Source organism: Humulus lupulus, chromosome X, assembly GCF_963169125.1.
Source record: "Humulus lupulus chromosome X, drHumLupu1.1, whole genome shotgun sequence".
NCBI classification, from domain to species: domain Eukaryota; kingdom Viridiplantae; phylum Streptophyta; class Magnoliopsida; order Rosales; family Cannabaceae; genus Humulus; species Humulus lupulus.
The window spans coordinates 132,301,391-132,373,479 of NC_084802.1; the positions used below are offsets into that span (position 1 = coordinate 132,301,391).

Sequence of the window (72,089 nt, forward strand, 5' to 3'; positions counted from 1 at the left end):
TTTGTTGACACAATTAAAACGTTTGGTTTTGAATAAAACGTTGACGAACCTTGTGTCTATAAACAAATCAAAGATGGTGTAGTAGTACTCCTCGTTCTTTATGTTGATGATATATTACTGATTGGAAATGACGTAACATCATTATCAAAGGTAAAGAACTGGTTAGCTGAACAATTCCAAATGAAAGATTTGGGAGAAGCCAAGTATGTGCTGGGCATTAAGATTCTTAGAGATAGACAGAAAAAAAACTTTGGCATTGTCTCAAGCAACTTATATTGATAAGGTGCTAGAACGCTTTAATATGCAAATCTCCAAAAAGGGTGATATGCCAACCCGTTTTGGAGTATTCCTTTCCAAGGAGCAGTGTCCTAAAACACCTCAGGAAGAGGGAGACATAAGACAATACCCCTATGCCTAAGTGGTAGGCAGTCTAATGTACGCCATATTGTGTACAAGACCTGACATTTGTTATGCAATAGGGATAGTCAGTCGTTATCAATCCAATCTTGGATTGAGTCATTGGACTGCAGTCAAGTATCTTATAAATACTAGAGATTATATGCTTGTATATTCAGGTTGAGACATGAACCCCACTGTTTACACTGATTCTAATTTTCAATCAGATAGAGATAGTCGGAAATCGACTTCTGGATCAGTGTTTACGCTTAGAGGAGGAGTGGTAGTCTGGCGAAGTATTAAACAAACTAGCATTGCAGACTCCACCATGGAAGCCGAGTATATAGCATGTTGTGAAGCAGAAAAGGAGGCTATGTGGCTCAAAAAATTCTATCCCGATCTGGAAGTAGTGCCAGATGTGAATAAGCCACTAGTCTTATACTGTGACAACAGTGGCGCAGTAGCTAACTCAAAGGAACCACAGAGTCACAAGAGGGGAAAGCACATCGAGAGGAAGTATCACTTGCTTAGAGAGATAGTTCATCGAGGAGATGTTGCAATTATGAAGATAGCTTCAGAGCATAATCTTGCAGATCGTTTCACAAAGGCTTTATCCATAAAATCTTTTAAGGAGCATGTAAGAAACATGGGAATAAGAGAGATGCCTCATTTGCTTTAGGGCAAGTGGGAGATTGTTGGGAATTTTTCCCTGAAAGCATATGTAGTAGACATTGTTTTATGAAATAAATAAATAAATTGAATTTGTTATGCATATATTTTATGGACTATATTATTCTTTGATAATATTATGTAAATATCAGAAAAATTCTTAAGTTCATATATGTGATCCCAAACAGGTATTGGTACAGGAGGAGTGTGTTTGAGATAAATGAACTTGAAAATTTCGCAGTAAAATAAAGTTATGGAATCTTTAGATTAGTTACTGCAAGTACGGTATACTAGTATTATGAATACATGAGATCTATATCTGGATCAATAGTGTAGTAGAACACTTTAGTGGAGATACTTTATATATTAAATAATATATAGAACTGGACCAGATATGTTTATTAATACTTAGTTAAATACTGTTTCGAAGTATTAATTAAATATATCAACTGATGATCATATACAAATAGATCTTAATCCTGAAGTTACTATGAACTCTTATTTATGTTATAAAAGTTCTTTGATTCACTCGTTAGGGTCTGTCAGAATGATCAGGCTAGAAACTTTTGTTTTTGGAACTCATTAATGTAAATGGCTGGGGACATAGTATACAGATATGGAATCTATGCCTTCTCGCAAGAGATTGAATAGTGGTTCTCTTAAGGGTTGACTTTTGGGACTGAAAGGTTATTGAGCTCAAATTCATAATTCAGTTATGAATTAACCTTCACTAGTAAAGTCAATGGTACTTAAGGAAACAAGAGATAATTAAAAGGGTAAAACGGTAATTTTATTCCTGATTAATTATGAACCATTATTAGAGGGTTAATTTGTATGCAATGATTATATCAATAGACGATTTATCATTATAAAGTACTCAGTAAATGAAATGTCTATAATTACAAGAGTGCAGTTTCATATTTATAATGGAATAATCATGAGATTAATAAATTAAGATTATTTTATTAAAGAGTTTAATTAATAATCTCAAATTTATTGGAGCTTGAAATTATAGGTCCATAGGTACCCACAGCAGCTCTATCAACACTATTCAATGCAAGAGTTGATGTAAAGGGAAAAATAGTTGAAAGACATATTTAAGAAGAAATTTGTTCTTCGGGCCAAATATGCAATTATATGATAATAGTGATTAATTAATTAATAACAAATTAGTTTTAATTAACAAAATTAATTATTATTTAATTATAATATAATTTTTGAAATTATATTAAATAATTAAATTAATTTCGAAATTTAATTAAATAATTAATTAATTATAATTTTTGAAATTATAATAAATTAAATATTTATTATCGATTATATTGGATTTAATTAATTGGTAGAATTAATTAAATATCTTTATTTGAGTGGGAGATAATAATCTGATAAGTTCAAATTGGATTTGAATTTAAAAGATTGATATTTATTCAAATAATTAATTATATTTGATAATTAGTTAAAAAGATATTTAATTCAAATTTGAATTAGTTATCAGGTTGTTAGATTTTTATCTGACAAAGTAGTTTGAATAAATAATTAAATAAAAATAGAAAAATCAAATATCCCTAGAAATTAGGGTGGTACACGACCACACATAGTCCATGGAATGTGTGTGGCGTGCACTGCATATTTTAGGGACAGATTTTTCAATTTTATTTATTTAATTAATTAATTGATGGATAATTCAAAAAATTAGGTTTTGGATATTTTCATTAATAAGATAATTAATTAATTAAAAGATAAATTATAAGTTGGTTACAGATTTATTTTTTAAATTAAATATTATCTATTTAAGTAAGACTTTTTAGAAAATATACAGACAATTTTTATCTCTGTCATTTGCTCTGTGAAAAATAGAACGATATTTTTCTACCTCTCCTTGAAAAGATAAAGAACCAATTCTCAAGCTTATTCTCTTGATCTCATGTGTTGAGTACATCAAGTAGAATCGCAAATAAACTATCATTTTTTCTCTAAGTGCCCATACACTTCTTGAGGTGTAGATAACACTGTGGAAAATACTTCAGCCTCGATGTCGACTTAGCTCGCAGTAGGTTAATTTTTTCCCACTTGCGTCGATCAATTTTAGCTGGTTTGTTCCAAACCTATTTAGGTCGTGTTTGGTTCGTAATCCATACACTTATATATTTTCAATCTAGTTATATCCAGATCGTACTGGTTCGCGTACCTAGTCATATCCAGACACTTTATTTATATAATTTGGTTATGTCCAAATTTTAGCTTGCGTGTTTGGTTATATCCAAACACTTTGTTTTAAATAATTTGGTTATGTCCAAATTTTCTTAGCTCGCGCATTTGGTTATATCCATAAACTTTGTTTTTAATAATCTAGTTACATCCAAATTATCTTAGCTCGCGCATTTGGTTATATCCAAACACTTTGTTTTTAATAATCTGGTTACGTCCAAATTATCTTAGCTCGTGCATTTGGTTATATCCAAATACTTTGTTTTTGTGTATGCTATGTTTGAGGTATTTATTTTTTCAAACTTATGGTATATACACCACTGATGCCCCTTTAATATCCTATGAGTGTGACCATAGGTTATTAAATTAAGAGAGTTTGCAAAAAATACAACGTATTGAAACGAAAATTAACTTTATTCAAAATTGAACAATTTATCAACAGAAACTTTGTAAAGATAAACAAGCATGGTTACAAGAGACATCATTCCTACACTATTGATAGTAAGGTCGTAGATGTTCGCCATTCCATGCTCGTGGTACCAACTCTCCGTTTAATCTTGCCAATTCCCAGGTCGAATGATTGACTCGATTTAGTTGGCTATTAGAGCCTTGATCGTACGTTATTCTGTGATGTGAGGATGGATCTAACTCAACAGGCAACATAGCCTCATACCCATAAGCCAAAGAAAATGGAGTATGGCATGTTGCTGTTCGGTGGGAAGTTCTGTACGACCAAAGGACTTCAGACAATTGTTCTGGCCATGCCCCCTTAGCTTCTTCTAGTCTTTTCTTCAGAGTATCCTTTAGCGTTCTATTGACTGCTTCGACTTGTCCATTTGCTTGGGGATGAGCGACTGAAGAAAAGCTCTTGATAATCCCATGTCGTTCGCAAAATTCCGTGAATAAATCACTATCAAACTGCGTGCCGTTATCTAAGACGATTTTCCTTGGCAATCCATAGCGACAAATGATGTTTTTAACCACAAAATCCAGCACCTTCTTGGTCGTTATGGTTGCGAGTGGCTCAGCTTCAGCCCATTTAGTGAAGTAATCAACGGCAACCACAGCATACTTGACGCCGCCTTTTCCTGTGGGCAAAGATCCGATTAAATCTATACCCCACACTACAAACAGCCATGGACTTTGCATCTGTTTCATTTCATTAGGGGCTGCTCGTGGGATTTTGGAGAACCTCTGGCACTTGTCGCACCTCCGTACAAATTCCATTGAGTCTTCATTCATTGTTGGCTAGAAATACCCTTGCCTCAGGATCTTTTTTGACAAGCTTTGCCCCCCAGCGTGGTCCCCACAAAAGCCTTCGTGTACCTCTTTCATCAATTCCTTGGCCTTCTCTTTTGAAATACATCTGAGGAGTGGCATTGAGTATCCCCTTCGGTACAAGATTCCATCAACTAGGATATACCTAGCAGCTTGTCGCTGAAGGGTCCTAGCTTTGTTTATGTCCGTTGGTAACACGCCTTGCGTCAAATACTCTATGTATGGTGTCATCCATGTATCCGCCACCTGGATCACCAGAGTGGTCTCCTCTGCTTGGATGGTTGGCACAGATAGCCGTTCAACTGGCACTATGTTTAGAGTATCAGCATCCTTCGCACTTGTTAACTTGGCCAAAGCATCAGCGTTTGAATTCTGGTCGCGAGGTACTTGCTGAAGGGTGTACTTGTCAAACTGCGCTAATAGATCTTTTGTTTTGTTTAAATAAGCAACCATCTTTAAACATCGGGCCTGGTACTCTCCCATGACTTAATTTACCACCAGCTGAGAGTCACTATAGATGTCAAGTACCTTTATATTCATGTGTCTGGCTAATCGTAACCAAGCGAGCAACACTTCATACTCAGCCTCGTTGTTGGAAGCAGTGAAGTCAAACCTGATTGCGCAATGAAATTGATGCCCTTCAGGCGTAATCAGGATCACCCCCGCCCCTGCGTGATGCTCATTGGAGGAGTCGTCTGTAAATAACTTCCATGAGGGAGGTTGGTTTTGAGACTCAGGCTCTTCGATCTGCTCGCTATCTGGAAGTTCAGTGAACTCTGCAATGAAGTCAGCCAGGGCTTGCCCTTTTATCCCTGCTCGCAGCAAGTAAGAGATATCGAACTTCCCAAGTTCGACCGCCCATTTCAACAATCTGCCCGCGGCCTCTAGCTTTTACAGAACTTGCCGTAGAGGCTGGTCAGTCAGAACTGTGATTGGGTAAGCTTGAAAGTAAGGCCGCAGCTTCCTAGAGGCCAAAATTAAGCAATAGGCTAACTTTTCAATAGGTGGGTACCGCAGCTCCGCTCCAATTAGCCTTTTGCTCTCATAATAAACAGCCTTATGGATGCCTTCTTCTTCTCTTACTAAGACAGCACTAGCAGCATATTTTGTAATCGCCAAGTAGACAAACAAAGTTTCCTCATCAACCGACTTCGATAGAATGGGTGCTTGCGCCATGTGAGTCTTCAATGCTTGGAAAGCCTGCTCGCACTCCTCCGTCCATTCAAATTTCTTGTTGCCTCTAAGTAGATTAAAAAATGGAACGCACTTGTTCGTTGATTTCGAAATAAATCTACTGAGAGCGGAAATTCTTCCGATCAAACTTTGAACATCCTTAATCTTTGCTGGCGATTTCATATCGATCAGGGCTTTGATATTCTCGGTATTGGCTTCAATTCCTCTCGAGTTAACTATAAATCTCAAGAACTTCCCTGATCCAACCCCGAAGGAGCATTTGAGGGGATTCAGCTTCATCTGATATTTGTTCAAGACGTTGAAGCACTCTTGCAAATCCTCTATATGCCCTTCTGCCTTCTTTGACTTAATCAACATGTCGTCAACATAGACCTCCATGCTTGTGCCGATCAGCTCCCTAAGCATGTGGTTGACCAGTCGTTGGTAAGTCGCACCAACGTTTTTCAAACCAAAGAGCATTACTTTGTAACAGTAAAGCCTGGTGTCAGTCCGAAAGCTAGTGTGATCCTCATCAGGTGGGTGCATACTAATCTGATTATATTCGGAGTATGCATCCATGAATGAGAGAATCTCGTGCCCTGCAGTGGCATCGACTAGTTGGTTGATTCTAGGGAGTGGGAAACAATCTTTAGGGCAGGCTTTATTAAGGTCTATGAAATCCACGCATGTTCACCATTTTCCATTCGGCTTGGGAACTAGTACGGGATTAGAGACCCATGATGGATAAAACTTTACCCTGATGAACCCATTCTCCTTCAGCTTCTCAACTTTTTCTTTTAGGGCATTTGATCTATCTTTATCGAGCAACCTTCTTTTCTATTGCACCGGTGGAAAACTCTTGTCGATATTCAGGACATGGCTGATGACTGCAGGGTCTATTCCAACCATGTCTTTGTGCGACCAGGCGAAGACTTCCTGGTTCTTCCTCAAAAACTCCACCAGTGCTTGTTTTGTTGTTGTCTCTAAGTTTTTACCGACTTTCACAACCCCGGTCGGATTTTCTTCATCGAGTTGGACCTCTTCAAGGTCCTTAATGGGTCCTATTTCTTCCTCAAAATCCCCAAAGTGAGGATCCAAGTCTCTATCCTCACTTTGGGCAACGCCCTATTTGGTGACATTATCACCTGACTAGGCCTGAACATCAACTGCCATTTGCAACTCTTTTTCGGGAACATCTCTCGACATACCTTTCTTTGCTTTGGTTATCGAGGCATTGTAGCATTCCCTTGCTTCCCGCTGATTTCCCAATACGCACCCTACCCCTGCGTCTGTTGGAAATTTCATGGCAAGGTGCCATATTGAAGTGACGACTCGTAGGTCAACCAGAATTGGTCTCCCAATTACAACATTATATGCCAAAGGACAATCAACTACTATGAAAGTAGTGAGTAATGTCCTGTCAGCAGGTGCAGTACCTGCTGTAACTGGAAGCCTAATCGACCCAGTTAGGGCGAGCCCTTCGCCGGAAAAACCATAGATGGTTTGGTTGCATGGCTCCAGGTCCTTGATGGACAGCTTCATTCTCTCCAGTGAAGACTTGTATATGATGTTGACCGAACTTCCTGCGTCAACCAACACCCTCTTCACCATCATGTTGGCAATTTGCATGTCTACAACTAGCGGATCAGAGTGTGGGAATCGTACGTGTTGGGCATCGCCTTCAGAGAAGGCTATCAACTCCTCCTCTGTTTGAGCCTTCTTTGGTGCTCGATCTTCCACACTCATCATCTCGATGTCCTGGTCGTGGCGTAGGGTTCAAGCGTATCATTCCCTTGCCTTCCCACTATCCCCTGCAAGGTGTGGGCCGCCGCAGATGGTGAGTAGAGTGCCTGCCACATGAGCTGGCTGTAAAGGTGGCGAGCGTTGGCGTGCAGGCGCCTGCTCGTTGCCACCTTGAGCCTCTCGTTGAGACCCTCCTGCGGCTCGCACATACCTTCTTAGATGTCCCTGCCTAATCAAGAACTCAATTTCGTCTTTCAACTGGTTGCATTCGTTAGTGTCGTGCCCGTAGTCGTTGTGAAAACGACAGAACTTTGTCGTATCTCTCTTGGAGATATCTTTCCTTATAGGTGTTGGTCGTTTATAAGGCACGTTAGAGCTGGTCGCCTGGTAGACTCCCGCTCAACTTTCGACAAGTGCCGTGTAGTTGGTGAATCTCGGCTCGTATCGATTGCCCTTGGAGCATTTATTCTCAGAAGCTGAGGGCTCACTGCTTGCCCGTTTTCCACCATTCCTACCATTTCCATTCCCGTTACCTTTGTCGTTGCCATTGGGTTTCTCCGACCCGTTGCCCTTGTCTTTTGTTGTTGATTTCCCCTCATTGGCAATCGCGTCCTCAAGCTCGATATATCGATCAACCCGATCCAAAAACTCTTGGGTACTCCTTACCCCATTCTTTCTTAGGCTACTCCAGAGGGGTGAATGGCGCCTAACCCCAGCAGTTAGGGCCATCATCTTGCCTTCATCACCCACTGTCTTGGCTCCAGCTGCTACTCGCATGAAGCGCTGGACATATTCCTTTAAGGACTCTCCCTCATTATGGCGTATCTCGACTAGCTAGTTAGCCTCTGTGGGGTGTACGCAACCCGCATAGAATTTTCCGTAAAATTCCATCACGAACATCTCCTAAGATACTATACTAGCAGGAGGGAACTTAAAGAACCACTCCTGGGCGGTGTCAGATAGTGTTGCGGGGAAGATCCTGCAGCGGGCATCTTCTGACACTTTCTGTATATCCATTTGTATCTCAAATTTGTTAACGTGAGATACTGGGTCTCCGTACCCATCAAAGTTTGGCAGTGTCGGCATCTTGAATTTACTGGGGGTTTCAGCCGCTGCAATCCTCTGTACAAATGGAGTGCCCCTCCTCCTATCGTACTCTATGTGGGACGTTCGTCCCCCGACCAGCTGTTGTACTGCCTGGTTCAGAGCATCAATTTGAGCTTGAACCGCTTCTGGGACAGCAGGGGCGACCGGTGTCGGGGGAGCGTATTCATCATGCCTTTCACGACGGTCGTTAAGTACGTTCCTTAAATCGTCATCCCTGCGTCTCTGCTTGCTAACTCCTAGCCGATCAAAGACGTTCTGCTTCCTGGGTTGCCCCCCAGCGTTATGGCTAGCTGGCCTATTTTCTCTAGGTGGGGGGCTTCTGCTTCCGCCCCTTTTTTCATTCCTCCGACCAGCATTTCCTCTGCCACAGTCAGCTTTATTATAATCGTAGTCGTCTCTAAACTGGGGCCGACTACGGCGTGACCGACTGTTCACGCTATTTCTTCCTCGGGCTGGAATTTCCCGAGCGTCAGGGGGGGCTGCGTTGGTCGTTGGGTCCCGGACATTGTTATGCCGTGGAGGGCCCCTGACCGCAGAGCCAGACTCGTTGTTCCTTCTGTTGGCAGAAGGACGGTTTCCCCTGCTCGGTGGATTCGGCTCTTCATCCCTTGGGTGTCTAAGGCTGCGGGGCGGCTGCCCGGCCCTATTCTGTCTCAGGCGTTAAGGATTGCCTCGACCAGCCTGAGATGGAGGTTGCTGCTCAAGATCCCTAGCTGGGACACCATCCTGAGCCACAAGTGGCTACTCCGGCCTTTGAAGGCTCGCTGGCTGGAGCGGAGGGCTAGGATTGGGAGCTCTCTGAAGCGGCGCATTCGGTGGCTGATCTGGCTGAGAGGCTGGCACAGCCTGGCTCCGAGCTAATTGGATGGCTACTTCAAGAGTGGCCATGGCATCCCTCTGCCGACGGTCCATGTCCGCTTGCCGCTCACTCAACTCCTGGCGCTGACGTTCAATTTATCTCTGCTGCAACGCCATTGTCTCCGCAGCATTCTCCTGATTGGCCCTCAGATTAGCCAACTTATCCTGCAACACCCCCAGTGTTGCCCTCAGCATTTCTGAATCTAACTCCTCCTCTTCAAACTCTAAATGTGGTTCATTATCAGCCACATTTAGGGGAGGAGGCTGGGATGATGCAGCGCCAGCGGTCTGTCCAGCTCTCTTGGATGTCTTCGCCATTAGATTTTCTTACAGTTTTTTTTTATCAATCTCTCAATGAAAGCACCAGAATGTTGACCCTCGATTTGGCCAATGACACGGAGTCAAAAATACGACAAGAAAAGAAATGACAATTAAGAGTTTAATCTAATGGTAAAGAAAAAACACCAACAATTTATAGTGGTTCGGCCCCAATGAATGGTAATGACCTACGTCCACTTAGTGTTATTATTAATATTGAGTTCCAATGCTGTGATCAAAGAACTAGGGTTCTTTGAGTTTCACAAACCTTGGGAGAATTACAACAAGACGATGGATAATCGCACTATAGGCTCTCTCTCTCAATATTCAGGAAAAAGGATTCAAAGATCAAAAGTCCCCTCCTTGAGCTATTTCATGCATATTTATAGGCTCAAGGAGGGTTACATGGGCCATTGAGCCTTAACTCTCCTTAATATCTGTGTATCAAGGTAATAAAGATGAAATAATAAATGTAATTATTACAAGATCATAATCTTATAAGGGAATAAACCAAATGATACGACCAGCCTGGTCGTACCTAATAGTCAGGCTTGATGAAGCAATGTGTAGCTGGTTGATAACCGAACAACACCGCCTTATTTCAATTCTGTCACGTGTCAACCACGTGTGAGAAATACCTGCCACGTCATAAGCAGCCGTTTTTTGGTAAACAAAATCAATTATGGCCTTCCCGGCCTACTAATACAACCATTAAACCTCATTAGGAATTTTGGAGCATTACAGAAAATATATTAATGTATATAATTTTTATAAATATAATTTATAAAATTGATTAATAAAACCTAAAATTTAAAATAAATCAAATCTAAAAGGAAAAGACATTGTCATTTTTCATGCAATAATATATATAATATTTTGTAAAATTTTCATAAAATTAGTTAATAAAATCTAAAATTAAATAAATATAATCCAAAACTAAAAAAATAGTTTTATTTGTTATAGCCATAGTTTTATATTTTATTTCTTTTACATTTTAAGTTTTCTTAATTAACTTTATAGTTTATTTATATAAAAATTAAAAATATATTAATAAAGGATATTTTAAAAAAATATATATTTTGACTAAAAATTAGTGAATGGTCATTTTTATCATGCAAAATAATATAGATTTTATTTTTTTGGAAATCTCAGTGTTATAATAATTTCCTTTTAATGTATATTACAAAGGAACACGCCAAAGTTAATTCATCAAATAATTTCTCCCATCGCAATACCAAATGTGTACTATAGAAAGTTATGGTTAGTGTTATCAAATCAAGAAAAAAGAAGGAAAAAAAAAAGGACATATGCAGTGCCCTTAATTTGTTGCCCTCCAATAGTTTTAATTTGGATTGTTCTAATCAATATACATAAAATTGTCAATTCAATGCAAGTTTTTTCAAAACCAATATTTGGACATAACATAATTGATAACTTTATAGAACTAAGCCTCCTCTATCACGCCCAAATTTATATAAAATATATCGAAAACCAAAATCTTCAATCTACGAGTTTCTATATCTAGCCCCCACCTGGAAAAATGTACTGAGGAGAATGATTTGCTGTGAGTACCCACATTGATAAGTTTGGTGTACCATCTCAATCATCGTATCTCCAATAATTTAATGGCTGTCCGGAACTTGTATGGGGTCCCATATAACACTTAGAACCAATTTAAATCACTTAAATTCTATCATTAATTATGTCACAGGACTTTACATATAGGGTAATTATTCGGTGCACCAAAAAAAGTGCACATAAGTGAACCTCATCTAGTTTTTGGGGTTGGAATGTATATTTTGGTGCAAATATTTTTTTAAGATGGATTATATTGTAGTTATTTAGAACATCATATAAATTTTGAGAAAATTTTAAATATTTTACAACGTAAAAAACAAAATTTAAATAGTTTATAGAACGTGTGATTATTTTTTTTCATGTACGTGTAAGATAATATATTTATTTATTATTTTCAGTATTATAAATTATTTAAAATTTTCTAAAAATTAACATAATATTTTAAATAACTAAAATATATATAATTATAAAAAAAATTCAACGAAAATTTTGATACACCACATAATCCTCCTATAATATATAAATAAAGTATGAGATGACTCATTTTCTACTGTGCGGTGTCTCACACTTGATCATGAACCTTAGAGCAAATTTGCCGTTATTTTCGGAAAATTTCGTTTATCCTGCAAGATCACAACCGGGCTAGGAAACGAGTTGACTAGATTATTGAGGTTTGACCAGGTTTAGCTCGTTTTAATTTCAACCAAAAAAAAAAAACCTTGTTGAGAGTGGACAGCTGGATACCCGTACCAGGACAAGGAGGTAAATTGATGATTAGATTCCATTATTCCTTGTGCTCCTGAGACTCAAATCCTCCCAAAGTTAAAAAAGAGAAATAGATTACATGCACTACTTACTTAAACTAAACTAATATATAAAATTTAATTAATAATGATAAATAATAAAAGAATAAGAGAGAAGTAATTCTCTGCTACACAGGACATCAACCACAGCTATCTCTGAGTTGGCTTCATTAGAACCGTCCACGTGCCAAAAGGCTAGGTCTCATTAACTTGAACTGAACAGATCAAGATGGCATCTTTCTATATTATACTATATTTATATATGCACACCTATATGTTGCTCACGGACTGGGTGGGGTCCACAGGGGCATTGTACTGGTTTAATGGAGAATGATGTACATGGGGGATGATGGAGGTTAGGAGCATAATGAGTGTTTCTTAAAAGAAATGAAAGAGGTTTAGTTGGCACTGAGAAAAATGAGTGTGTAACATCAAAGAGAGGTCTGTTAGAATAGTTGGCAAATGTGTCAGTAAAAAATAAAAATAAAGTATGTCAAAGAAGCAAGCAAGGTAGCAAGCTTGGCCTTGAAGAGAAGAACCTCCCCAATCTCTTCTGAAAGTTTATTTCTTTAAAAAACGCCATAGAGTTAGAGAGAGACTATATATATATAGTATATTATTCAGTCAAAAAGAGAGAGATAAGAGAATTTGAAACAGTAAATTGTGGAAGGAAAAGAGATTAGGTTCTGTAATAATTTTTCGAATTAGGGCAGTTGGCGCAGTAGTTAGTCTGTCTTTTAAAATCATACATGTCACCTGTTAACTTGAGCAGGTAAGCAAGGTCTCACTCGTTGGGTTTTTTTTTTTTTTTTGGTTTTCTCTCTCTAGCTAGGCTTGTGGTGGTGAGTTGAGTATGGTCTGTGATCTATAAAAGTTGGAACTTGATGCTTCTTTGCTGTTTTTACAAGTACCCAATTGATGAAATTGGTTTTTCTTTGCCGAATTTTAGCAAAGCATTTGATGCTCTTGAAGGTACAATCAAAAGCCCAATTACGGGGACTGTTCTAAAGACCCTGCCAATTTCAGTTCTTACACAATTTAAGTAGAATTTGATGCTTTTGGTCTTTTCAGGTACCCATTTGAGAATATCTCGAAAGGGTTTATGCCATACTCCTTTTTCTTGGTTTTGCTTCTGGAACAATTATTACCAACAACTAGTTGTAACCCCCTTGAGACTAATTCCTTACTAATTAAAAGACCCTCTGTTTTCTTCATAAATCTATGTAGTAATCTTCAATTGGGTCCTTGTTGTAGAGATTCAAACGTTCACATCAATCACATTGGTGTATTTGATTGATTAGAAGGTATGAAAATTTAGTTCTTCTCCTCTAAACAAAAAGGAAAAAGGGAATCTGCTTTCTTTTAGTTGCTCGGCTGAGCTGTTACTTAGTTAATGTCTTTGTTTGTCTATGTCTACTTTATGCTCTGAAAGGTTCACTTTCTTGTCTGTGGGGAGCATTTTTTTTCTCTCCCTTACTCTGTAGTTGAGTAAGCTTGATCCTAGGGTTTCTGAAAGAAATAAGTAAGTTAGTAGCCGGTGCCTTATATATATATATATATATATATATATATTTACTATTTGTCATTTCACTTTGAGTCTATGGGGTACTACAGTTGAAGGGCTTCTTTTACTTTAACACCCCATCAGCTTAACAAAGCTGCCAAGGTTACTTGCCCCTTGTTGATTCCTGCAATTTATCAACTTTAGTCAAAACTCACTTTGCCTTTTGTTTCACATGTAGTTTTATCTTCTGTTTGTCTGGGTTTTCTCCTTTGTATATAGTGCAACTCCGTTGATTTGGGGGAGCTTTTATTCTCAGAACTTTTGAATTGAAGAGATGAGTGGTCAGGAGAACGAGGATATGGGGTTTCGACATAGAAGTCACGGCATTCTTAATTGTCCTCCTTCAGGGATGAGCACAAATGCCCCTCCTGATAAGGTTTCAGGGATGACAATGAGCTCACTGACTATGTTTAAACCTTCCAATGGACAAGACCATTTCTTTGCTTCTGGTTGGGATCCACTTGTCTCATTGAGTCAGAGTGAGAATTTTGGAGGTTCTTCAGTGGTTTCTCATGGTGAATTTTGCAATCCTCCTTACCCTGTTGCATTGGAAAATCAGGGAATGAGTAGCAACTCCCAACTCGTTCAATATCCATCCGATTCGAGTTTTGTTGAGATGGTGCCAAAGCTTTCATGCTTTGAAAATGGGGGATTCTCAGAAATGGTTGGCTCTTTTGGCTTGCCTCAGTGTGCTGAGATTGCTAGTAATACTAATGGGTGTCCTCGAAATTACACAATAAACCAAGAGAAAGGCAGTGAGAGGACATCAAGAATTGGGGGACAATCTCAAGATGGTTGCCAGATTTCAGATGGGGGCATAGGATCCTCACCCAGTGGAAAAAGAAGAAAACGTGTTCCTGATTCAAGTTCTCCCCTCAGTCCAGAGAAGGTAAGATCATGTGTAACTTAAGAAATTCAATTATGCTATTGGTGATTTCATTTCTCTTTAGTTTGTGCTCTCGAAGGATTGAATTTCTTTGTTTTCTTTAATAGAATGCTGAAGGGGGACAACAAATGGATCTATCTGGGGATAATTCTGATGTCCGAAAGGAACAGGATGAGAAGAAACTAAACACTGAAGAATATACTAGTGGAAATATGCGGAGTAAGCCAACAGAGGCGGTGGGTAAACAAGCTAAGGAGAGTTCTAACAGTGGAGATACTCAAAAGGATAATTACATTCATGTGAGAGCCCGAAGGGGTCAGGCTACAAATAGTCATAGCCTTGCAGAAAGGGTAGGTTCTCCTTCAATGCCTCGTATTTTAAGCAAATTCCTGTCCTATTTCTACATATATGTTGAGACAATAGAACTTTCTAATTGCAGGTGAGAAGAGAAAAGATCAGTGAGCGGATGAGATTGCTTCAAGAACTTGTTCCGGGATGCAATAAGGTAATTGGAAACTAGCAACCTTTTGAGAGTTGTGCTTGTCTGTGGTCTCTTTAATCTTATGCTTAGTGCTGAATAATACTATGCCATTTCACCATTTTAGATTACGGGTAAGGCGGTAATGCTTGATGAGATCATTAACTATGTACGGTCGCTGCAGCAGCAGGTTGAGGTATGCTATTCTGCAAGCTATATTGAGGAATTTTATTCTTGATGCTTGCTGTTTCTTTTTCATAAAATTTGACATTAGTGCTAAGCTAATTACTTCCAGCTTAGTTTGTTCCCCTATCCTTAGAAAAAGTCATTAAAGAAAATTTATTTTTATTCCCTAGTTTTCAAAGATATTACAATACTGGATGCTTCCCTTTTTTTCTGGTGGAGTTTCTCGACTGATGAATATCTTCCTGCAAGTTCTTAGTTACTAAACTTCTAATCCACCATGCTGAATCACAGATTTAATAAGAAAGAAAAGGAAAAAGAATATATCTACATAGCATACCATCTTATTGTTTTGACCTCCACATTTGGAAATCAAACAAGTTTATGTACTCTAACCATGTTCTAAATGGTTCCTTTTTACTTCCCCTTGCTGCAGTTTTTGTCAATGAAACTAGCGACTGTGAATCCAGAATTGAACATTGATATAGAACGGATTCTGTCCAAAGATGCAAGCCAGGTTGGTCTCGTGTAACTTTTTGATTAAGTGTTGAAGCCAACAACAATTATGTCTGAAATTCATATTGTTCATCATTCTGTGTCCAGATTCTCAACTCGCGAGGTGGCAATGCAGCTATTTTTGGACTTGGCCCTGGAATGGGCTCTTCTCAACATTATCCACATGGGATCTTTCAGGCAAACCTTCCAAGTATACCGAGTTCAGCTCCACAATTTGCTTCTTTGCCTCAGGTAAGTTAGCATGTTCAAGGTGTCCTGCCCTTACTATATAACTCCTGTTCTGGCAATAATCTTAAAGAAACACATGTTTTACTTGCAGGCAGTTCTAGATAATGAGCTTCAAGGTCTTTTCCATATGGGATTTGAAACTACTGCTTCCATTGACACTTTGGGACCAAATGGTAACTAATTTCTCTTCAATTTTGTCAACTTTCAAAGCTTTTTATTTGTATTTTGTATGTTTCTAACTGTGAATGCAATTTATCTTGTTGATTCCCCAGGGTGCTTGAAACCAGAGCTATAGTTATGCAGAAGATTAAACTTTCTAGTTGACTGATTTGACTCAATCAGGAGGGGGGAGAAAACACAAAACCAAACAAGAAAAGAAAAAAAAAGGGGTAAAAATTCAGTTGTATAGGATCTAGCAGTTCCTAACTAGTTCTTCGAATTTTTAGCAGAAGAAGATGACATTTGAAAAAGTTAAGAATCTTGTATATTTTTGAGACAGAATTTGATTGGTGAGCATGATTTGTTTTTCTTATAAATGGTGTTGTAGAGTTGTCCATGTATTGAAAGCTTTGTGAGGGTTTTGGGAAATGATTTTGTAGAGTGCATCAAATTCAAGCAAGAAAAGGTGGACTAAATAGTTTGTTTTGTTTCTTTCTCGTTTTGCACACGATTCCCTCCACTACTTGTTTTGATTAGATAGAAAAGAAATTTACTGGCATCACTAAAATTTAAGAAAAAATTACATAACAGTATTTTTTTCTTTTCTTTTTTACGGTTCAAAGTTTTTTTTATATACTTATATGATGCCTTCATCTTCTCCGATGAGGAGGCGTCGAACTCTGCTAACTAGGAAACTAGCCTTCGTGTAGCTCAGACCTTCCGCCTCTGTCCCTCCTCTCCTCCGCCAAAGAAGAAAGTCATACACCGAGAAAAACATTGGAGAGGTGCTTTGGAGTTGGAAATGGTGGTGTTGAGCTTCTATAGCATATGGGCTTCGAGCCTTATGCTTCAGGAGACTATTCCATAGCTGTGGTTAAAGCCAATTCATCTCTTTGAAGATCAAGGACAGGTATTCGTCACTGTAATTGATTGAAATTGCAATGGTCTGAATGTCAAAATAGGGGAGGTGTCCATTTAGAAAAGCTTTACTTGTGAGATATAATGTCAGCTAAGTTTAATCTGAAGTGAAAATGAATTTAATAATATTTGGTTGTTGGTTGTGTTGATTGATTTGGTCTAAGGATATAGAGGATTTTTTGCTATTTTGTTTATTACTGTGATTGGGTTTGTAAAGTGGTTTGGGCGAATTTTTTTTTTTTTTTTTTTTTGTCAAGGGGTTTGATTTGTATGGAGTTGGATTTATTATATTTTGAAATAGCATGGATCAACTTTTTCGTTCGATTCTCATGTAGTGCTTGGGAGTTAATAATTTATTATGTTGATGGTGTTTTTTAGTTTTGAGTAATATTTAAGTTTTATGATATGCATGTATAATATTTGATGAAATGTCTGTATGAGTTTTGGAAACTGTTGTGTTATTGAATTTAAATAATTCATTTACCGATTTATTGAGTGGGCTAGTATGGTATTGTTTGTGTGTATATTTTGTGAAGGTCAAATAATGGTATAAGAAATATTAGAGGCTAACATCAATGTTTGGGAATGACAAAACTAGTTTATCTTTTACTACTTGCTTATTAAGCTTTTGATCATTGAAATTTATATATATATATATATAGTTGTTGTGAGGTTGTTGTATTGCATTTAAGTTATTTTTTTTGATATTTTATTACAGCGTGTTGTTTTTTTAAAATGTAATGAGTTGCATTGTGTTGTTGTGAGGTTGTTTAGTTTTTATGTATAGTTGTTTTCACATTGATTTTTAGTTGTTTTAAGTTTATATATAGTTGTTCAGTTGTTGTGTTGATGTCTAATTGTTGTTTATTTGTTTCAGATATATTTTTATTTTTTTATATAAAAAACAAACATGTTAGTATGCAATGGGTTGACTTCTAGTTGTTCTTTATTTGTTGTTTTTAAATGTGTGTAGTATGCACTGAGTTAAGGTTTAGTTGTTGTCTTATTGTTGTTTTTATGCTGTTTAGATTTTATGTATAATTGTTTTCATGTTGGTTTTTAGTTGTTTAAGTTTATTTATAGTTGTTTTGTTATTATGTTGTTGTTTATTTATTTGAAGATATATTTTGATTTAAAAAAAAAATAGGGGTAATGTTTAGTTGTTGTCTTATCGTTGTTTTTTAATTGTTTCATTGACATTATATTTTTGTAAATATAAAACTTAAAAAATGTATTTTTCGAAAACTTGAGATAGTATTTTTTAAAGAAAAAAATCAGGGACCATAAAAAAATAAAAAAAAACACAAAAAAAAGTATATTTTTTAAAAAATCTCTTAATAAAACGGTAATTTCATTCAACCATCAAGTACCTAATCTAATTGTTACGAGTATACATAAAACAAAGTTTTATCACAAAAATCTAGTTTTTTTATTTATAAAAATCACTATCTTATTTGAAAAAACTTCATATACTATTGAGTAACTTTTTAATAAAAAAATTAAAATACACTTTTTGGTCATTAAAATAATATTCATGTGAATTATAGTGGTATTTTAATTAATCAAACATAAAATAAACTTATAAGCTACTTTTGAATCATGGTAAAAATACACATTTTGGTGACTCCTTTAAGTTATTTTTTACTTAACGAAATTAAAATGTAACTAACAAGTTATTTTTGAAACACAACGCAAAAACAACTTATTCCAATCATTTTCTTCAGCGACAACAAGAAACTATGCTTGTCATATCCCAAAATAACTCCCTTGAATAGTAAGTCGCAATGGTACTATTCTTGTGCCCAAACGACTAGCATTGTCGCTAGAAAAATCTTCTAAAACCATGAATATACCCACGAACTCACCAGAAAACGCTGATGATACAAGGGGAGTGCATGGCTGGGTTGTGTTTCTTTCAAAGAGCTCGTTCCAACTATACTACCTCCAGGCCTTGGGGTGGCCGGAGTTGGCCAGAAAATGCAGTCAAAGTTGCACATTCGATGACTTTATCCAACACGTACAACCTCCTCTAGCGATGTCAGGCGGCGAGCTCACCAACATCTTCTCTTCCTCCCTATCTAGCGTAGCAGGTGGGTGGCTGGAAGTTGGCAACTAGGCTTGGCCATTTGAAGAAAGAGAGAGACATGGAAAGAATATTGGGGATATTATCACAATCTCAATGGATAACAACTCAATATGATGAATACAATAGGTTTCAAACACATAAAATCATAAGATCAAATTGTAAACTATAATATATCATAAACTATAAAACAAAATTAATTGGAAAGTTAGGTTACACCACGCACCTAGATAATTTGAATCTATACATAATATATAATAGTACTATCACAAAAGAAATAACATAAAATGACGGGAAACTCAAAACCAAAAACCAAATTCGTCTATGTCTTAAAACCAAAATGTAGAACCAAAGGCTTATACACGATGAAGATCACTATCAAAATTCTCTATTTGAAACATTCCCAAAGTTGCTTGAAGTCTCTATAAAGATGAAGTCAAAATTGGGATTAAACAAGCCTTGAAACTCATACGAGTCAAATAATTCTTGATGAGTTTCTTGGAGAAAATGAATGTTCTCGGAGAGCTATAGAGAGGGATTAAAGGGAAAGCGTTGAGAAGTGCGATCAAGACTTTTTGACCCTTTAAACCCATTTATATAGTATTAGCATTGTTACAGGCAAGTCTCACATGTTACACTTTAAAAAACACTATTTTTGAGCCAAAACAAGTTGTCCCACATCAGCAAGAGGCGACGCGTTGCCAATTAGTGAAAACACATCGCCACGCACAAGTGATACATCACCACCTAGAGGTGACCTATCGCCATTCTAGTTTCAGCATAGGCCAAATATGGCCTGCAATGCATTGCTTTCAAACAAGCGTTGTAGCGCATGTCCCTCTAATTTTTTCTCATTTAGACTTGCCCAAATCATCTCAAAATTTGCTAAATTGCTCCCAGCATGTTTGGATGTGTTTCGATACTTCATTGTACCAATCCAAAACTAATTTGGTTTATTATTGATGCTAATCGCAAAAACTCAAATTCACATCTACGTGTATGGAGTTTTTGATTGTGTTACACCTATTTGTGTATCACAATTTCTTCCTTATATTTAACAAATCTCAACAAATAAATTATGCGCAAAAACTGTCAAATTAAGTATTCTTAAAGGTGAATATTGTAAATATAATAAAAGTTAAAAGATAGTGTTTATGTAAATATTCCTTAATTTAATTTTATTTTATTTTTGTTTTTGAAAAGAATATTTTTTAATTTTATGGGTGTTTAAAATAGATGAAGATCAATTTGGTTTGATGACACACTTAATAAAAGGGAGATATCTTCAATTATTTTGAATTGACTCCAATCATGAAAAAGTTGACTGAAATTGATATTCCAATGAAATGGGTAATTCAAGTTTATTCTTTTCATGAAGAATACAACTACAAAATATCACCGATACATGAAAAACAAACAGAACTCAAAAATTAATTAAGGTTCAAATGAGATCAAACCTGAACGCATCAATTTTTTTTTAATGAAAATACAGAAGGGTTATTGAATTAATATATAATCTTGATGGGAAAATATTAATGTAAATGGTAATCCTATTTCACCACCCAATAATGTCCAATCAATACGATAATCAAAGGGGAAATAAGGTTACACTAGGAAGAAAGCCTAGTATATTGCATCATCGTATGTTTGACACTTAACGACAGCTATTTAATAAAACTAGGTGAGCGCGGGTGAAAAAATTAGGTTTTTTTTTATAACTAATATCTAAACTTGAATTTTAATTAGATATTTTTTTATTAAATTAATTAAAACATCATTTAATTGTAATAAAAAAGAGTTGCATTTTTTTATACATATAAAATTAAAAAAAAAACTTAAATAACTAAAAAAACCATATAATAAGGTTGAGAAAATAATTAAATTAAATAAATATCTATCAATATTAAAAATAAAATTAAAACTTTTCAAAAATATTTATAATTTGGATCTAGAATGTAAAATATTAAATTAGGTGAAAATATTACATTTTAGCAAAATATAATATTTAATGGAAAATGAATAAAATACGTAAAATTGATTAAAATCAAATCATCCTAATAACTTCAACAAAAAAGATTTAATTTTTAAATTTGAAACTTGAAACAAAATAAAAAATATCCAATACAATTTTTTTTTTTTAAAAACTATAAATCTCTTTAAATAAATACCAAAAGTAAAAAACAATAGAGAAGTGAGAATTGATAGATAGATATAAAGTATGAATGATATAATAGTAATAATTGACCAAATAATTAATTATTATTTTTATCAAGTATAATTAACATTTTTAAAAAAAATTAAAAAATAAATATATATATAACTAAAATATATTTTCCACTATAGTATAATATAATTTGATCAAATTTACTACTCTAACTCACCACTTAAATTTATTAAAAAACCACTATTTAAATCTTAGCCGAAAAAAAAAACTAAAATATATTCTCACTACAAAAATAATATAGTTTGATGAAATTTATTAAACTACCTCACTTTTAAATTTATTTTTTAAAAACTGACTTTTTAAATCTTAACCAAAATAAAAAGAAACACACCTTTTTTTTATAAATAAATATCTATATATATATTCACTCTTTTATAGTACTTATAGATATAGTAATAATTGATTAAATAATTATTTAATTTTTTGATCAAGTGTAATGAATAATATTAAAAAAAAAAGAGATATATAACTAAAATATATTCTCCACTATAGTATAATATAATTTGATTAAATTTACTAAACTAACTCATCATTTAACTTTATTAAAAAAAAACCACTATTTAAATCTTAGCCAAATATAAAAGAACTAAAATATATTCTCACTACAACATAATAACTTTAAGAAATTTATTAAACTAACTCACTTTTAAATTTATTTAAAAAAGACTCAATTTTTAAATCTTAACCAAAATAAAAAGAAACACACTTTAAAAAAATAGAAAAAAAATACAAATAACTATATTAAAAAGAGATATATAAATACAATATATTCTCTATTACAAGATTATATAATTTGTTCAAATTTACTAGAGGAATTTACCTTAAATATGGGAAAATTCAATAAAATTTGATATATATGGTTTTTTTTTTTTGTGTGCATTTTTTATGGTTTTTTTTTGTTGTTTAACTTTTTTATGGGTTTTGTTTTCCCATATTTATCAAATAAATTATTTTGTATCTCATATTTTATTGTATAAGTTTATTTATTCTATCTGTAAAATTTTGTGAGTGTATTTCAGTCATTTTAAGTATTATTATTATTATTATTATTATTATTATTATTTTGGGAAACTATTTTTGTAAGAAAATCATAATTCAGTAGTTGTTTCTTATGCATTCATGTGAATTTTTGTGAGGGCATTTCAGTCATTTTAAGTATTATTATTTTTTTTGGAAAATAATTTTTGTAAGAAAATCAATACTCAGTAATTTTATCTTATGCATGCAGGTACTCGAGTACCTACATTTTCTATTGTTTTTTTTATCTTCATTATCACGTTTTTCTTCATTTTATCATTCAATATTCAGCAATTGATATTGTGATATTTGTTCTCAGTTTTCTTTCTGTTTTAGGATTTTTTCAGTTTATCGTTGTGGATTTTGTGCCTTCTGTGTTGTCTTCGTCTCGGTGAGTACCTGGTTTCAGGTGTGTATTTACAGATTGCTTCAGTATCATGTTTTTTGTATATCGTTTAGTTCGAATTTTTTCTTTCCTTCAGTATTTGATTTTTTGTGTTGATTTCTTCTTTTTGTTCTTTTTTTAGGGTTTTATAAGTTTCTTGTTGTGGATTTGTGCCTCTTTGTGGTGTTTTCGTCTCGGTGAGTACCCGGTTTCAGGGTTTATTTTTTAATTTTTTTAATGTATATTTATTGCTAATTTTGCTTTGTATTATCTATTTTCTGTCGTGGATGGTTGGTTTTTAATCTGTGTTAATGGTGGTTTTTGTTTTTGGTGTACGATTTTATCGTTAGTTTTTTAGTGGGGGTTTTGTCAGTTTTTGATCAGTTTTTTTTTTGGAAGTTTATGGGTAGTTATTTGTAATTTGTGCTCTATATATATATATGTATATCTGTTATTCTTTTTCATTTGTGTTGTTTTTTTTTATGCAGTGCATTGTCTATTTTAATTTTAAAGTTTTGTCATGGATCACTCTGGTGAAGTTGGTGGTGTTTTTGGTTCTGAGAAGAAAATTTATGGTATAGTAGAGGGTGAATCGAAGAATGTAGGGGATGATATTGGCGAGATTCTTCCTCGAAGGAGTAACGTTATACATTTGAAGTCTGATGCAAGGAAGAAGAGTAAATCCCCTTCCACTGTTAAACAGACGAAGGATTCGTGTGCATATGGTAGTTGATGGTAACCAGTTTCTTGTTTTTTTTATATATATTTTTTTAATTTATTCAGTTGACTATCTTAAATGTCTATCCATCTTCTGAGGAGAGGAAGAAACCAACAGTGAAGAAGTTTAAGTTTGAGCCTTTATACTTGCTGAAGGAGTGTGCTAAAGATGAAGATAGTAGTTCGGGTACCCAGGTACTGGTTAGTGTTGTTGTTTGTTTTAGTTAAAAAAATATTTTTTTTTTGTTTTGAAATTTATAGGTTTCTTTTTATGTTTATTTTTTGCTGTTTTGTAAATTATTTTATTATGTTTTTCCAGGATGATAGTGAAAAGTTGAGATTGATTTGTGAATCAATCTCATCAATAAAAGCGAGCAAAGAATCTATTATTAGTGATATTGCAGTTATGAGGTCTGAGTTCATGGGGAAACTCAGTGATTTGTCTGCAATGATTGCAAAAATTGTTGCAAAAAATTCTGAAAAAGTTGCAAGTTCTAGTGATGAAAGTGCTGGATATAATGAAGGGTAAAAGCCAGCTGATTTTGATAATGTTTCCAGTCCTATTTCTGATGATTCTAAGGTAACTTGTTTGTTTTTATGCTTTATTGTTTTTTTTAAACCATTTTTTGTTGTAACGAGATTGTTTTTTTTTTTTTTTTGGGTCTAGGATTGTGGGATGGATTCAGGTGAAGATTTTGATGGTAGTAAGGTAACTGGTTTATGTTTCTTAATAGTATGTTGTGTTTTTGTTAGTTTATTAGTGTAACCAGTTTCATTATTTATTTTAGGGTGTCGGGAAGGATTTAAATGAAAATTTTGATGCTGTTTATTCTGGGTTGGAGTTGTCAAATGTTGTGGGTGGAGATAAGGTTTTGAAATTTATTTTTGATTTTGTTTTTTGTATTATTTTATTTAAAATTGATTTTTTTTGTAATTGATTTTATTGTTATTCATTATAGGATTTTTCAAAGAAGCCTGAGTTCATTTCAGTTAGTTTAAGTTTTGAAGAAGTATATATGGATCTAGAGATTTTGAATGTTATTGATAAAACTGTTGAGTATGCAGAATGAGAAAAGAGATTTAGTGGGAGTAAGGATGATTGGAAAGTTGTGATGGTTGGTGATGTTGATGAAGTTCCTGTTGCTATTGAAAAGAGGGACCCTAAACCTAGTACTCATGTCAAATCTCCTTTTGTTACTGAGTTTTGTTCTTCTGAAGTAAAAGAAACTGTGAAGAGGAAGGGAGAAGAAGTGGTGATTGTTAGAGGATTACTTCCATTTGAAGATGAAATTGGACAGAATGTTTCAAAGAATGAATGTCTGGATTATATTACTTGGATTGAGGATAAAATGATTTTTAAAAATAAGTATGTTTTTTTATATTTTGTTTAATATTATTGTTCTTGATATTTAATTGTCTGTTAATATATATATTTTTTTTTGTTTTGAAGGAAGAAGAAATTTTCTGATGTTAATAACATTATCAATCCACCGATGGATTATTCTTTTGTTAAAATTTCTGAGAAGATGTCGTTTTACAAGCTTCAAACTTGTGGGGAGGACCTTATGGACACTGTAAGTAACCAGGTTCTTGGTATAATGTTTATTAACTAGTATTTGTTTGTTTAGATGTTTTGTTATTTTTGTTGATCATGGTTAAGACAAGTAACCAAGTTCCTTTAGTATTGTGTGTAAATTGTTTTGATTATTTATGGCTAGTAACCAGGTTCTTGTAGTATTGTGTGTAACTTGTTTTTATTATTATATATTGGCTAGTAACCAGGTTCCTAACTTTTGTATGTTTATTTATTTTTTGTAGCATACGAATGTATGTTTTTATTACTTGAGGAAGAAGATTAAGTTGATTGATGGTTTGAACAAGAGGGTTACAACTACAGACTATTGGTTTGATACAACTATCAAGAGTTTGTATGATAACTTTGTGGCAGCCAAATGTGATTCAAGCAGCATTCGTTTTGATAACCTCATTTCATTTTACATTATTGGTGAATATTTGTTTTGTAACACTCCTTGGGTGGATAACGATCATGTTCTTTTTCCTGTGCATGTCAAGGTTCAGTTGCATTGGGTTTTTATTCACTTTTCCATTAAGAGTAGGATATTAACTGTCTACAACTCTTTGGTGGGGAAGAAGAATGAGAGTATTGCTTTGCCATATGTGAAGGCTTATTCTGTTGTTTTACCATATTTTCTAGACTTTCTTGATTTTTATGGTTCTAGGAAAGATTTGGACTTGAATGTTGGTCCATATTCTGTTGGGAAGAAGGATCTAATTGATTTTAACTTTGCCAAGGACTTGCATTTTCAAGAGGATAAGTAAGTAACTGGTTTTTGTATATTGTTGTTTATTTTTCTATTTTGTTTGTTTTAAATAATTTCATTTGTTGATTTTTTTTTTTTGCAGTGATTGTGGAGTATTTGTTATCAAGTATGCTGATTTGTTTATCCATGGGAAGATTGATGATATCCCAAAGAACATGGCTGCCAAAATTGCTACCTATCGTGATTATCTTGCCATTAACTTGTATAGTCATGCAAAAAAGAAGCAGATTGGTGGGTACAAGACAGAAGATGATGCTCAATCAAAGAAATCAAAGAGGAGGAGGAATTATAAGTAGAGATTTTGCAGTTTTTTTTAGTTGTATTAATGACCATGTCTTTTTTTTTTCTTTGTTTAATAGTGAAGTTGTGGTTTGTAACTGGATACTGTTTTAGTACTGTACTTATCTATGGTTTTTTTATTTTAGTCCATGTAAAGAATTGGTTTCACATTCAGGCTTAATATAAAGTTTTTTTTTAATGTATTTTATTTTAATGTGTATGTTTTTTTTTCAATAGAGTTGGTGATTTTTTTTAAAAGTTTGAAGATATTGTTATGTACATGTTTTTTTTTCATATAGGTTTCAATTATTATTGTATGAAGATGGTGTAACCGGTTACTTCTGTTTTAGATAGTAAAAGCCATATGTTTTAGGTAGTTGGTTACTGTTTCTTTAGTTTTTATTTTTATTTTTTTAATTTTTTTTTGATATATTTATGTTTCTTTTTTTTTTGTGTGTGAAAGATTTGTGATTATATAACTATGTTTTTTAAGTCGTTGGTTACATTTATATATAGTCATTTGTTAAATTTACTTATAGTAACTGTTTTTTTTTTCTATTTTATGTGTTGTAACCAGGTACTTGAATCTTCAGATTTTGAATATCTTGTGTTGGAACCAGGAAGTTGAGTATCAAGTTTATAATATTTATGTTTTGTTTTTTTTTTTTTGTGAAAGATTTGTGATTATATAATTAGGTTTTTAAATCGTTGGTTACATGTATATATAGTTGTTTGTTAAATTTACTTAAAGTATCTTTTTTTTCTTTCTATAATATGTGTTGTAACCAGGTACTTGAGTCTTCAGATTTTGAATATCTTGTGTTTGGAACCATGAAGTTGAGTATCAAGTTTAAAAAATGTAAAATGCTTAAAAAGTTTGTGCTTTTATTGAAGTAGAAAACATTAGGATACAATTTTTATTACATCAATTGAATTTATTGAAATTGTAGTATATCTATTCTTTAGAAAATTATTTGTCTATTTTCTTTGACTTTGTTGGGTTTCGCTGCTTTGGGATTGGTTCATTCCTGCATGTTTTTCTATTATGTCCTGGCTGCGCGCATCTTCCACATTTTATCTGTACCTTTGGTTCTCCTCTAGATCTGATTCTTTTCCTTCTAGGGCGGCCTGGTGGTTTTCTTGATTTTGGTGGTAGGAAAATTTTGTTTAAAGTCTCTGGCAGTGTCCATTCGCTTTCATTTGGCAATGGATGAACAGTTGACTCATATGTTGCTTTCATAGTTGTCGTTTTGTCGTAATCAGCAACATAATCATATGTTTTCAGCCGTGTTTTGGCGAATACTGCTATTGCATGTGCACACGGTATTTCATCTTGTTGGAACCTTTTGCATTCACATGTTTTCTCCATTAGGTTGACCAAAAAATTTCCTTTCTGTTCAACCACAACTTGGTACAGTATAGTGTTTACTGGGAAGACTTGTTTATTTTAGTAGAGGAATACATGTTAGAAACTGGATACTGTGATATTGTTTAGTAACTGGTTACTGAAAGTTTTGGTAAATAATATTCAGTGCTCAATATATGTCAGGTACCTTAAATTTAATGGCACGAATAAAGTTTTCTCTAAGCACAGTTTCAGTATCTGTTGTTACTTGTGTGAATGTTCCATTTGCTTCGTTACCATTTTTCCATACCCATTTTTGAACTAAACTTCGAAGGCCTTCCATCATTGTAGTGATTGGCAGCGTTCTTGCAGCTTTCAATGCAACATTTATTGATTCGACTATATTTGATGTCATCATTGTATATCTTCTTGTTGGAGCATGGCATCTAGACCAAGTTGAATATCCAATTTTTTGTAAATACGGTCTTATGCAAGTGTCAATCTTGTCTATTTCATGCATGTAGTGCTCAAATGATTGTACCCTGTATGCCTTTGCTGCTTTGACAAAGTTTAGGTTTAGGTCCTCCCATGGACACCGAAATTGACTTTGATGTTGTTTAGCAGGTGGAATATGCATGCTCCATGGAAAGCTTTTGGATATACATCATCTACAACATTTTCTATGCTTTTGTGCCTGTCTGAAATGATTGCCATATCTGTTTGCAAAATCACAATGGAGTAACTGGCTATTCTGTCCTAATTGAGTAACTGGTTTCATTAATTTATATGACTGTTATTTTTTTTACACTGTTTTTACTATTATATTGCTGGATTATTATTAAACTGATAATTTTATGTGTTTAGTTTGTTTCAATAAGAATATAAAAAAGAAAATAGTACATTCTCTTTCTCCATATGTCTCCTTTAGCTTTGTGAAAAACCATAACCATGATGAATCATTTTCAGAGTCTCCTATTCCAAAGGCTAATGGAAATATATTGTTGTTAGCATCCATTGTTGAAGCAGTGAATAAAGTTCCCCCAAATGATGTCTTCAAGTAAGTTCCATCTATCACAATGACTGGCCTACAGTGTTTCTATCCTTTGATGGAATTTGCAAATGCTAGGTACATATATTTGAAGTGATCTTTATTGTCTGTAACCAGGTGTGTTATTGTAACTGGGTTCGAGACTTTTAGCATGTGAAGGTAGATGAGAAGTTTTTGGTATGAATCATCTTGGTTTCCCCTTGCCAATTCTAAAGCTTTTTCTCTTGCTCTCCAGGCTTTTTGGTACCCCATTGAAACACCATAATCATCTAGCATGTCGTTGATTATGTCATGTGGTGTGTGTACTCTCTTTATTGACATGTATTTTGTTTTTATTAGTTCTCCAATGACATTGCAATTAGCCTGCCTGTGGTCTTCCATAATGATATCCAAGGAGCAGGTGTGAGTTTTTACATACTTTCTGATTTTAAATGTTTCTATTTTCCTGAACTTTGAAGCTCTAAGTAACCAGTTACAATTGTCATCCACACAGGTTACCAGGTACTCTCTCGGTTCAGATCTTTTTATCTTGAATTGGATGTTGTGGATCATAGCATAATAACATAGAGCAGATTTCAAGAGCTTTTTGTCCTTATAAATCTGGCCTTCTTCAACTTTGAAAATTTTATGATTAGTTATAATTTCTATTTCTTCTTCTCTTTTTCTTTTGTTTTCTTCTGTTCTCTCTATTATAAAATCTGCTACATTATCAACTATGTCTGTAATATTTGTGAAGGTTTGTACCTGGTTATTTCTCGTGTATGTTGCTTCGTCATATTGTAATTCTGTAGCTGATTGCTCGTTGTTTAGTTGAAGAACTAGATTTTCTAAATCTGTGTTCTGTTTTTGTGTTTCTTCTTCATATGTATTGTGTTGAATAGTTTTAGCTATTGTTTGATCAAAAGTGGTGATGCATAGTGGTAGCTCAGTTACTTCATTTTGCTTCTTTTTCAGCTCAATATATAATAGGACTGAATTGTCAGTGAGTAATTTCATTGGTGGCATACCTGGTGATAACTGGTAACTCAGCTCAATATTTTGAATATTGCATTTTATCTCAGTTTTCACTAAATGAACCAAATTGTTTAGAGAACAATTTGTTGGTATTATCAGTCCACTCATGGTGTAGTCATCATACTGATATCTATCTGTCCATTTTCCTCCAAAACGAATCAATGTCATTATGGACTCCATATCTACAATATAGCACAACATAATTTTTAGTGTTGTTTCAAATGTATCTGGTTATGTTAGTGAATGAATATTAACATATGTTGAAATTATTTAAGTAACCGGTTTATTTTAGTGAATCAAGATCTATTTTCCAGGTTCTAAAATTATTTGTGTTGCATTATGTTATGTTTTTGTGTGTGTAACTGGTTACTTTAGTGAATGTGTTGTCTTTTTTTTTTTTTTTTTTCAAATATGCAAAGTTAAAATTATATTATGTATCTAGTTTCATAAACGTAAATCAATTTCTATTTTTCCATTTTTCATGATAAATTATTATGCAGAATGTTATTATTATTATTTTTTGTATGTAACTGGTTACTGTATTTATTTTGTTGTTTTTTTTTATTATTTTGTAATATTTGAATTATGTAAATGTTTAACTTTTTTGTGATGTAACTGGTTTCATGTGTGTAATTAAAAAAGTTTTGAAACAAGTAGTTTGAGTCAAAAAATTTCTCAATAAGAAATTTGCAGATTCTTTGTGTAAATATTTTGCATGTCGTATATTTGAAAAAAGTTTTGCTTACCTGTTTGAGAAATCAGAGAAGTTGATGGATTTGTGCTTTTGCTGATGTGAACGAAGGTAAAAGTAGGTGATGTAATCGGAGAAGAAGATCTGATTATTGGAAAAGAATCCAAAACCAGTTTCAGCTGCCGGAGAAGAAGAGCAATTGATCTGAAATTGAATTGAATGTTTAATTCGATGACTGGAGAAAGATGGAGAGAAACTGTGTGAAGATGATGTTACGGTCGGAATATTTACCAAGAGGAGACGAAGATGAGAGTAGCAGCCACCAATTCTTGATCGGAATTTGATCGGAAACAATGGAGAATATGATGTTGTGATAGGAAAAAATGGTAGACGAATTGCAGTGGCCGAAAATATTTTTCTTGATTGGCAGTGGGCGAAATCTTTTTTCTTGATCGGAAAAAATGGGAATCTGGTTTGTTAGTTTATGGGAATTCCATATTTATATTTTTGTATTAAGCGTGTATTACCATATTTGGCTTAATTATTTTTTTGTCCATATATATTTAAAGTTTAGTTAACATTCCCATATTTATGTTAAGTTCTCAATTTACTAAACTAACTTACTATTTAAGTTTATTAAAAAAAAACACTTTTTAAATCTTAACCAAAAAAATCACTATTTTTTTTAAATAAAAAAGGAAAATATACTTTTTATATAAAAATTATTTACTACAATACAAAATAAAATATATTCTAAAAATATTAACTTTTCAAATCCTAATTAAAATAAAAAGAAACACACATTTTTTATATAAAAAAAATTAAAAATAAATATATAAAATTATCTTTCTATTTAAATTTATTAAAAAAATCACTTTTTAAAACTTAACAAAAAATATCACTATTTTTTTAAATAAAAAAATATATAAGTTAACATTTTAAATCTTAATTAAAATAAAAAGAAACACACTACAAAATAACTTGACAATACTACAAGACAAAATAACTTAACCAAAAAATTTTAAATTCACTCTCTTTTATAATAATTATAGATTGTTACACCCAAATTTCGAGAATGAATAAATAAGCTTTAAAATATAGGCTCGAAAATTGTAAGCTCAAAAATCGTAAGCTCGAAAATAACAAGCATTGGTTGAAGTTGTTATTGGCATGATTCCTGATCTGTTATTATTGGCGATCGAGCACAAGTTGATAGGTTCGAGCTTAAGTTCCATGCTCGAAAGCAAGAATCTTCTTCGAAGCATGTGGGTATTGTTCGAGCCTTAGTTGCAGGCTCGAAGGCATTGGTCTCCAAAGAATGAGTTCGATGAAACTACTAGGTGAGGAGGAGGCTGATTGGAATAATGAACTCGAAGTCTTTTTCGATCTTGAAAGCGCGTCCACCTTACGATCGAGATCAGGAACGAGTTTTACACATGGCAGCTGTTACGAAATCCCTATTCCTATGAGATTTGTTGTTATCAGATATCAAATCTCAATTATCATGGGATATTATGTAATTAATGTATTTATTAGCATTTATTTCAAATTTGAATAATTGATTGTAACTTCCTGAAAGAATGGGAAGATATTCTGTCAACCAGGTTTATAAATAGCCTGGGGAATTTCATTTGTAGACACGCACAAAATTGTACTGAGAATACTCTGTCAAATTGCTTTCTGAAAAAGCTTTGAGAGTATCAAGATCAATAATACTGACTCGTAGACTATGCAGATTTTAACTATTGAACCATGTAAAAAGCTCTTGTGTTCATCTATTTTTTCTGAAATATTATTTAATGCTCTTTACAATTAGGTTGACGAAAAATGGCATCAACATAGATAAATCAAAATGATGAAAAACTATTGGTTGTGCTTGGTGACATTTCGGTGTTTTATTTATTTTTTTATACACAAAAATAGAAATATTTTTTTATTTTTAAAAATAAAAATATGTTTAGTAACTATATTTATTTTTTTAAATAAAAAATAAATAAAAAAAGTGTTTGGTAACTTACATTTTTTTTTAACACAAAAAATAAAAACATGGTTGGTAATTCATATTTTTATTTTTTAAAATTACTTATATGATAATAAAAAATCAAATTAAAAGGGCTTTTTATAACTAATAATATATCTTTAATAAATAGAGTGGAGACATCAAAGAAACTTAATATTTTGAAACACGTCAATAAGGTTAATAAGATATACCTAGTTAAATAAAAACATATAAACTAATAATTGTCTAAATTTAAAAATAAAAAAAAAGTTATAACAATCAATAAATGTTAATTATTTAATCATCATCATGATGAAGTTGCTCTCTATATACAATTAACAATTTCATAACAAACGCGCGAGCTTTTTCATGTAATTAAGTTTTGAAAATTTTAAATTCTACACTTTCATTTGAAGTGTTTTGTAAAAGTAGAGCCAAGCAATTCAGAATTTTCTTCATCTGCATTAAAATACACGTTTATCTTTTTCTGCATTGATTCGAAATAAAACCACATTATTGTTTCTAATAATAAACACTTTGTTATCAGTTCCTGCCATCTTGATAAGATATCAGTGATAACACAAAGTCATGGTAAGGGAATTGTGGATTATATTTATGATTTTTTTTTTCTCCTTGATTAATAGCAATATTAATGGTTGTGTTTGGTAAAATTTTTGTTTTATAATTTTGTTTTATTTTTATAAAATAAAAATGTGTTTGATAATTATTTTTGTTTTTTGTTTTTTCAAAAATAAAAATAAAAATGTATCTGATAACTTTTATTTTTATTTTTATTTTTACAAAATATATTTTTTATTTTTTATATTTTACACTAAAAGTTTACTAATGCATGGGAAAAACATGTTTACAAAATTTATATTGGGCAAGAAATAAGTGGCATATGCGAAGCTCCTGCACACAAGAAAAATCATGAAAAAAGAATTCCAAAAAGAAATTCTTGTTTAATAAAAAATCTTAAGTTGTAATATTTGGTAAATGTCATATGCGTTTTACTTATAGAATCAACAGAAGACAAAAAAAAAACATAATTTAGGTGAAAAAAGTATAAACCAAATTTATTAATTGCAACACTAGTGGCATATAATTTCACTCAACTTTCATAAATTCACTATAAATAATTTCAAGTCGAAAGAATGATACTGAGGTCAGTAGGGTGATTCTCTTTAACTCTAGTACAATGTTCTCTCTGAATTGAATCAGTGATAATTTCTGGACCCTCCTTCACTATTTGTTAAGAGGTTGTTGCAACAGGTTCAGGTTCTGTTACTACTGTTTCTGAAACTATGGTCACAGAATCACTTCCAGGTTCATCAGATGATTTTTGTTGAGTGTTTTCATCGATTAACCTGTCAGTTTCTTCTTCACTAGAATATTCAGAAAAATATTTCAAATCATCAATAACAACATTTCAAGATTCCATCACAGTTTGAGTTATCATGTTATAAACACGATAAGCTCTATTATTAATGGAGTAGCCAAGAAAAACACCCACATCACTTTTGGCATCAAATTTTCCAATATTTTCTCGATCCCTGAGGATGTAACACACACAACCAAACACGTGAAAATAACTTACGTTAGGCTTTTTACCTTTCCAAATTTCATTTGGAGTTTTACTAGTACCTGAACGTAAGAAAACACGGTTGATTATGTAACAAGAAGTGTTAATTGCCTCAGCCCACAGTCTTTTTGAAAGTTTTTTGCTATTCAACATTACCCTAGCCATTTCTTGAAGGGTTCGATTTTTCCTTTCAACAACTCCATTTTGTTCAGGAGTTTTAGGCGCTAAGAACTCATGAGAAATACCTAGTGATTTACAAAATTCATCATAAACAGTATTCTCAAATTATTTACCATGATCACTTCTGATTCTTACAATCTTACCTATATTACAATCATTTTCAACTCTTAATTTCATGCAAAGAGTTTTAAAGGCATCAAAAGTATCTGATTTTTCTCTCAAGAAATCAACCCAAGTAAAGCAAGAAAAATCATCAACACAAACAAAAATGTACCTTTTTCCATTAATACTTTTAACTTGAATAGGACCCATAAGGTCCATATGCAAAAGTTCAAGAACTTTTGAAGTATTAATTCCTGTGACACTTTTGTGAGAATTTTTCAATTGTTTCCCCAACTGGCATGGTTCACATTTACCTGCGGATTCTTTACCCAATTCGGGTAACCCACGAACTAATCTTGCATTTGCAATCTTTTTCAAATTTTTGAAATTTATATGTCCCAATTTTTCGTGCCATAAATCTGCTGTATTACCTATGGCCGAATGACATGTGAATGTTGGTGAGAGTGTATAACAATTATCAATGGATCTATATCCTTTCAAATCACTCGTACCATTTTCATCAACAACATTGCAATCATCACGAGAAAAATTTACTGTGAAGCCTTGGTCACAGATTTGACTTATGCTAATCAGATTAGCCTTAAGTCCCTCTACAAGAAAGCATTTATTAATTACGGTAACCCATCAAGATTTAGAGTACATTTTCCAGCAATATTTCCCGCCATACCATCACCAAAAGTTACAACACCACATTTCAAATATTTGAAATTAGTGAGTATACTTATATTACCTGTCATGTGTCTGGAGCATCCACTATCAAAATACCAAGAATTCGATGCACGAGTTTTATGACAAGTAAATGTAGCATGACAATTTATTTTTTTCTCTATCCAAACCTTTCTGGATGGTTCTTCACATTCTGTTTTGTTTTACTATAACAATTGAGATAATTATTTTTGAAAAAATTCATCATAGTAAAACATCTAGGCCGAATGTACCCTTTTACTCCACAAAAATGACAAATGGGAATAAAATGCCCACTTTTATTGCTTCTGAGAAACTTGGTTTGTGTAACAGCTGTTGAAACAGGCTATACTTTTGTAGCATCAACTAACGGAGATGTTCTTGCAGAAACGTTAGTGATTGAGCCAGAAATAATTCCAGATTTTAAAAAAATGGTTTTGCCTCTTGATTTGGACCCATCAGATCCCAATCCAGAAAAATTATCTGCTTTTTGACCTGCAACAATTACATCATCCAAAATCCTAGAATTTGGAATAAGCATTTTTATACCTTTAGCCATGTGATTAATTTCATTTGATAATCGCTTAATTTCACAATCTTTAGCAATAACTTCATTCTCAAGATTCTTTAGAGTATTTTTAAGTTCATCAATCCTTTTTTTATAAAGATTTGTTATTGCTTGCCATTAAGCGATTATCATAACATACTTTTAACCAATGATCATACATGTCTTTGTACGATTCTTTCAAAAAATCCTCATCCTGATCGGATTTACTTGATTCACATTCAGAATTTTCTTCTTGAACTGTGTTGTTCAGACAAACAAACCTTTTTTTAACCTATGAATTTAGAGTTAATCCAGAAACAACAGAAGTTAATGCAAGGTTTTTGTTATCTTCTTCATCACTACTTTCAGAGTCCTGATCACTCCAAGTAGCTACCATTAACTTTTTATTCTTCTTCAGTGTATTGGCACATTCAGATTGAATATGACCAAATCCTTCACATTCCCTGCATTGCACACCTCTTTTATTGTTATTATCAAAATGTTTAGAGAAGTGGTTACCTTTGGGAGATTTGAATGTAGGTTTCTTGTTCCCAAATTTTTTAATGTACTTTTGAAAATTTTTGGTCAACAAGGTCATCTCATCTTCACCATCATTTTCATCTGAGTCTTTCTCCTTTGATGATTTGAGAGCAACTGATTTTTCTTTGAGAGCATTCGGTTTTTCCTTTTAACGAATTTGTTGATTTAGTTCAAAAGTTCGTATGAACCCATCAACTCCTCAACTTTCATTGTGTCAAGATTTTTTGCCTCCTCAATAGCCGTAAGCTTAGTTTGAAACTAGTTAGGAAGAACTCTAACAATTTTTTGAACTAACACACTATTTTCCAATTTTTCACCCAAGGCAAAATATTCATTAGCAATATCAGATAAACTTTCATAGAATTCGGTGAGAGACTCAGTTTCAGTCATTCTAAGATTTTCAAATCTTGTAGTTAACATTACAAGCCCAGAGCGCTTGACATTAGCAGTTCCTTCAAATTGAGTTTGAAGAATCTGCCAAGCCTCTTTGGCGGACTCACATGAAGAAATTAATTTTATATATCCTTCACCAACACCATTAAAGATAGCATGCAAGACTTTGTTATTATAACTAAACAATTTATCTTCAGCATCAGTCTAGTTGATTTCAGATATTACCTTTGTGAGATCATCAGATTCAGTAGGTGGTGTCCAACCAGTTAAGATTGATCTCCATGCCTTTTCATCCAATGATTTGATGAAAGCTTTCATTCTAACTTTCCAATAAGGTTAGTTAGAGTCATTCAACAAGGGAGGACGTGTTATTGAACCACATTTGGCAAAGAAAGGCATTTCACAAGGCACAAAAACAAACAGAAAACAATACAAGATCGAACTAAGAGTTTAGTGACCCTCTCTGTTACTAATTGAAATTTCGTATTTTAATATTACCAAGTGACTTAAAATAAATAACTTAATTAAATGTAGAATACTGAGTAAGTTGTTTAGACAGATTTTAGTTTTGTTAACATTACTTATGCAACTGTTTAAACAGAAAAATTCAACACACGAGAATTTTTACGTGGCTCAGAAATCTTTTCAGATAACCTACATCCACGGGGCCACGCTCAGAGAATAAACCAATTAGTAAAGAAATAATGTGCACAAAAGCATTGACTTAAACAATGAAAGACTCCCTCTTAAACTATTACCCCAATCTTGTTGTACTCTTCTCAATGAATCTGGTTTTGATGAAACACTGATTCTCTTGAAATCCCTTCAAAGAATAGCGAGTGCTCACTTCCTCCCGAAGTGAGACTTAGATAGAATCCTCTCCCAAGATCCTTATGAACACGTTCACAATAGACACTACCTATTTACAAGGACTAGATATATATCCACAAGTACACTCAGCACTCTCACAAAAATTAAGGTGAACAAACTTAATCTCTACAAATAAAAACACTCTTCAAAATAATATAATGTTTACAAATTTCCAAATGGAAGAGATGAATTTTCAAAGGCATTAGCAAGGTATTTATAGGAAAAGAAATCGTCCAAAGCAAGCATTCTCTGATATCTTTTTAATCAATTTGCAAATTCCTTTGATTGGGAAATCAGCCAGCCAGATGAAATCTATGTCGACAGAAAATGAAACTAATGAGTCAGCAACGTCATCAGATATATTTGGCAAAACGGACATGGTCATTTCTTTTGACAATGTTCATTTTCGAAATCTTCTTTATTCCAGAATTAACATAATCCCTGGAAATATTCTTACAAGATAAAACATAATATTTTACTAATAAAGATTGATTGTGATAATAAAGTAAAAATTGTATTCACACTAAAAGAGATTTTCACTTAAAAACCAGCTGAATTATGGGATAAATATTTAAAGATATATTGCTGATTTTTTGCAATTTTAAAATATTTTGTCTAAAGTTAGCTAATCATCATTTTACACCCTCAAAGAACATTACGGAGACAATTCAAATCACACAATAATATATATATAAACACTAGCATTTTCTTTCTTATCTTTTTCCATACTGAAAAATAATTAGTATCTACAACTTCGAATCAAATCAGTACAATTACTATTACTATTATATTATTATGTAAAAAGTAAATAAGAAAGAGAATTTAAATTTGAGTTTTCATGTATCTTAATCAAGAAAAGTATTGATATATTAAAAAATAAAGTATACATTACAGAAAATAAAAAATTGGAGGAAGCTTGCAATGCTTGAAGCAGTAGTGAAATTTAGAAGTATAGAGAAGCAGTAGTGGATAAATATGATCGGAATTACATGATGGTAGCTACACGTAGCTCTATAGAAGAGATACACACTTGATTAAAAAAAAAACAGTTCTATAAAAATAGTGAAAAGTTGTCACTGACATAGCCCTTCATATTTGGAATCTAGAGATGACCAAAGAAAAAAATGTACAAGGTATGTTACTTGTTTTGTAGCCGATAAAGAAAGGGTCAAATTGAAAATACAATATTTTTTGAAGCATGATTTCCACTAGTATTCAGGTTGTTGAATAAATTGTTCGGACTAATGTACCCTGCCACTTAACTTTTGAAAGCTATTCATGATTTAATACGAAAAATAAAAGCCTAAAAATTCTTAGCATTGATCATCCATATAGCCACTCAATGTCTACATGGCAACTTTTTAGAAGAGAAAATAAAATGTATAACTTAAAAAAAAAAAAAAAGCAAACTGGCAAGCAATTCCTAAAGAATTGTATTTTAACAACAATATACACCTCAAAAATATTTGGAACTAAAAGTTGCATATAGATATTGTTGCATTTGATATGTTTACATTTGGAACTGAAGTAATATAACTCAACCACCATCAGAATAGCTTCAAATGTATTAGAAAATGAATTCAAACGTCAACCATAAAAGTTTAAATCAATATTGACTAAACTGTGCCTAATCTTGCCAAAACAAGTTAATATTTTTTGGAAAGAGTGGTGATAGACTGCAAAGCACCTGCAGAGCAATACCAACAAGAGATATATTAATTAGAGAAATGCAATACATCCATAAACAAGATACAAAATTCATATAAATTAGTAGAATGCAACAAGAGTAGTACACTTTGATTCAGATCATTCTACTAGTAATTCAGGGTGTTGAAAATATTTTTCACATTAGCATAAAAATACCATTCGATGAACCTAAAAGTAACATAATAAAATTGGCCCACAATTTTGCATACAAACCAAAACCAAATGGAACTTCAATCCTGATTTCCAAATCACAAAGGCTAATCATTCTGACTCGTCTCCCCTCCTTGAGAACTCATTCATAACCTATAACAGAAAGTTGAAATCCATCAAAATACACAACATTTTAGTAACAGCCTCAAATCTAAAGAAATAGAAACATAAGAAAAAAATCAAATAAAAGAAATGAGATAACAAATTGCTTGAGCTCTGAATTCATCAGTAAGTTCTCTCTAGGAATTCAGCGAGGAGCTTCCTCTCCAGTGAGGTATATTGTTAGAGAAGTGGCATCACAACGAGGCCCATTCCCCAATGTTCTCTGTAATCTTGGCAAAGGGCACAAGCCTCAAATTTGACTAAGCAGAGAACCGAAAAACATGAAAGCAATTATTATTTTAAATGAATAGAAAAACACAAAGCATAGCTTAAATTAACATCTGATTATCGTCCATCACTATGAAATATATATATATATATATACATGGATCAATCAAGGAAATTGGACGAGCACATATTTACACAGCAGGACCTTATCGTCAGTAAGTGTCTTCAAGCAACCAACAGTGGCAGAGTCCCAAATCTTGCAGGACCCACCATGACTACCGGACACAATGAACGAACCATCGCGATTAAAGTGTACGAAGGCAACAGGCATAAAGTGAGCCTTAATTGAGTGAAGCAATGCCAGTTTTGACTCCCAGATCCTAATTGTGTCGTTGAAGGAGCCAGAGACGATGAGGTTAGACTAGGGTTGAAGTTAACGCAGAAAACTAGGTCAGAGTGGCCACAGAAGGTCTTGACGCATTCACCTTTGGCGGAAGGTGGTCGTCATAAGCAGAACAAATGCAGTGGGATTCGGAGGACCAAGGAAGTTCGGAGATGCCCTCGGAGTGGACGACGAGACGATGGAGGAGGACCAAATAGCAATGGTCTTGTCGAGGGAGGCGGAGACCAAGAGAGTGAGGGTGTCATCATTTGAGAATTTGACACAGGAGATGGCCAAGAGGAAGCCATTGATGCTTCTATGGGAAGAATTGTGTAGTTACAGGAAGAAGAAAGAGATCCAAGAAATGAAATACGTGTTTTTAAAAAAAATTGAAAGTAAGAAAATATTGTTTTCAAAATTTCATAAATTTTAATTAAAATTTAAAAAAATGAAAACTAAAAGTGATTTACTAAACATGTTTTTATTGTTTGTTTCCAATTTTTTATTTATTTAATAAAAAAAATTGTTTATCTATGGGTTACCGAACATGCCCAACATTATTCAACTTTCAATTTGCAAAACCAAATCGACTAAGAGTTTCAGCTCCTAATCTTTGGTGAATATTATACATAAATGAGATTTTTGTGGCGAAAATACTCAATATTTTCGGCGTGTCCCTCTTTTACACCTAATATTTTTTTTAGCTGTGAAAACACTCAAACCCACTAAACCTATGTTTGGTAGGGAGGAAAGAAAATAGAAAAGATAAAAAAAATGAAGTGGATAGAAAAACTAAAAGAAAGAAAAGAAGGTATTTTTTCACCACTTGTTTGGTGGAAAGAGAGGAAAGAAAATTATTTTATTTTCTATGTTTGGTATTTGAGTTAAAATTGAGAGGAAAAAAATATATTTTGACATTTATGCCCTTATATTTATATGTTGTTTATATTCATATTAATCTTTATATGTATTACTCATTATTTTGACCCCCAAAGTTTTATAAATTATCCTGCCTATTATTGAAAATTATAATTTTAAAAAATAAATAAATAACTACGCCTACTCTTCTCTATTTTTTTTTCTTTTTTTTCTTTCATATTCTTAAAATAATATATATTATAAATTTTAAACTAAAAATAAATAAACGAGCAAATATAAAAAGCTAAAATTAATTTATATATATTTGTTATACCCAGATTTCAAGCCATGATAAATGTGACCTCGAAAGCTGGATTCGCAGCAAATGAACTCGTAAAGTCTGAAGTATGTTTCAAGACTAGACATCGAGCCTGCAAAGCTGAGACGACTTCGAATATAGTAGCCTCGAAATCCACACGATCTCGAAGGGGAGCTCTCCAGATGCATCTACCCTCAAGGATGACCTCGGATCAGGGTTCCGAGCCTGACGCGCATACGATCTCGAAAGTCATGTGACCTCGGGGGATGTCGTTAGCTCGAACGTTGATGAGAGACCTGGGAGAATAAGGCCTTGGAGATATATGATAATAATCTTGAACATCTACAAGTGTTGTCCATAAGAGACGTGGTCTACATTTATTACTGTAAATCCCCTAAAAACACGGGATATTATCTGATTAGTTATACGCCTTCTGGTCTTCAGGGGACGTTTCCTTTTATATCGGATTACAGGCATTTAAAGTCATTTAATTTATTTGCACAAAAAGAGTAACTACCCGAAATATGTGGGATAGTATTATGCAATCTTCTCTATAAATAGAGAGATCATGCACCATTGTAAAGGACCGAATTTCTGAATCTTGAGAGAAAACTCTGAAGAATTCATCCTTGAAGAATTTTCAGAGATCTTGAGCTTAATAAAAAAGACTCGTGGACTAGGCAGATTTAACTGCTGAACCACGTAAAAATCGTATTTTGTATTATCATATTTATATTGGCCATCACTGTGTGTTGTTTACGTGCTCTTCTTTCACTGTTGACGAAAAGCGGCGTCAACAGTTTGGTGCTTTCATTGAGAGCCTTAAGCATTCATTCCTGAAAAAAGTCATGGCTACTAATAATCAGAACACACCTGAAGAGAATTATCCAAGACGTCCTGGGAAACAGCCAATGGAAAACCCGGATGTTGAAGAAAGAAGTGGATCTTCCAATTCCCGGGGACCACCTGCTCCACCAAGGGATGAGGATATGTATTACAATCCTGAGTGGTATGTTCCCATTGTGGAACTTGAAAACCGGCAATTGAAGCAGCAGTTGGCAGAGGCCAACAAACGGAATGAGGAGTTGACAAGAATAGCCGCAGAGGCGCAGGTGGCTCAGCCCCCGCCTCCGCGCGAAAACCAAGTCCCTCCTCCGAGGGACGTACACGTTCCTCCCCGCAGACCCCGTGGGCGTCCATGAAAAGATGCTGCCACAAGGAGGCCGGCTCAACCTCCGACACCAACAGAGCCATCTGCTCCACCTAGGCCCCAGAGGAGTACTCGGGCTCGGGCCCCGGCTAACCCGCCTGTAGAAGTACCTACAGGAACTGAGAACAACCGAACCCCTGAAGAGGCTCGGACTCAGATACCTGGGAGCGCACCAAATGCGACCGACCCATCTCGGGCAAATTCTGGACCGTCTAGGCCGCGACATGGATGGCAGCCACCGTCACCCATACGGTTCCCTCCATCACCTATAAGATATCCTTCGCCCCCCCCGCAGGAATGCTCAACCAGTTCGAGATCAGGACGAAAGGCGTGCGGGAGGAAGACAAGGAAACGGGGAGGCTTTCCAGGAGCGGAGAGGCGCCCCATCTGAAAAAAGTCAAACATCTCGGTCCCGCACGGCGGAGACGAGGCGACATGGAAAGAATCCATCACGAAATAACCAGGCGACGAGTTTTACCAGTGATGAATCTGGAGATACCAGGTCGGTCAGCAAGCATGACCGAGGTCGTAAGAATACTGGAAACCACAGAAATCGTCCCGACCTGCGAGAGCACCTAAACCAAAGTTGAGGTAATGATGACCCAATAAATCCGGACCTGAGGGATCGCTTGAATAGGCGTAGAGATCCCTTGCGGAGACGCGAGCCTGGGATTATGATTGATGACAACCGATTCTAGACAGTGCCTCTTGCGGACCCAGTCCAAGAAAGAATCGACCAGCTTGAAAAGGCTTTTAGGCTTTTGAAAAACGAGCAAAGGAATGATCGATATGAAGACTCTGACGAGGAGCTCGAATCGTTTGCTCCCCATATTTCCAATACTCAATTTCCTCAAGGGTTTCGGATCCCTCACGTCCCGACGTTTGAAGGAAAGACCGACCCGTGTAGTCATCTGAGCACGTTCAACACCATAATGAGAGCCAGTAACGTGGGTTACGAGCTCAGATGCATGTTGTTTCTAGCATCATTGACAGGACCTGCCAAAAGTTGGTTCGAAAAATATAAGAGACACTCAATAACTTCTTGGGAGCAGTTGTCTAAAGACTTTAAGAAGCAGTTCAGAGCGATGATGGGGGTCAGACCAGAGGCATCAACCTTAACTAACGTTCGACAACAGCCGGGCGAAACACTAAAAAGTTACTTAACAAGGTTTAATCTGGAAGTCGCCCGAGCTCGGGACGTGGATGACAGTGGGCACCTAATGGCTGTCCGAGCCAGCGTAATGCCGGGAAGTGCCCTTTGGGACGACATGCAAAGAAAACCAGTAAGGTCCATAACCGAGTTTAACAGACGAGCGCAGAGGTTTGTCAATGTAGAGGAAGCGAGGTCGACACTTAATGCGACTTCCCAGCCCGAAACTACAAAGATAAACGTCAACTCTGCCTCAACCTCGGCGGACCCAGCAGCTCCAAAGCCTGTCGCAGAAAACCCCTCCAAGAGGAAAAAGAACGAAGGGAGTAACCCCGAAGCCGAGGGAGGAAAGAAAAAGAAGGGAGAGAGATATTTCTCTGTGTATAGAGTATACACCGAGCTCAATGAGTCTCGGGAGAACATATACCTGGCTAATGAAAACCAGGTCCCCTTTAGGCGTCCGGACCCGATGAGAAATCAAAAATCCAAGAGGGACTTCAGTAAGTATTGCCGATTTCACAGAGACACCGGGCATACAACCGATGAATGTCGACAACTGAAGGACGAGATCGAAGGATTGATCTCGAGAGGTTACTTCCGGCAATATGTCAAAAACCAGAATACTAGTCAGGCGGCCGCGAGCCAGAGAGTAGCCGCGCCTCCGGCGGCACAAAACAATAATTCCCGAGCTCGGGAAGAAGGCAGGCCCCCGCCGATAGATGGAGAGGATGTAATAACCATCTCGGGAGGGCCTCATCCCGCACGAGTAGGCAGGAATGCCCAAAAGAGATACGTTAACGAGCTGAAAACTGGGGATGGGTCTCCTTATGAACCCGAACCTAGGGCTCCAAAAAGCCAGAGGATTGAAACACAACCAATAACCTTCACTGAGGAAGACGCGTCCCATGTCCAGTTTCCTCACCATGACCCACTGGTCATCACCCTCCAACTGGCCAATAAAAGGGTCCACCGAGTTCTCATAGACAATGGGAGCTCGGTCAACATTCTCTATAAAGCTACCCTCGAAAAGATGGGACTCTCCCTTCGCGACCTGAAAGCGTGTGCAACTACTTTGTATGGATTTTCAGGAGAAGGGACCGCATGGGATCCATCGAGCTCCCTGTGACCTTGGGAGACTACCCAGTCTTGGCGACCAAGATGATGGAGTTCGTGGTAGTAGACTTACCATCAGCCTATAATGTGCTGCTCGGGAGACCCGCCCTGGTCGGGCTAGGGGCAGTTTCATCAGTAAGGAATCTGGCCCTTAAGTTCCCGACCCCTAGCGGAGTCGGAACATTGAAGGGAGACCAATTAGCAGGGAGGGAATGCTACAGCATCTCCTTGAGAGGAAAGAAACAGATGAGCGCACAAGCACTCGCCATCATTCAAAACAAAGACGGAACGGTCTTAGAGATTGACGAAGAGATTGATCCAAGGATTGAGGAGAAAGTTGACCTCGAACCTTTAGAGGAGCTCGAAGAGATTCAGCTCGAGGAAACCGATCCATCGAAAAAGGTGAAGGTCGGAAAACACCTCCAAGATGAGACAAAATAGAAATTAATTTGCTTTTTGAAGAAAAACCAGGATGTCTTCGCGTGGTCGCACTTGGACATGGTGGGAATAAGTCCGAATATAGCAAGCCACGCACTGAATATAGACAAGAGCTTCCCCCCGAAGCAACAAAAGCGAAGATAGCTGGACGAAGATAGAAAGAAAGCTCTGAAGGAGGAGGTTGACAGGTTAAAGGCAAACCGATTCATTAGGGATGCCTTTTACCCTGACTGGGTAGCCAATCCGGTGTTGTTCCCAAAGCCCAATGGGACGTGGCGAACCTGAATTGACTACTCAGATCTCAACAAAGCTTGCCCGAAAGACTGTTTTCCATTGCCAAGGATTGACCAGCTCGTGGATGCCACGGCGGGGCATGGCCTGATGTCCTTCATGGATGCTTATTCTGGATATAACCAGATTCCCATGCATGCCCCTGTCCAAGAACATACGAGCTTCATCACGGATAAGGGGCTATACTGCTATAATGTCATGCCATTCGGGCTCAAGAATGCTGGGGCCACATACCAGCGGCTCGTAAACATGATGTTTTCAGAACAAATAGGGAACAACATGGAGGTTTATGTTGATGACATGCTTGTCAAGTCTCAACTCAACAAGAACCATGTTGATGACCTCGAAGAGTGCTTCGGCGTGCTCCGAAAGTTTAACATGAAGCTAAATCCTCAGAAGTGCACTTTTGGGGTATCTTCAGGAAAATTTCTGGGCTTTATTGTGAACTCTCGTGGAATCGAGGCTAACCCCGACAAGATCAAGGCCCTGATTGACATGCCCTCACCTCGAAGGCACAAAGATGTCCAAAGTTTGACTGGCAGGATGGCAGCTCTAAGCAGATTCACCTCGAAATCTACGGACCGTGGTCTTCCATTTTTCAACTTATTGAGAGGAGGTAAGAAATTTGAATGGACGGAGGAATGCGAGCTGGCCTTTCAGGAGCTCAAAAAGCACCTTGCAGAACCACCCATCCTGTCAAAACCTGAAACGGGAGAAGTACTGTACCTATACCTTTCAACCACCGAACACGCAATAAGCGCAGTGCTCGTTCGAGAAGAAGAGAAGGTGCAAAGACCCGTTTATTACATCAGTAAAAGATTACTGGGGGCAGAGTCAAGATATCCATTGATGGAGAAACTCGCGCTCAGTTTGATTCATTCGTCTCGTAAACTCCGCCCCTATTTTCAGGCGCATCCCATCCATGTGCTGACTGATCAACCACTTAGGCAAGTCTTGTCTAAACCAGAAGCTTCAGGTCGACTTCTTAAATGGGCTGTTGAGCTCGAACAGTTCGAGATCACCTACCACCCAAGAACGACCATTAAGGCACAGGCGTTGGCAGACTTTATAGTGGAATGTACTGGCATAGCCGACGACGAGGTAATAACCCCGGCCCACGAGCTATGGAAACTTTACATCGACAGCTCATCAAATGAAAATGGAGCGGGGGCAGGGGTCATTTTGGTTACCCCCGCAGGGAGCAGATTTCATTCTGCCTTAAGATTTGGCTTCAAAGCGTCGAATAATGAGGCCGAATACGAGGCTTTACTCGCAGGACTTCGTATAGCAAAGGAGCTCAAAGCTAGAGCTATACATTGCTACAGTGACTCCCAGCTCATGGTTAATCAAATCCTGGGAGAATACCAGGCTCGCGGCACGAGAATGGCAGCTTATTTGGAGAAGGCAAAATCCGCATTAGAGTGTTTCAAATTTTATACAATCGAACAGGTTCCCCGCGAGCGGAACTCAAATGCAGATGCCTTAGCTCGACTCGCCACATCCGCTGAAAATGAAGAACTGAACGTCGTGCCCATAGAACACCTTTCGGCACCTAGCATTAATAATCCAGAGGAGGAAGATGTATGTATGATCGACACAGAGCCTACCTGGATGACCCCAATAGTTGAATATCTCGAGAACGGAGTCCTTCCAAGAAACCGGAACCAGGCTCGAAAGTTAATGTATCAACTTCCCCACTACACCATTTTGGACGGGAAGTTGTACAGGAGGGGATATTCCATGCCGTTACTTAGGTGCGTAACCCCTCCCGAAGCTAAGAAGATCCTTGAGGAAATTCATGAAGGGTTCTGCGGAGATCACACTGGGGGGCATAGCCTATCCAAGAAGATCATACGCCAAGGATATTTCTGGCCAACCATTAAAACGAATTATTTCGAGTACGTGAAGAAATGCGACAAATGCCAGAGATTCACCACGATACCCCGAGCTCCACCATCCGAGCTGACCATGTTGACTTCCCCATGGCCTTTCGCGGTATGGGGCATCGACCTCATAGGCTCTCTCCCGACTGGCAAAGGCGGAGTAAAATATGCTGTAGTCGCCGTGGATTACTTCACGAAATGGATGGAGGCTGAACCATTGGCAACTATAAGTTCAAAAAAGATCCTTGATTTCGTAGTAAAAAGCATCGTGTGCCGATATGGGGTGCCGAGGAAGATCGTATCCGACAATGGAACCCAGTTCGATTGCGACTTGTTCACCAACTTTTGTGAGAAGAACGACATAATAAAGAGTTTTTCATCAGTAGCTCACCCTCAAGCGAATGGCTAGGTCGAAGCTGTGAACAAAACTCTCAAAAGTTCTCTGAAGAAAAAGTTGGAGGAGGCGAAGGGACGGTGGCCCGAAGAATTGCCCCAAGTCCTATTGGGATATAGGACCACAGCTCGAACGTCAACAGGACATACCCCGTTCTCTCTAGCATATGGTTGCGAGGCAATGTTGCCCATTGAGGTCGAAATCCCAACGATCCGAACTCAGATTTAGGATCAAAGTTCAAACCACACTCAGCTCGAGGAAACCTTAGACTTGATTGAAGAAAAGAGGGAAGAGGCTTAGCTGAGAAACGCTGCTTACCAGCAACGAACTACCAGGTATTTCAACAAGAGGGTTCGAGATTGAAAGTTCAGAATGGGAGATCTGGTGTTGAGACGCGTATTTTTGGCAACACGAGATCCAGCAGCTGGAGTGCTCGGGCCGAATTGGGAAGGACCGTACCAGATAGGATCAGTCATCCGTCCCAGTGTGTACAAACTTGCGAGGTTGGATAGGAGCCTGGTACCGCGAGCATGGAATGGCGAACACTTTAGACCTTACTATCAGTAGTGTAGGAAAAGTGTTGCCTGTAACCATGACTTTCTATTTGTATTAGTTTGTTTGCTTTTGAATTCCATCAAATAAAGATCTATTTCGTTCAATATATTATCCCTTTTTATTTTTGCAATCTCTCTTAATTTAATAACCTATGGTCACACTCATAGGATATTAAGGGGGCATCATCGGTATATATACCATTGATTTAAAAAATAAACATAAAGTATATGGATGTAACCAGATACGCGAGCTTAGATAGTTTGGACAACCGAATTATCAAAAACATAAAGTATTTGGATGTAACCAGATACGCGAGCTTAGATAGTTTGGACAACCGAATTATCAAAAACATAAGTATTTGGATTTAACCAGATACGCGAGCTTAGATAGTTTGGACGCAACCGAACTATCAAAAGATAATAACGTTTGGATTTAACCAGATGTGCAAACTTAATAGGTTTGGAGCAAACCAGCCAAAAAACTAATCGACGATAAGTAGGAACCTAAACCTACTCCGAGATAAGTCGAGATCGAGGCTGGAATATCTTAAGGAAAAATAGTTTCGAACTCATAGCCTCGGAGTAAAAACCGAGGACGAGAAAAAAGTAACTAAGCAAAAAGATATAACTAAACCATTCACATTACATACCATATAAGTACTTTCGGGTTTGTGGTTAAAGTAATATCCGACCTTGATAAATAACGAGATTGGAAGCGGATAATTTGAGCAAACGATGCATGAATACATCGAGTCTCGAGCCTAAATCCACACTATGTTTGTATGAAGAAATAAACATAAAAAACTCATATAAAATATGTAAAATATTTCGAGCCAAGAAATGTAAAGCATATATAAATTTATACAAAAAAATTGTATCAGCCCTGCGGGCATAAATAAAAAGTTACAAACAATACAGGGACGCAGCCCCAAGGTAAGAATCAAGAAGGAGCAGTTCCCTTGGCTTTTCCGACGTCAACGACACTAGACCCCCCAGGACGAATAGCATGACTATCCTTCTGGGCAGCCTCTTGAGCAGCTTCACTCGCCTCAAGACGGGCACTCCACCGCTCTACATATTTGGCCTCGAGAGGACCCAGGAAGCTGGTATCGAGGTCGGCATTGTCAACCCAAATTTTGTACATGGCCTGGTCAACCGCCTTCTCCTTCTGCTCTTTGAACTCGCTCTGGAGGCAGGCCTTCTCGCCTTCCATGATGTAGAAAGTAGCAGCCTTCTCCTCTTCGAGCTTAGCATTAGCCTTCTCCAGCTCGGCAAGACGAGTCTTCGCCTGTTCAAGCTCGGCCTTCGTCTTCTCCAGCTCTGTGAGACGGGTCTTCACTTTCTCAAGTTCGGTCTTCGAGTCCTTGAGTTCATCAGGCATCTTAAGCTGGAGATCCCTCGACTCTTGGGCCAGAGACATACTTGTGTGCACCTCGTTGGTCAGCTTATAATTAAGTTGTGCTGAAACGACAAGGGCCTGAAATACAAAGAACAAATTAGATAGCGAGCTGAGGCACAAACAGTTAAAGGAGAGTTGCGAAGGCTACCACGGCAGTGAGTTCAATACTCTTATCATAAAGAGTATTACAGTCCGAGGCCTTGTGCACGAGGTCCCAATGGTCGGCACCGAAGCCAGAAAAGCTCTGACCCACTCGAGAGAGGACGTCCGAGCTAAGCACAACCCCTTGGGTCCCAGCGGCGCCATCAAGCACGAAATCCTCAATATGAGGTCGGGCTGTCGACAGTCGAACCTTGGTGACGGAAGGTTTCTTCGGGGGCTGGCCGACTGTTATTTGAGTGTCGGTCGGAGGAAGCAAGACGAGCGCAGTTGAACCAGACGCATCAACCTGGACAATCGGTTCCTCGGTTGTGCTCGCAGTAACCTGAGCCATTGGGGTCTTCTCGAGGCGTCTGGGGACCTTGGATGGTCGGTCGGACCTCCGCGAGGCTCTCGGGCGTTTACTCTTCTGAGCTCCAGTTCCCTCATCACTAAAAAGCACAGTGTCGAGATAGGGATCCATGGCACCTGCACAATTCCAATCGAAGTTAGACATAATGATAATGAGCTTGGAAAATAAAAAAGAAAAAATCCAAGTAAAGAAAAGACCTAACTGGAACTCTCCCCCGAACTAGAGCTCGGGGACCATGAAATTCCCCCATCTTCAGAAGAGGCGGGGGGAGTACCTTCCCTATAGGTGGATGTCAACCTCGAAAGGTCCCTATAATCGTTGGTCCCATATTGGACAGCTATCCCGTTCCACACCTCGTCTGAAGTATACATGGTGTAATACTTCCCGAGCCAACTATTAAACCTATGAACACAATTGTCTACCCAACTCCATATGTAGAAGTAGTATCTATCATGCGGGCATGAAACTAACCTATCGGGCTTATGCTTTAGTAAGGTGGGGGACCACATTCTCGAGGTAAGGAGGGCTTTACCTTCATCCGAGTCCGAACTCGAGGCTTCGTCATTAGCCTCATTCCCCGACGGCGGACTCCTTCTGCGAACTGGAAGCGGGGGCCTCACCTCTCTCCTCGGAGGGAGGACGCCTGTGGGCAAAGGCACCTGCTCCCAATGTTCATACTTTTTATTGGACCAGTCAAAGGTGGACTGGCCCTCTCCCAAGAGCCCGCAAGCTCGGAGCTTATCCTCATGTAAAAGGTACAAGAGAGACCTCCTGCCATGAGGGAGTTGGAGCAGGGTCTCTCTATGCCCCTTCATTGCCTCGTCAGAAGTAGGACGCTAAAAATTGGCTGGAAAACAGGACACATTACAACTCCCGAAGAGTTCTCCTCTTCTTCTCTATGACCTCGTCAATTTGGCGGCGATAATGAGCTCGAATATCCTCCTGCTCGCGCGCAAGCTCGTACTCACGAATTCGACATTGATTCCGAGCGAACAGCGACTCCGGGCTCGGGGTTTTTGGCGAGTAAGGGATTGCTAGCAACGACCCCCACCGTCTTTCCAGATTCTGTGACATCTAGCGAGAAAGAAAAAATGGTGAGGGCCATGCATGCAAGAATTACGAGCTCGATAGGACGAGTTCGGAGTTTAGGAACAAAACAAGCTCGATATTAAGACCCTTTTTAAAGAGTCAGAACGTGCGTTCCACGAGAAAGGGAGGAGAGTAGACAATTTTTTTTTAGAATCCCAAAAATCAGGGGAAAAAGAGTGGCGGATAACCAGAAAAGGTAACCTTGGGTATCGTGCATTTGTCAAAGCCAAGGTTTTATACCCGATATCTTGGTGTACAAGAAACGTCTTTTAAAATTTTAAAAACCCAGAAAACGGAAATCTTGCTCAAACATCAAAACTGGGTATGAACCAGTGATGTAAACCCAGTATGGAAACTTAAAATATAAGAGCCTATCGGACAAAAATTCCCTAATGTATTATACTAAGAAACAAACTAGTACATTCACAGAAATGTCAAGAACAATATGAACAAAAACTGGGATAAGGGAAAACAAAGATTGGACACTTACACAATAATGGCGATTGCAGAGAAATTGCTGACTGAAGGAGAGGCTGCAAATATGAGCTCACGGACTCGAACAAACTGGAGGTCCTTTGTTTTTTCGGCTGAGAGAACATGCACAAGAAAGACGTTCTCTGGGGTGGCCTTTGGTTTTGTCCCTTCCCTTTTTTGTCTCTGATGCGTGTAAAATAAGAGGAAGAAGAAGATCTTGAATATATAAAGGGAGAAAAGTGATAAAAAGGATTAATCTGGGCCATTGGCCAGAATCCTCATGAAATCCAACGGTCAGGGGGCGATGACATGATGGTACCGAAAAGGTGGCAGACAGATGATCGTGGGCAGGTTTCCAAGGTACTCGAGTACCATAAATGAGCAATATCCAACTGACGCGTGTCCATTCTCAAGTGTGTGATGGTATGGTTCCCGAAGAAAGTAGTTCAAAAGTTTCCTTCTCTTAGGATTCGAACAAATACTTTTGAGGGGGAAAAATGTTATACCCAGATTTCGAGCCATGATAAATGTGACCTCGAAAGCTGGATTCGCAGCAAATGAACTCGTAAAGTCTGAAGTATGTTTTAAGACTAGACATCGAGCCTGCAAAGCTGAGACGACTTCGAATATAGTAGCCTCGAAATCCACACGATCTCGAAGGGGAGCTCTCCAGATGCATCTACCCTCAGGGATGACCTCGGATCAGGGTTCCGAGCCTGACGCGCGTACGATCTCAAAAGCCATGTGACCTCGGGGGATGTCGTTAGCTCGAACATTGATGAGAGACCTGGGAGAATAAGGCCTTGGAGATATATGATAATAATCTTGAACATCTACAAGTGTTGTCCATAAGAGACGTGGTCTACATTTATTACTGTAAATCCCCTAAAAACATGGGATATTATCTGATTAGTTATACGCCTCTGGTCTTCAGGGGACGTTTCCTTTTATATCGGATTACAGGCATTTAAAGCCATTTAATTTATTTGCACAAAAAGAGTAACTACCTGAAATATGTGGGATAGTATTATGCAATCTTCTCTATAAATAGAGAGATCATGCACCATTGTAAAGGACCGAATTTCTGAATCTTGAGAGAAAACTCTGAAGAATTCATCCTTGAAGAATTTTCAGAGATCATCTTGAGCTTAATAAAAAAGACTCGTGGACTAGACAGATTTAACTGCTGAACCACGTAAAAATCGTGTTTTGTATTATCATATTTATATTGGCCATCACTGTGTGTTGTTTACGTGCTCTTCTTTCACTGTTGACGAAAAACGGCGTCAACAATATTATTTTTGAGTGGTATATAAAAGGAAATTTACTTATTTGGTACCCTATGTTTTTGCAAAGTATCATTTTGGTACCTTATTTTTTCAATAATGCTCATATGGTACCCTATATTTTAAAATCATACATATTCGGTATCCTAAACTCAGATTTGATAAATAAAATTTCATCAATATGACCAAACTGCCACAAATTTTATGCAATTAAGTAGTTAAATTTGAATTTGGAACAGTTTGATTAAATTGGAATTTTTTTATTAATTAAATTTGAGTTTAGGGTACCAATATGTACGATTTTAAAATACAAGGAACCAAATGAACATTATTGTAAACACATGGTACCAAAATGATACTTCATCCAATTAACATATTTCTCATGTTCCTCTTTCTTTGTATCCATTGATGGCATAGGAGGTCGTCTTTCATTAAAAATGTGTTTAAGATTTTTTGCCAGAAAAATGAACAAAGTTGAATTTATCCATCCTTCTTCATCTTCTTTAGTGAGTTTTACTCCTTTTATACGATTATCAATCTTTTTATGCATGATAGGACATGTGATGAGAAAATAATTGGGTGGCAACATTTTTATAACTGTAAAAATAAAATATACATTATTTATTATAATTTGAGAATAAATATCAATAAATTTGGAAAGTAAACATGATGCATGAATGCAACAATTAAAACACATAAACTTAACATTTACTATTCCACGATAAAACTGCCCAACAAATAAAGTGTCGCCTTAGGGTTAGTCAAATTAATTTCAAATAGCTTATAAGACACTCTTATTTTTATTATTTAAAACTTAAAATAACTCATATTTTCTCTTTTAAAATAAAGTATCGCTTGTTTGGTCAAGATATAATTATCTACTAAAATAGCTTAGTTGTATCTTTGTAAGTGTAACCTATTATTTCGGAATTTATGACTTAACTTAGAGAGTGTCGCCTTAAGGTTGGTCAAATCTAAAATGCATCACTATTTCCTATATTTGTAAGAAGTCAACCTTGATATTAATATGACCAGAAACCTTCCTAAGGTGGATGGAAACAAAGTCGCATCGAGGCCCTAATCATATCTCACGGTGTTGTACTAATAATGAAGACCATATGTCACATTGAGATGTTAGCCTTCTCCCACTTACTATTTTAGAATATATGTGTTTATTAAATTAATCAATTAATTCTAAATTAATTACTAGTTTATTAATAACCCTATGAATGTAATTAATTACAAAAATCATGAAATCATAAAAGAGCATGGTTCTATAATTAAAGTGATCTAAATAATTTCCCATTACATTCATCTAACTTTACTAAAATACATTTTAAATAAACTTGGTTATCCTAAAAAGCTTATAATAACTATTGCATTTATTATGGTGTGATTTACCATGTTTTAACTAGCTAGTTTAAGACTTATCAGTTTACATGCAATTGATTTCACAAAAACAATTCATATAAACATTTAGGACAATCCTAGATAATCATGTTTCTAAAAGATGCATGATTAATAAAAAAATTGTGTGGGGTTTCATGTATGGCATGTAATAGACTAATGCATGATCATGTTATCAATCAAACATCAATTAACATTTATTTAAATAAAATAAAATAAAATAAATAAATAATAAATGATGAACTGAGTACTATTTGATATATCTAAATTTACAACCTTTGAAAAAATAGAAATTTAAATTACATAGTGGCCTTCAGCTGTTTACAAGACTCTAAACTGCTCTCTTCTCATGTAGGCCCATCTTTATAACTCTTAGGAATCCATTAGGTCCAAATATTTAATTAGAAACTAATTTTTAATTAAATAACCCTTGTTATCATCTTTTTTAATTTAGTTGAATTTAAATAATCAAATTCAAATAATTATCTAATGTTAAGATAAGATCTTAACCAACTAAAACATATTTTATTTTTCTAATAAAAATAAAATAAGATAATTATCTTTTAAATTCAAACAATATAAAATTAACTAACTTAAAGATATTTAGCAAAATTATAGGGATTTGTTGGGCACCATTAGGGTCAGCGCTAGGAGCAAGCCCCAAAGGACTCGGAAGGCAGCTGGCGCGGCTGGGCTTGACTGGTGCGCATAGATGTGTGTGCGGGTGCTAGGCAGCCAGGCGCAGGGGCTCGACAACCAGGTGTAGGGGCATGCGAATGGGGCTCGGGCCGCTGACTTGGGTTGGTGGCTCGGGTTCTTCTCAATTTTTTCTTTTCATCTTTGTAACCATAATTTTCAAAACAACATTTCAAAAATAAAATTACAAAATTTCCTATGCTTCATATGGCTTACACAAGATCTAAGGAAAATTAAAAAAATAATTCCTAACCCAATAACACCTTATAATTAATGATCCATCATTCGAACAAACATTCAAAAAACATAACCATCCATTCAATATACATATCAACATACATATAAAAAATGCAACAAACTCACACAACATTTAATATATATATATGTGTGTGTGTGTGTGGAAACTGCTCTGGTACCAATTTTTGGTATTAAAATAGAAAAAATATCAAAATACGCAATGGAAGGTAAGGGAGGGGATTTAAAAAAAATTAATAAGAGTCTGGATCATACATATATATACATTAAATAATACATACAATGATATAGGAATTAGCTCTCGTAGCCTATCAAGTGTCCTTGAGTCTTTTAGTAAAAATCAACGATCTTCCTATCCTTATGAAAGCTCACACCTTAGCTTACCAGGTCGTTCCTCTAACACACAAGGACGTGTGTGGGCACGTAAGATTCACATGTTGATTTTAGGCTCTTTAAATGTTCTCAGCACATGAGATCTAGAGAAGTTGAGAAGAGAGGAGTCTATGGAAACTTCTAGAATTTCAGGTATAGAAAATTCTATCGTTTTTTTAGAGAGTCTGATAACCTAGAAAACAACTGACTTAGAAAAGACTCGCTTCTTTTCAGGTTTATAAGTACAATTAAAACTATTTTAATATGTTTTATTTAATTAAATTACAGCTGACCAGTTATAACAAATTAATTATTTCATTTAAATCATGTTTAAAAAAAGAGTAATTAAATAATTAAATTAATTAATTAATTTTAAATTCAAAATTCAAATCCCAAGGATGTGGTACAGTGTGTGGCGCCACTTGCTGTTTGGCACAGTGAGTGGCGTGTGCCACATTATGTTGTCCCTGATTTTCTCATTTGTTTGTTTAATTGATTTTAAGACAACATATTTATTCCCGAAAATAAATACCAGTTAATTCAAAATTAACCTTATCTTAAAAACTATCAGTTTTAAATAATTATCTTATAATAATATAATAATTAAACACTCCCAAATATTAATCCAAACATGATTACTATTTATTTTAATTAACATAAAGTTTTTCAAATAAAAAATAATAAGTCGATTAATTAATTCATAATTAATCAATTGCCCATAATTTTCCCATAATTATTTCCTTGCCCTATGCAATTTAGTCTTTTTCTCTATTAATCTTCCTTGTGACATCCTTACCCTTGACAGTGTAGGATAGAGGCGATCCGGGGACCATAGACCTTTAATACGAAGCTCCAATAAATTAGACTATTAATTAAACTCTTTAATTCAATAATCTTATTTATTAATTCTATGATTACTCTACTATAAATATGGAATTACACTCTAATATTATATTTACATAGTTTTCTCTTGGAGTCCATTAATATAATCAATAAATGTAGTTATGTTCTCCATTTATTGATTTGTTAATTAGAGCTGGTCAAAGTTACCGTTTTACCCTTCTAATTACATCTTGTTCCTTAAGTACCATTAATTCACTAGCGAATAATTAATCTATAATCATATTATAGATTTGAGCTCAATAACTATTCAAATCAAGAATTAACCCTTAAGGGAACGAATATTCGATCCATTAGGAAAGCATGAATTCCATTATTGTAAAATCATGTTCCTAGACATTCATGATATTTGTTTACCGAGTTTTTCAGAAACTAGAAATATACTAAGAAATAAGAGCTAGAAAGAAAGGATCAAAGATAAACAAACAGAGTTTTTACGTGGTTGGGGCGTTAATGAGCCTTAGTCCACGAGTCTATTGTATTAGATTTTAGAGAGCTTTTGACAATGGAGTTTTCTGCAAGTTTTAGCAGAGTAATTGCTTACAAAAGAAAATCTGGATCCCCACTACAATGCACAACTGATCCTATTTATGGAAGTTAGGTGCAATGGGCTTGGGCCAGACTAATCTGGGCCCAATATGGATGTAATAATAGTTTGCTCACTGATGGAGCAATAATACAAAGAATGTTGCTTGATAAAACATAGTAATCAGGGCCCATTGGGCTGGCTTGGGCATGGCCAAGCCTTATAGCTACCAATAATGCCTAACCTCAGACTGGTCTGTGTGGGCTTCTAAGGGGATCTTGGGGCCAGGATCTATCAGAGTAGTAACAGTACTGTTTCCTAGGAACAGCGTACGTTCTGTGAGTAACCTCTTCTGCAGGTTAGTTGAGGAGACCAACTTCCGTATTTCTTGGGGACATGTCAGCGTCAGGGAAGATCAAACTTACCTTATCTGGACATCTAGTCCGAGTTCCTTTACTAATGTCCCGGTTTACTTACCGAAGTCCTGGTTCATTCACCAGGACTCAGGTTCATTCTTGACAAGGTCTATTCCCAGACTAGTGAGCCTGCCACCTCTATTGGCATCCCAGATGATACGAGTATATTGGGACCGGAAAGATGAGTGTGGTATGCATCTTGGTCCCAGTTCCCCTGTTATGGTCGCGCCCACCGAACGTTGTTGGGCTATCAGGACTTTCTTCTTCCCTATTCATCGGGCTCAGGATGGGCCCAAATCTCTTTAAGAGGGCCCCCGAACCCATTGTGTCATGCCACGTGTTACAGGTGGAAAACAAGGATAACATTTACCCCCAAGTCTTCATGCATTTGTGCATGGTGGAGACTTGCCTTACTCTCCTGAATCGAATCCAAATATCCCTGTTCGTTTTCCAGAGTCGGGTTCATTTACTTAGGGGCCACTTGGGTGATCCACGTCCTTTTAGACTCGCAATGTTTCACACATGTGTCTTCAAGTTGGTGGTGTGTCTATACCACTCGCGTGTCACAGATCTGGAAAGAATCTTTTGATTGTCCAAGTGACTGATGGGTGTCAGCGTAATTCTCGAGGCATCCCGTCTGTACGAGCAAAGTTGATAAGGTACTCGAGTGGGCTGTTTAATGATTCTATACCATATGGGACCGTTGGATGGGGATAGCCTTGAGGTTTTCACCATAGACTGTTGGATGAAGCCGGTACGGATCGTGGATTGACGAATCCACGATTTAGGAGGTCACTAGGGCAATTAAAGCCTCTGCTATCTAGGACCGTTGGATGGGGATACTCTTGGGATCCCCACTGTGGACCGTTGGATCAAATAGTGGATTTCTGCCCTATAAATACCTCGACATTTTCATTTCAAACTTTACATATTCTATATATTCAGAGCAGAAAATAGAGCTTTTTATGTCCCAATTTGCTTACGAGCTTTTCTAGCGATTAGTTCATTTCTATGTTCGTCTGTTTCCGACCAGACCTCTTTCTGTTCAGCCATCCAATAGTTTAGTCCCAGTTCAGCCAGCAGACGAGTTGCTTCATTGCCTTCTCAGATTTAAGGTTGAGATTCTGCCGACTTTTTCGCCTGAGACTTTACAAATTTCAAACCCAACACCTCTCAGTAAGATTTCTAGTCGTTATTCTTCCTTTGTTTATTCTTTTTTTACTATAATGTTATTTCTGCAACCATAAAACTATTAGGGTTGTGACCACCGTGTAGGATGGTTCTAGGTAGGATAGTGTAAGTCTGAATTGTATATTTTCTAGGCGATAATTCATGTCTAGTTGTCCCGGATCAATTCGAACGTCCCAAGGTTGACTTAGGAGAGTTAGAGAAACCTCTGATTTTTAGTTCCCGACTAAATCTCTTGGGATCTTTATTGATCCTGGACCTGGGTCCGGAGGGGACTTCACCAAGCAGTTTTAGGAGAACCCCTATCATGGTGTTTGACTTCTTTGTGATAACTTCAGTTTTTGTGATAACTGCTTGGTGTTTGACTTCTTTCTCGCTTCTAGGTCCCTGATCATGAGTCATGGTGTCACTCTTCATCCGAAAGACGTTGTCTAGGCAGGCCCTTTAATTCTGGAAGGGTCCAGGCTCACCACTGGCAACACATGGGAAATGGACAGGGAGAAGAATGAATTCCAGAATTACCGGATGCTACATCAGCTGGAGAAAGACCTTGGAGTAGAGACGACTTTGGGACTTTTCTACAACCGACTAGCCCAGAAGGAGGAGAAGGCCCATACTAGCGTGGGCATGTTCGGGGCCTGAAGCGTGGGCCACATCAGTGCAGAAGCTACTCTCCCTCTGCACAATTACTTCGTGCGGTTCCTCAACTTTGTGGGGATCACGCCCTTCCAGCTTCTCCCCCAAGCGTACAAATTGCTCGCAGGATGGAACATATTCTGCGCCTTGAAGGAGATCCCGGCTCCCACTCCAACAGAGGTGCTGTATTTCTACAAGTTGGAGCCGCAACTCAACTCCAAAGACAAGATGTGGGATGGATTTTATAGATTGAAAGCTCACGAAATCAGTCTGGCTCCATTCAGCACATGGAAACATCCCCCAGATGTAAGGCATTATTGGTTCATGAGATCCGAGTTCCTCTTAGAGAAGAACTCCACTTTGGTGTTGGACTTCCAGCATGTGTGTAATTCGTTCTTCTCCACTTCTTTTTTCTTTAGCCATCAGTTTTGTTAACTGGATACTTACAGTCCCGGAACACAAGTCCATATGCTAAGACCCAGCTTACTGAATCGATCCTGGAGCAGAAGAAATTCTATGCCACTTTGAGCACCGAGGAGCTGGACGTGGGGGACTTCGTAACTACGGAGAACCTTCGGCTGGTCGGGATGCTGGCCGCTAACCAGTCAATAGATACCCCTAGCTTCTGGTGGCTGCAATGTGAAAGGGATCCTACCTTGAGGGAGGAACTGGCGCTCATCCACATCGAGGCAGTGGAGGCTGTGGCCAAGGCAAATGCGGAGAAAGCGAAGAGGGAGCAGGCCCGTCAGGCGAAGAGGGTTGACTCTGAAGAATTGGATACCCTTCTCGAGGGGAGACAACCAAACACTGGATCTCTCAGAGCTAGCATTTCAGGGCAAGGTAACTCGCCTCCGATTTTAACTTATGCTCCTCATTTTGAGGACTTAGTTAGGAAAAGGCAACAGTACCGGGATTATCTGACCGGGACCGTCAGCAAAGTGGGGCTTCCTTGCCCCATCGTTATAGACACACTAACCCTCATGTACTCATCCTGGTTCTTACAATACAGTAACTTTTTGGACCTAGGTGACAGAATTCACTCTTTCGTCCTAGGGGAATTGAGTCGTGCCCGCTCTTTAGATAATAATTCATCCCAGAGGACTTTAGACTTGAATATTTACTTTGTTTTTTAACTCTATCCCCATTCGTATATTTTTTTGATTAGTTTCTTTGTCTGTCTATCTCAGGTGATCCAGAGATGTCCAACCCTGTGGCCAAGATGAAGAAAATGATCGAGGCTAGGGCAGCCGCAGCCAAGGCGTCAGTGTAGAGGGCTTCCAAGGGTCTAGCCAAGAAGAAGGTCATAGAGCTGATCCTCAGGGATTCAAGGCCAGTCCAGGAAGTTTATGAGATGGCTGCAGCTGCGAGTACCCTCCCGGCGACTCACGCCAAAATGGTCCCACCCCCGTCTGCTCCTCTCCAAGTTATCAATTTGGATCAAAAGCCTTCTGGAGAAGGAGAGGCGGCCAAGAGGAAAGTCGACCTTGTTGTTGCCGAGTCCCCAAAGCGGGCCAAGAGGGCCAGGACCAAGGGTCTTCCCTTGGCAGAGGAACACTCCTCTGGAGAGAGCCTAATCATCACGTTGCAGCTTCCAGATGCGCCCAGGCTTTCTGTCAATCCAGCCATTCCCGAGGAGGAGGACTTGATCCTCCGGGAAGAGAGGATGAAAGTGGTTTCCCAATCATGGGATGAAGGTCGAGACCAACGGGATGAAGTGACCCGGGCTTTACTCATCCAGCAGAAGGTGGAGTTTTCCACTTGTCTGGAGGCCTTTAACGCTCGCCAACCCATCGTGGACCGATTTGTGGCCGAGATCAGGTTTCGGCCTACGCTGGGTCAAGACACAACTCTGTTGGCTGTTGATTTGCTAGCCCAGGTGGGGAATACCATGTCCACCCTCCAACTGAAGTGGTATGCTACCATGGCTAGCCATGATGCCATATTCATTTCCCAGGCCACCACGGTAAATCACATGCCCGTATGATCTTTTATTTTACCATACTTATTGCCTATATATTTTCTAACTTTGGTTTATTCCAGGATGCCTTGTTGGCACATAGGAACACGGATCTGGTGGAAGAAATGACGATGAAGCTGGAGACGGCTCAGATGGAGTTGGAGGGGGTTGTTAACCAGCGTGAAGCTGCTAAGGAGGCCCTGGCCAAGGAAGCTGCCCGAATTAAGGCTAACTATGAGGAGGGTGCCAAGATTCAAGCTCAGCATGAGGAAGCTTTGTCTAGGAAGGACGCCGACCATAAGAAGTTGGTGGACAACCTGGAGGTGGAGCTGCATCATGTTCATGGCTCAGAGGCTTTGGTCAAGGCCCTTCTAGAGGCAACTGAGGCTCAACTTTGCCAGGAGCGGGAGAAGGTGGCAAACCTTAAGTCCTAAAACCAAGCCTTGGATGGCATAGTTTAGTTGGAGATGAAGCGGAGCAAGGAGGCTGATGCATTACTGGAGGCCACTTTTGACGAGGCCATTTACATGGCCTAGTTCTAGGACAAGAACATAAATCTCCTCGTCTATCAAGATTCGGCTACAAAAAGGGCTGAATTTGAGGCCAAGGAGAAAGCTGATGCGGCACTCTTAGCTGGGGATGAAGAAGGCAAGAATAATCTGGATGTCCCTTCAGGACGAAGCCTAGGCCTGGGCCTTTGTATTTTAGTTAGGACTTCCTTCCTGTTTTTTGTAATTGTATTATTTTATGGACGCGGATGCGTCCAAGACAATTTTTATCATGCGTATTTATATATTGATTTTACTTTCAGTACTATGATTTACATTTTACATTCGTCTATTTTTCCTCAAAATTCACAAAGTGTTTTATCACTCTGCATGAATCTGGGTCGAATGTTGGGTCCTAGTTCCAACGGCCGGGACCACTAGGGAAATGTTTTAGAAGGTACTTAGCCTATCTTGAGACCCATGTTCGGGTCTTGATAGCCTGGACCGTTTTGGACTTGTCAATATAACTTAACTGATTTACCCTGACTTTATAGTTCAAGTTCCAACGGCCTAGACCGTTAGAGATTTCTTTTAGATATGACTTAATTAGTTAACTCGTTCTAAACCTGATGTTTAGGTTCCAATGACCTAGACCGTTAAGGAGTTAATAACTTTCATTTGATTTATTTGTCCTGACTCTGGTGTTCTGGTTCCAACAGTCTGGACCATCGAAGATTAGTTGATTAGCTTATTTCTAACCTAGGGTTCAGGTTCCAACGACCTGGATCGTTTATAAGACTAATTTTAAACAACTTAAACCTAAGACTCACGTTCCAATGGTTCTGGGCCATTATAAAGGAGACATGAATAGGGATCTGGTTATTTGAGACCACATTAGGTCAACCAATTTTTAGGAGTTATGTTTTGAACCCCCGGACCATATAGGTCCGGGTTAGGACTGGGCTTTGAGCCTTGCGTCCTATTGGGTTTTGAACCCCCCAAACCATGTACGTTCGGGTTAGGACTGGGCTTTGAGCCATGCATCCTAATGGGTTTTGAACCCCCCGGACCATGTACGTCCGGGTTAGGACTAGGCTTTGAGCCTTGCCCTGGACCATGTACGTCAGAGTTAGGACTGGGCTTTGAGCCTTGCGTCCTATTGGGCTTTGAACCCCCCGGACCATGTACGTCCGGGTTAGGACTGGGCTTTACGCCTTGCGTCCTATTGGGTTTTGAACCCCCCAGACCATGTATGTCCGGGTTAGGACTTGGCTTTAAGCCTTGCATCCTATTGGGTTTTGAACCCCCCAGACTATGTATGTCCGGGTTAGGATTGGGCTTTGAGCCTTGCGCCTTATTGGGTTTTTAACCCCCCGGACCATGTATGTCCGGGTTAGGACTGGGCTTTTTGCCTTTCCTCCTATTTTGTTGGGAGTTGGGTATTGCACCCCCAGTCTATACGAGTCCAGATCAGGACTAAGCTCTGAGCTTTGCATCCTATTTTGTCTTTATTCCTGAACTTACTTGTATAGATGGTCATACCCCCCCCCCCAAGTGATTGAAGAGTGTAGTCTTAGGTCACTTGTTTGTCTAAAAAATTAAGATGGATGTGAACTTTTTCTTTCCTTACAACATTTTTTATGATGTTTTGTACACACCATTTTCATTAAACAAGAAATCGCCCTGAGGCGTACATTGTAAAAAAAAATTAGAAAAGAAAACAGAATCAGATCCTCCCGACTACTGCTAGTACTAGCAGAGGTGTTCTGCGTTCTAGGCCCTTAGGACCTCTGTTCCGTCTAATCGCCTTAAGAGATACGTTCCCAGACATATTTCATTTTGGATTTCATAGGGTCCTTCCCAGTTTGGTCTAAGAACCCCCACTTCTGGGTCTTGGCTTGCAGGGAAGACTCTTCTAAGGACTAGATCGTCGGTTTTGAATCTCCGACTCTTAACTTTAGAGTTAACGTGCCTGGCGATCTTTCCCTGGTACATCTTCAACTACACATGTGATTCTTCCCGGATATCTTCAATGATATCTAAGGATTCTTGGAGTAAGGTGTGGTTCTAGAAAGGATCATTTGTGTCCCGTCTGTGGGACGGGGCCGTCGTTTCTACTGGGATGACTGCTTCACATCCGTACACCATCGAATAGGGAGAATGTCTGGTCGACGTTCTTTCTGTGGTCCGGTAGGCCCATAGGACGCCGTGCAACTCTTCCGACCACTTGTGACCTTTAATGCCCCACTTGTAGTTTTTTCTTTAATGTCCCCTTCAAAATCTTATTCACGGCCTCTGTTTGCTCGTTTTCTTGAGGCCTTGTGACCATGGAGAAGCTTTTGATGATGCCATATCTTTCACAGAAATCAGTGAAGTGGACGCTATCAAATTGCTTCCCGTTGTCGGACACAATTTTGTGAGGGAGGCCATATCAGCATACAATGTTGTTGATGATAAAGTCCAGGGCCTTTTTGGAGGTGATGGTTCTCATTGGTTCCGCTTCGACCCACTTGGTTTAATATTCGACTGCCACAATGGCGTATTTTACCCCACCCTTCCCGGTCGAGAGCAATCCTACTAAATTGATTCCCCACACTACAAAAGGCCAGGGACTGGTCATCAAGGTTATTTCTGTTGGAGGGGCTCGCGGGATCTTTACGTACCTTTGGCATTGTTCACATTTTTTGACATAATCAACACAATCCTTCTTCATTGTTGGCCAAAAATATCCTTGCCTTAGGATTTTCTTGGACAAGCTGAGTCTGGCTGTGTGATCTCCGCAAAATCCTTCGTGCATAATTGCACTCATTTTTGTCCCAGATACACATCGAAGATATGGCATGGAAAAACCCCTGAGATAGAGTTTTCCATCCATCATGACGTATCTGGGAGCCTGGTACTGAAGTTTCCTGGTGGCAGCCCTATCCGCGGGCAATTCCCCAGTGGTTAGGTACTGGATGGGAGGACCCATCCAGGATGAGGAGTAATCTATGACGTTGATGATTGCAGGGGTTTGAGTACTAGGCACAGGAATATGGTCAATCGGGACAACCCCAGAGAGTTTCGCTTCAACATCCGTGGCCAATTTCGCCAATGTGTCTGCAAACACATTTTGTTCCCTGTGAATCTGGCGGATGAAGTATTTCTTGAAGGATTGGTGTAACTCCTGGGTTCGTGTCACGTAGGCGGCCATCTTTTCCTCCTTCGTTTGGTATTCCCCTGAAATCTACCTGGTCACTAGTTGGGAGTCGTTGTGGACTTCTATATTTGTTGCTCCTACCTCCCGGGCCAGGCGTAGTCCGGCTAACATCGCCTCGTGTCCAGCTTCGTTGTTTAACACTTCAAACTGGAAGCGTAGGGCGCTTTGCAACTGATGACCTTGAGGAGATATTAAGATGATCCCAGCCCCGACCCTATTTTCATTCGAAGCTCCATCTACAAAGACATTCCATAAAGGCATTATGGGGTCGACGGGTTCTTCATCTTCGGATATCCCGATACATTCTAAGGCGAAGTCAGCCAGGGCCTGTCCCTTGATAGAAATCCTGGGGACATATGCTATGTCAAACTGGCTAAGCTCCATGGTTCACTTCAAGAGTCTTCCCGATGATTCGGGTTTTTGTAATACTTGTCGTCGGGGATGGTTTGTCAATACCTTAATGGCGTGGGCCTGAAAGTAAGGTCTCAGCTTCCTGGATGTGATCAGTAAGAAAAATGTCAGCTTTTCAATTAATGGGTATCTGGAATCCGTGCCCAACAACCTTTTGCTCACGTAATAGACCGGGAGCTGAACCTTTCCCTCTTCTCGCACTAAAGCAGCGCTGATGGCGTGTTCCGACACTGCAAATACAGGTATAACGGCTCCCTATCCACTTGTTTTGACAAGATTGGTGCTTGGTCCAGATTCTCCTTTAATTTCTGGAAGCCTCTTCACACTCGGTCATCCATTCAAACCTCTGGCTTCCACGAAGTATATTGAAGAATGGGATGCACTTGTCCGTGGATTCGAGATGAAAAGACTTAAAGTTGTTATTCATCACATCTAGCTTTGAACATCGTTGTGCTTCTATGGCGAAGGTATCTCGATCAACGCTCTGATCTTGTCCGAGCTGGCTTCGATTCCCCTCGAGCTTACTATGAAGCCCAGGAACTTCCCGGATGCCACGCCAAAGGTGCATATTTTGGGATTCAACTTCATCCCATACTTCTGAATGATGGCAAATGCTTCTGCCAGATCATCTGCATGTCCGGCCGAGGTCTTGGATTTGACCAACATGTCGTCTATGTAGACTTCCATTTTCCTCCCTAGTTGATCTCGGAACATCCTGTTGACCAGCCTCTGATAGGTGGCCCCAGCATTTTTAAGCCCGAAGGGCATGAAGATGTAGCAGTACACACCTTTGTCTGTCTGGAAGCCGGTGTGTTCCTGATTTGCTACGTGCATTGAGATCTGGTTGTAGCCAGAGTAGGCATCCATGAAACTCAATATCTTATATCCGGATGTATCATCCACCATCTGGTCGATCCAGGGGAGAGGGAAACAATCTTTCAGGTAGGCCTTGTTAAGATCAGTGAAGTCGATGCAAGTTCTCCACGTCTCGTTCGACTTTGGTACCAACATCGGATTGGCCAACCAAATGGGATACAGGGCCTCCCGAATGAAGTTTATTGAGGACAACTTCTATACTTCCAACTTGAGGGATCCTGCCCTCTCCACCTCTAGGGGTCTCCACTTCTTCCGGACGAGAGTTGCATTTACGTCAATGTTCAGGGCGTGACATATGACGTTACGGTCAATCCCGGTCATATCCGAGTGAGACCAAGCCAAGACATCTTGGTTCTCTTTTACCCGGGCAATTATGGCAGCCCTAACCTTCAAGTTTAGGTGCCTCCCGACTCGGATTACTCTAGTCGGGTCGCTATCACTGATGCACACCTCTTCCACCTCCTCCATGGGTTCCAATGCCCTATCCGCAGATCCAATTCATCCTCTTCCCAGACCACCCTCCATGCTGGCTGTGGTGGTGGAATTGGATCAGCGTTTTCCTCTTCAGGAGGCTCTTCATGGACCATGTAGATTGATCGGGCGGAGACGTGATAGCACTTTCGGGCGCTCTTCTGATCTCCCCGCTCGGTTCCCACTCCTCTGTTATCGCACGGGAACTTCATGCAGAGATGGCGGATGGAGGTGATGGCGCTAAAATCGACCAATGTGGGATAGCCCAAAATAACATTGTATGCGGTGGGGAAATCCACCACTACGAACATACAATATTTGAACGAGCCCTGAATCTCGTTCACCAACATCACGGGTAGTTGAATCTTACCCATCGGGAGAAATGAATCCCCATTGAAGTCTTAGATTTGTGTTGGGCATGAAGCCAAATCTACCTCGGTCAAACCAATTGTTGTGAAGACCGGCTTGAACAGTACATTGACGGAGCTCCCGTCATCCACCAACACTCTGGATACCCTTTTGTTGGCGATTTGAGCATCAATGACCAAGGGATCATGATGCAGGAAATGAATGTTCTGAGCATCCTCTTCTGTGAACGTGATGGGCAGGTTCATTAACTTTGGGCGTTGGGCCGGAGTCTGTACCAAGGTGCATACCTCATGGTCGTGATCGAGTTCGCTGAGGTATCATTTTTTATCATTCCGGGATGGTCCACCCAGATACGGGCCTCCTGATATGGTGGCCACATGACCATCTACTTGCGGAGGCACGGTTCTGAGAGGATATGGCATTCCAGGTCCAGATGCTTGTACTATTGGGGCCCCCTGAGGGGCCTGTGCTCTCGAACCTGTAGCATACCCTCCCTAAGGAGGTCAGTACGATCCAAGTGCACGTGGGGCCGTAGGTTGTCTGGGAATCGCTGGGAGTCCCAGAACCCCTATTGGCATCCTAACCCATTGGCGGAGATGCCCCAACTTGATTAGGTTCTCGATCTCGTCCTTCAGCTATCGACATTCTTCAATCGTAAGACCCACGTCCTTGTGATAGGCGCATCTCTTGTTGGTGTCCCTCGAATTCTTTCCCCCTTTGAACATGGGGGCTGGCTTCTGATAATGGACTACATTGCCCGTTGCCAGATAGATGTTTTCCCTGGTGTCAACTAGGTTGGTGTACTCTGTGTATTGGGGTTCATAACCCCTTTCTCCCTTTTTTGAGGGCTTGGACCGGTTCTGACCTTTGCCCGATCCCTTTCCCCGGGAAAGGTTTATGCTGGCCTAAACTCCTCCATTTTGGAGTGGTTGGGCATCACCGAGTGCGGCACTGTATCCGGTGGGCGTCGTTCCATACCCGGAGAATGGGGTTGATGGAGGCGGAGCATATACTATTGTAGTGGGCCCATAGACCGTCAGAGTCACGAATGGTGTCCCATGTGTACCAACGGATCCGGAAGCTGTTGGGGGTGCCGGATGGAAATTTGCAGGATATTGCATTCCGTATCCGAGGAAGGTTTGGGCAATCGACTGGGTTGCCGGCTACCACCCAAAGGCTTGGATTCGGGCCTCCTCCTAGTTGATGAAACCTTGTGCCCTCCTGATGAACTCTTCAAGGGTGGCCGCCTTGCTACGCTACATGTCATCCCAGAGAGGGGATCCAGCTCTGATCCCAGATTGGAGAGCCACCAGGCGTTGTCCGTCATCCACTTTAGTTTTTGAGGCTTCCTCTTTGAAGCGTTGGATGTAAGCCTTGAGGGTCTCCGTAGGATGCTGCTTGACATTGGCCAGCGCACTAATTTGCATGTCCATCTTCATGGCGGCCACGAATTGCTTCTGGAACGCCGACTACAATCCGGACCAAGATTGGATTGATCTTGGCTTGAGTCTTTTCCACCACTCTTCTGTGGGCCCAGCCAGAGTGATCGAGAAACATAAGCACTTGCCATTGTCACAAACGTGAGCCACAGTCATCATGCAATTGTAGAGGGACAAATGGTCCTTGGGATCCGCATTCCAGGTATAGGCGGGTAGGTTCGGCATCTTGAGACCCTTTGGTAGTACCACATCCAAGATGTGTTTGGCGCATGGCTCCTTTTCCTCTTCTTCAAAATTGAAACCTCTGCCTTCTTGTTTTCAGACCAAGTGATATGTGACCTTCTTAAGAGCGGCCAACTGTGCCATGAACTATTTGGCCATTCCATCATCTAGGGGGACTCTCTCGTTCCTCTTATCGTTGAGGTTATTCCTCAAGTTGCCTCCTCAGAGGCGAATCTTTTCTTTGCTAGCCCACTCTTTTCGAGCATTAAGGCGATCACACAAGTCCACCCGGGAAGTATTGTCTCCCGAACTAATGGCCTCCGGTTCTCCTTCACATTTGTGTCCTCCGTGATCTTTGTTCACGGAGGCGCTGGGATAGAAGCGTTGTTCTCGTTTGACCTGTCTAGGGACATTTTGGGGCTTGACACCCTGCGGGCGCTTCCCTTACAGATTGTTCGGATGATCCCGTCCTGGGACAGGATTCATCCGTTCTTTCCTAGGGAATTGCACTGGGTTAGCCCGATTTTTGGAACGGGATGAGCCTTCTTCTGGGAGTTTTTTTTCCCACAGGATCGACCACTTTGGCATTTCCTTTCCCTTGTGCGGGATTCGACGGGCCGGGATGTGGTCCCGGAGGAGGGATAGGGCCAATGTTGTTAGGTGCGCCAGTCCTGATCGGTGAGACAGGCGGCTTCGTTCTTGGAGGTGGAACAATTGAAGGATTTACCACCAATCCTTGTGCAGCAATGAAGGCCGAAAGATCCAGGAAGGACTCTTGCATCTAGCGGGTGGCTTCTTTTTGTTCAGTTATCCTAGCTTCGTGATCCAAGACCTGTTGTCTCAGGCAGACCACCTTTGGATCCTCCTGTTCAGGCTCCATATTCTTTTCTTCAGGATCGACGAGGTCTTCAGCCTTGTGATCTTCGTACTCCCCATCATCTTCCTCGTAATAGCCTTCTTCGTAGTCACGCCCATCTCCGAAGTTCTGGGAGTCGTCGAGCAGAGGTCCCTGATAAGGCATATTCTCAGGTTGGTCTTGAGGAAATATTTGATCGGGTAATGATTCTCCATTGTCTTGTTGTTGCTAGTGAGCAGGATCAAAAACGGTATGCCTAGTGTTCACCATTTTTGCAGATGGTCAAGATTGATTCAAGCTTCCTTCAGCTCTCAATGAAAGCACCAAAATATTTATCAAGTTTTTCAGAAACTAGAAATATACAAAGAAATAAGAGCTAGAAAGAAAGGATCAAAGATAAACAAATATACTTTTTACGTGGTTGGGGTGTTAATGAGCCTTAGTCCACGAGTCTATTGTATTAGATTTTAAAGAGCTTTTGACAATGGAGTTTTCTGCAAGTTTTAGTAGAGTGATTGCTCACAAAAGAAAATCTGGATCCCCACTACAGTGCACAATTGATCTTATTTATAGGCAGTCAGGTGCCATGGGCTTGGGCCAAACTAATCCAGGCCCAATAGGGATGTAACCGTAGTTTTCTCACTAGTGGAGCAATAATACAAAGAATGTTGCTTAATAAAACATAGTAATCAGAGCCCATTGGGCCGGCTTGGGCATAGCCAAGCCTTACAGCTGCCAATAGTACGTGACCTCAGACTAGTCCGCGTGGGCTTCTAAGGGGATCCTGGGGACAGGATCTATCAGAGTAGTGGTAGTACTGTTTCCTAGGAACAGCGTATGTTCCATGCATAACCTTTTCTGCGGGTTAGTTGAGGAGACCAACTTTCGTGTTTCTTGGGGACATGTCAGTGTCAGGGAAGATCAAACTTGCCCTATCCAGATGTTTGGTTCGAGTTCCTTTACTAATGTCCCGGTTTACTTACTGGAGTCGTGGTTCATTCACCAGGACTCAGGTTCATTCTTGACAAGGTCTATTCCCATACTAGTGAGCCTGCCACCTCTATTGGCATCCCGAAGGATACAGATAGATTGGGACCAGGAAGATGAGTTGGGCCTGCATCTTGGTCCCAATTCCCCTGTTATGGTCGCGCCCACCGAACATTGTTGGGCTCATTGACGATTGGGCTATCAGGACTTTCTTTTTCCCTGTTCATCGGGCTAAGGATGGGCTCGGATCTCTTTAAGAGGGGCCCCAAACCCACTGGGTCATGCCACGTGTTATAGGTGGAAAACATGGATAACAATATTGAATCTCTAAAACAAAAGTCACTAGCCTCATTATGTCAAGAGACCTTAACAAATGAATCAAAAGATCCAATAAACACAAACAGGAGTTCATGATTACTCAGGATTTAGACTAATCTACAATTGATCATCTATTATGATATGAATTAAATCTTTATGACTAAAAGTAAGTTTATAAAGATAATTAATTCACATCGGTCATGTCATATATAATCACTATTATATACAATACACGCAAAAGCTCATACTACATAAATGTGAATATGTTCATTATCTTTATCAACAATGGATGAGACTAGATTGTGGAAGTAGACTCTAAAGGAGAAAGGGATTTTGAAACTCCTTATTTCTCAATGTATGAATTTCAAGAACTATGATGTAAAATACTTGTTGCCCCATTTTTGTGAATTGAAATTTATTGTCTATGTTAAGTAGGGTTGCACATCGAACGGGTCAATCAGGTTCGAGTTTGTCAGATTTCGGGTGGAAGAAATTATTATCGAACTCGCCCGAATTACTATAGGATTTTGTCAGGTTCGGATCGGGTTGGGTGGGAAAAGGTCGAGTTCGGGTGTGGGAGAAGTGTATTCGAACCCACCTGAAATAAGGTTGGATGTGGTCGGGTTTAGGTTCGGGTTGGGTTCGGGTCGGATTCGGGTGAGGTGATAGTATTTTTTTTCCTTGCAAAATTATACTTTTAACTCTTTTTTTTACAATTGGGTTTATTTATTTTTGTGAAATTTTAATTGATCAATATTTTACCATTAATTAAAGAAAGAATTAAAAAACTTACTAAATACTTACTAATTAGAAAAAACTTAATTCACAATTCTTACCAATTTCCACAATTTAATAAGTAATAACTAACTAGCATGAATGAAACATTCAAGTTCTAACTTCTAACTCTAACCAAAAACAAAAGGCCATAATTTCAAAAGTCCTTAATTAAAATTTAAAAGTCCATACCAAATTACCAATACTATAGTCCAAATCCAAACACTACAAGAAAAAACAGTATTCATAACACTTAAAAACTGGTAACCGGAAGTATTCATAACACTTCTCAAAACGCTAACATAGCCCCTGTTATTAAAAGTCTTGTCTTTTCTATAACAGTTTTTGAATGTTATGTTCAATGTTATCTTAAAGCATTCAATAACACATTTTTTGTTGCTATCTTATTAAAATAATAACATTTAGTTAGAGTAATTGGTTATAAATTTGAAGTTTAATCTTAAATTTTTTGCATAACACTTTTCAATTGTTATAATTGATTATTTTGATAACATTTTTAGTTTGTTATATTATATAAATCATAACATTTTGTTACACTTATAATATGTATCCAAAACAGCCATAAATGCCATATGAAAGGT

At 37.9% G+C, this 72,089-nt stretch overlaps 2 protein-coding genes and 1 long non-coding RNA gene across 9 annotated transcripts; 1 reads left to right on the top strand and 2 right to left on the bottom strand.

The window, feature by feature from the left end:
- The first annotated feature begins 12,450 nt into the window (after nucleotides 1–12,450).
- Nucleotides 12,451–16,637, top strand: LOC133807019 (transcription factor bHLH74). 7 transcript variants are annotated; one of them, XM_062245131.1, is made up of 9 exons: nucleotides 12,451–12,903; nucleotides 13,874–14,584; nucleotides 14,689–14,931; nucleotides 15,021–15,086; nucleotides 15,187–15,255; nucleotides 15,679–15,759; nucleotides 15,846–15,989; nucleotides 16,078–16,159; nucleotides 16,259–16,637. In XM_062245131.1, the coding sequence occupies exons 2-9, from the start codon at nucleotides 13,970–13,972 to the stop codon at nucleotides 16,279–16,281; spliced, it is 1,323 nt and encodes a 440-aa protein (XP_062101115.1). In that variant the 5' UTR covers nucleotides 12,451–12,903; nucleotides 13,874–13,969; the 3' UTR covers nucleotides 16,282–16,637. The 7 variants fall into 7 exon arrangements, with proteins under 7 accessions (XP_062101115.1, XP_062101118.1, XP_062101116.1 ...); XM_062245134.1 differs by having other exon boundaries at nucleotides 13,915–14,584; XM_062245132.1 differs by having other exon boundaries at nucleotides 13,952–14,584.
- A 10,443-nt stretch (nucleotides 16,638–27,080) lies between these two features.
- On the bottom strand, nucleotides 27,081–27,870 carry LOC133806279 (uncharacterized). The gene is made up of 2 exons (XM_062244399.1): nucleotides 27,664–27,870; nucleotides 27,081–27,503 (listed from the first exon to the last, which is right to left on the bottom strand). The coding sequence occupies exons 1-2, from the start codon at nucleotides 27,868–27,870 to the stop codon at nucleotides 27,081–27,083; spliced, it is 630 nt and encodes a 209-aa protein (XP_062100383.1).
- A 10,719-nt stretch (nucleotides 27,871–38,589) lies between these two features.
- Nucleotides 38,590–40,149, bottom strand: LOC133803718 (uncharacterized). Its single transcript, XR_009878114.1, has 2 exons — nucleotides 39,047–40,149; nucleotides 38,590–38,813 (listed from the first exon to the last, which is right to left on the bottom strand). It is a non-coding gene; the product is annotated as an uncharacterized LOC133803718 (long non-coding RNA).
- Nucleotides 40,150–72,089: the final 31,940 nt, after the last annotated feature.

Bases quoted from the DNA above. Each gene is read 5' to 3' on its own strand.
- LOC133807019 (XM_062245131.1), top strand. From the start codon at position 13,970: ATGAGTGGTCAGGAGAACGAGGATATGGGGTTTCGACATAGAAGTCAC. The intron at 14,585-14,688 runs GTAAGATCATGT...TTTCTTTAATAG, and splicing joins CTCCCCTCAGTCCAGAGAAG to AATGCTGAAGGGGGACAACA. The intron at 14,932-15,020 runs GTAGGTTCTCCT...TTCTAATTGCAG, and splicing joins GTCATAGCCTTGCAGAAAGG to GTGAGAAGAGAAAAGATCAG.
- LOC133806279 (XM_062244399.1), bottom strand. From the start codon at position 27,870: ATGACATCAAATATAGTCGAATCAATAAATGTTGCATTGAAAGCTGCA. The intron at 27,504-27,663 runs GTACCTGACATA...GTGGTTGAACAG, and splicing joins TTCGTGCCATTAAATTTAAG to AAAGGAAATTTTTTGGTCAA.